Genomic DNA, 71535 nt, shown 5'->3' on the forward strand with positions numbered 1-71535 from the left:
ATAACCACAAATCTGTAGTATTAAAATGAAGAGATTCTAATATTCTTTAAAGCAGAAAGTACCACTGTCTTATTGACGATTTAAGGCTGTCTGTCACAGGTGTCATGGAAGTCATTGGTGCTGTGATTTCTGCAATGGCCAGTGTGACTGTCCAGCTGGGTCCAGCCACACCAGCTGCTGCTGGAGCGGCTCTGCAGCCAGCCGCATGTGTTCAATCTCAAAGACTAGAACTTTTCAAAAAAATTCCCACTGTGCCTGAACATTGGAAGCTCTAACTAGGTTGGCTGTTGCCTGCATTGCTATCTGGCAGAGTTGAATGGGGGTGGGGGGCAATTCCTGCAAAATGTCTTTAATGTAGATAAGGTCTTAAAGAGTAATAATTGAAAAGGTCATGCTTGTAAATGGCTGGAAGGACAAAAACCACAATCGTATGCAGTGTTGTAGCTATGTTGGTCTCAGGATATTAGATATACAAAGTGGGTGAGGTAATACCTATTATGGGCCTGACTTCTGTTGGTGAGACAGACCAGCTTTTGAGCTTACACAGAGCTCTTCTTCAGTTTTGGGAAACGAGCTTGTTTTTCTCACCAACTGAAGCTGTGCCAATAAAAGATATTACCTCATTCACCTTGTCTCACTAAAAGCCACGTCAGCAATGTTTACTTTGACATAAGCACCTGAATAAAATTATATCTGATTCTCTAGATTGTGATCTATAGGTTTGTAGGCTTCCCTGACTCAGTTTCCTCTATTACGGTGATGTGCTTAGGGTAAGAGGAAAAGACATGATATGAGTGGGACTGGAGGAAGAGGATCGTGTTTTAGGAGAAATCTAGTTTGGGAAACACTAACTAAAATTCATATGTGAAAAAGCAGTAACCACATTTGGTATAAGCCCTGCTTTTGCATATAGCTTTGTTTTAACCTTTCTGTGTGCACCCAAAACTATTGATACTTACCATACAAACAGGAGCGCCGGCAGCCTTTTTGGTGCCCTAGGCCACGGAAGGTCCTGCCCCTGAAATATTGCCAACGACTGCGGCGGCTGGATGTTCGGCTGCTGCGGTCGCCACCCCCCAAATGTCAGTGCCCTAGGCAACCGCCTAATTCGCCTAATGGGTTGCGCTGGCCCTGCATACAAAGGGAAATAAACATAAAACTCTCTGGTGAACAGAAATTGTAGATGGATACAATGTCTCCAGTGAGGACACAGGTCTAAATGGATTTGCTTCTTTTCCTAATTTAAATAGCAAATTTCCATAGCTTGTGCAAAGGGGGCTTTTGCCAGAGCATCATGTTCTTGATGTTCTCTGCTCTACAGCTGAAGCCCAGTTATAGGGGTAATTCATCTGCTCTTCAAGTTCTACCATTTTTTTTAGCTGATTCATACGACCTGATGGTTTTTATGTTGCTCTTCTTTCCTTACCTCAGAAGCTGGTTTCTTGCATGCTATACGAAGGATTGGCTATGTGACCAGTGCAATATACTCTAAGGTAAAACTGCACATCTCGTGTATTAACATCAATCTTCATATATGGGCAATGCATTGGTCACTTACAAAACACTTTTCATTCTGCTTTATGCTGAAAAGCCTGAGCTATGTTCAGCTATTTACAAGCAGACAAAAATGCAATATATTGAATTTGTAAAAAGACAACACTGGAGGTGCTACATAGGGCAATCCCCTGAATCCTAGTGTTAAGGAGTAAACATTAGGAAGAAGGTTACATCATATGAAAACAAAGATGTGTCAAAGGGAATATGAGTATTAGGAAACACTTTGAATAATCAATGTCTAACAAATTCATGGGACCTATTTCTACAATCTCTTAAAGCACAGATCTTGGTATGGTTCACAAGTGGAGTAGATACATGAATAAAAATAGCTTGTGTAATTATACTATATCTAGGATAAAATTGCAGAACTCTAAACATCTGCTTTAGGCTATTAATGGAATGTCAGCTAAGGTTAGGAAGAAAGACTTCCTTGTATTAATTACTAGATATGGTGTGTCTCTAACCACCTCACTGAAGCATCTGCTGTAAGCCCCACCTTATCCCTGGTCTACCTAGGCTGGTACACAAGTGTTCTATAGCAATGGCCATGGGTGTTCTATATAGAATGTGTCATGAGCCACTGACTGAACATACAATGCAGAATACTAAAGCATAGATTTACTGGCATGAGGGACCGGCTAGAAGCATTTACTATGGATAGCTGGAAGTCATAGAAGATTAGGGTTGGAAGAAACCTCATGAGGTTATCTAGTCAAACCCCCTGCTCAATGCAGGACCAATCCCAACTAAATCATGTCAGCCAGGGCTTTGTCAAGCCAGGCCTTAAAAACCTCTGAAGATGGAGTTTCCACCAGCTCCCTAGGTAACCCATTCCAGTACTTCACCACCTTCCTAGTGAAATAGTTTTTCCTAATATCCAACCTAGATCTCTCTCCCCCCCCTGCAATTTGAGACCATTGCTCCTTGTTCTGTGGTCTGCCATCACTGAGAACAGCCTAGCTCCATCCTCTTTGAAACCCCCCTTCAGCTAGTTGAAGGCTGCTATCAAATATCCCCTCACTCTTCTTTTCTGCAGCCTAAATAATCCCAGTTCCCTCAACCTCTCCTCATAATTCATGTGCCCCAGCCCACTAATCATTTTTGTTGCCCTCTACTGGACTGTCTCCAATTTGTCCACATCCTTTCTGTAGTGGGGGGCCCAAAACTGGACACAATACTCCAAATGTGGTCTCCCCAGTGCCAAATGGAGGGGAATAATCATTTCCCTTTGATCTGCTGGCAATGCTGGTACTAATGCAACCCAATATCCCTGCTAATATGTGGGGTGTTCCTTCTGTCAGTTAAATGATAGCTCTTCAGTTATCTCTGTATCTTCTGCATTATTAGATAGATAAGGTGACCTTAACAGAGGCATGACATTTACAGTAAAAGGCTTGGAGTATGAAAGCCTTTTGATATAGATGAGGATCTGTGGTCATGCAGTTGTTAGTTGTTTGCCTGAATGGTTAGTATCTGATACTCAGAACAGTGAATGATAAAAGGAATAATATAGTTCAATTACATATGACTGGAATTCTATCCACAAATACTCTCAAGCTTGAGTTGTAGAATGTTTGTTATTTAGCCCTGGGATTGAATTGATGTACATTATAATTATAAAATAAATTGGAATATAAATATTGTACTGACATTTCAGTGTATAGTGTAGATAGAGCAGTATAAAAAAATCATTCTGTATGAAATTTTAGTTTGTACTGACTTCTCTAGTGCTTTTTATGTAGCCTGTTAAACTGGGCAAATATCTAAATGAGTTGATGTACCCCCTGGCGACCTCTGGCTCTGTGTATCCCTAGGGATACCTGTACCCCTGATTGAGAACCACTGCATTATGTCCTCTGCAGGAATCTCCCAACCGCTAGGATTTCTCCCCCTCGCCTTTAAGATGTATTAACATCATCTATGAATTTCGTGTATGTGCCGTTCACTTTTTCAGCTCCTTAATCAAGATGCTAAATGTGAGTAGATGGAATAGTCTCCTCAGGGCAGAGCAGGAGCTTCTTGAAGGGCTGAAACCCCAGCCCAAGGTAAAAATACCACTTCTCAAGTGCTGGCGCAAATTACAAGAGGCAGAGGAGGTGAAAAAAATTACATTCCCTAAGGCTCATTGACAGCCTGGAAATAGGTGGCAGCGATTGAGGAAACCACACAAAGGGGTCAGAACTACGTACTGAAGCAAATAGCGAACCTGTTTGTTGAATAGAGAGAGGGAAAGAGAACCCCGCTTAAATAACGTAAGCACACAACTCTACTTAGCAAGCTCTAACGCAAACCATTACAAAAGCAAGGGAGAGCACATTACCTGATCGCACACACTGCGGAGTGAGTTAACATGCCACGCGAGTTTGGGGAACTAAAGGATGGGGGTCCTGCTCCTCTCCCCGCCCCCCCTTTTCCTACGTCAGAACAACCAAAAGCCAGCACAGAAGCTGCGTGCCGCTGACTGAGCTAGAAGGGGCTTCCGTGGGAGCGCTTTCTGCAGAAGACGTGCATCTAGCAGAGGGGCAGAGTGAGCGGGGAGCTGCACAGGTACAAGCTCAGAGCAGGTAGGAGGCTATTGGAGCGTGCTGCAGTGCGGAGGAACTGCAGTGACCAGCGCGCTCAGCAGATGCATGCCGGCTAGAGGGCTGGATTGCGGGATGGGGTAGGTGGTTGCTGCATCAACCCACAAGATCTGCTCTCCTTAGTCCCCTCTGCGCCGGGCAGGGCCGGCTCTGCACCCGCCGCGTAGCAGGGGAGGGTGCTGAGCCCGGCCGCGGGCCCACAATCCCCGACCGGGCCGAAGCGCTGGGAGCAGGGCGGAGAGCCCCCGGCGGCCAGAGCGCAGGGAGGAGGGTGGCGAGCCCGGCCGGGGCTCTCCGCTCTCCCCGGCGGCCAGAGTGCCAGGGGCAGGGCGGCGAGCCCGCTGCAGCACCGCTCTCCCCGGCTTGGGGAGCGCGGCGAGCCCAGTCGCGCCCCGCTCTGGGACCGGAGGGCCGCGCCGCACCCCTCCAGGCGCCGCCCCAAGCATATGCTTGGTGGGCTGGAGCCGGCCCTGGCCCTGGGGGGCACGGATTGCTCTCCCGCCAGTGCAGAGGAAGAGGCTGTTTTATTGCTGGAGCAGAGCCGCGGTGCCTCTGCTTCCGCAACCAGAGAGCTGAGGCGGAGTGCGGAAGGGCTGCTGGAGGCGGTAGGGAGGTGCAGCTCGCGTGCCGCAGAGGCGCTGCGGCGGGGAGGACCAGCCTCCCGCTGGGGTCTGGGGCTAGGGTGACCAGATTAGTAGTATACAATATCGGGACGGGGAGGGAGCAAAAAAAAAAAAAAAAAAAAAAAAAAAAGAGTTTTAAAGGGGGCTGGGGCTAGCCGGGGCTGCGCGGGGAACAAGGGCCCTAGAAGAAAGTTCTCTGTGGGGAGGGGCTGAAGAGAGAGACCCGCACTAGGGAAAAACTAACGCCGCTGCAGGGGAGCGGACATGGAGCCTGGATCCGTGCCCTATCCACATCCCTTCAAGCTAGCCACACTTGCCCTGAGCTTCACACTCATTCCACTGTCTCCCCTGTTCCCTAGCCAGCCCCTCTATCACCTCACTTCCTCCTCCCCCAGCCCCTGCCACCTCCTTCCTCCTCCCCCAGCCCCTTCCCTCACCTTCACTCTCCTTCCACTGTCCCCCAGCCTGTCACCCCCACTTCCTCCTCCCTGCCCCAGCCCCTTCCCTCACCTTCACCCTCATTCCACTGCCCCCCCTGTTCCCCAGCCAGCCCCCCGTCATCCCCTTCTCCTCCCCAAGCCCCTGTCACCACTTCTCCTCCCCCAGTCCCTTCCCTCATCTTCACCCTCATTCCACTGTTCCCCAGCCCCTGTCACCCCCACTTCCTCCTCCCCAGCCCCTTCCCTCACCTTCACCCTCATTCCACTGTCTCCAACCCATCACACCACTTTCTCCTCCCCATGCCAGCCCCTTCCCTCACCTTCATCCTCATTCCACTGTCGCCCCTGGTCCCCAGCTCCTGTCACCCCACTTCTTCCTCCCCCAGCTCCTGTCACTCCCCTTCCTCCTCTCCCAGCCCCTTCCCTCACCTTCACCCTCATTCCACTGTACCCCCTGTTCTCCAGCCCATCACACCACTTTCTCCTCCCCCAACCCCTCTGTCACCCCACTTCCTCCTCCCTCAGTCCACTGTCTCCCTTTGCCCCTTCCCTCACCTTCACCCTCATTTCACTGTCCTCCCTCCCCCTCCACCCCTTCCCAATCCATCACCCCATCTCCTCTTCACACTCATTTCAGTGGCTTTTCTGTCCCATTCTACAGTCTCTCTTCTGAGGCATGAAGGAATGATTCAGACACAGTTGTGTGCGAGTTGGGGTCCCCTTGAACTGACAGTCTCACCACCCTACTGCTCCAGAGGGAGAGATACTCCCCAGTGCTTAATTTGTAATGACATTTTTTACATTCATAACTGATGCAGCAAGCTCAGAGGTGCCAGGGCTATGGATAGAGCCCTGCACAGAAACCAAATTTATATCTGCGGATATAAAGTGGATATCTGAGGAGCTGCAGGAATGGCAGCGGTGAAAGCAGCCGCATTTCAGGCTGCCGCTCGCAGGAGCCGTCACTGGGCAGCATGGGCAGCTCCTCTGGCATGGCTGTACTGCCCCCAGCCCTGCCCACTGGGGTGAGTACCAGGCTTTATAACCGCAGATATGTGCATCCGTGGATATAAAGCAGGTATCTGCGCAGGGCTCTAGCTATGAACTGCCAAGCTTACAGGTGCTGGGGATCAGCTTTGGCAAGCCCTGGCAGAAATTAAGCACTGGTTATTCCCACTCTTCAGGTAGTACAGAGCTTCCAAACTGTGGGGCATGCTCCCCCCCACAGGGACATGGAGGAACTGCCAGCAGGCATGGTGGGGGCCAGGCCAGCCTCCACAGGGGGCGGGGAGGGAGCACCACCCAGCCCTGCTCTGCCACCAGCTCAGCCCCCTGCCACCTGCCTTGACTCCTGGCCCCGCCCCACCTCTGTCCCCAGCCTCTGCCCCTGCTGGGACTCTGCTTCTGGTGCTAGCTCCAGCTCCAGACCCACTCCCAGTTGTGGCCCCATTACCTCTGGAGACGCAGCTCTGCTTCTAGCCCCAGCTCGGGGGTGGGGCATGACCCTGAAAACTTAGGGGACCACTGAAGTAGTAGGAGGGGTTGGCTGGATTGTGGGTGGGTATTTATGGCTGAGCAGGGCTCTCTCCAGTTATTCTTGTGATAGAAGGGAGAACAATCTGAGTTCCCCTCACTGGGTCTCTTACTCCATATTTTCCTGCCTGACACCGATGAAACATTGGCTCAGTGCTGTGCTACGCTATATCTCAGTAGAATCTGGCCTATCTCTGAGCTGAGTAGTGAGAAGGATGTGTCAGCAGCACTATCACACTGTGATGGGGTCTGGTGTGGTAAGAAAGCAAATTAATTTATTTGGGACTTTTGGTTTCCCTGGTACTGTTCCCACTGTGCTAATGGTCTTGCCAATTTCCTGGAACAGCAGCGATTTTCTGAAAGGTGGTGGTGTGGGGAGGGTGTGTGTTTTAGGCTTAAAGGAAAATATTCCCAGACTATGACAGACAAGGCAGAAGCTGGTTACTTTCCCCCAGATACTTATGACAAATGGCTGATGGCACAAAGGGAGCAGAAATCAAGCACAAGTCCCCTGCTGTGGGAGGAAAAAGGCTATATGCATGATCCTCTGGGTGTCTCCAGGTAGCCTATGGTCCACAGGCAGCTGGTGCAAGTTAGCGCAGCCATGAGACCGCTCTCACCTGGGCTGCGGTAGAGACACATGGAATCCTAATTAGTTGCTGGTTCTCAGCTTATGCTCTTTATCTATATATGTGTGTGTTCCCTTCTCCCTTACCTGGACTGCCCTGGGTAATTGTCTGTGGAGGGGAGCAGTCCTTCACCATGCACTTAGGCTCAGGCTCAGGCTCAGTTCCTCTATTGCCATCCTTGGGGCTCCCACAGCCCAGAAGGCAAGCCCTTTACCTCCTTGCTGAGTCAAACATTTCAGTTTAAAAAAATCACATTGTGCACTGAGGGAAGAGCTCTTCATTTATCAAATATATCCTTTTCTTGATCGCTACTCTTGAGGGCCACAGTTTAGAGCTCTTGTGGCACCTTATAGCAGGGGTGGACAAACTACAGCGCGCGGGATTGCCCTGGCCCCGGTGTGCGCTGCTGCCACCCCAGAACCCGAACCCCTCCTGCCTCCTGCCCCCCAACTCCCTGCCCTAAGCCCCCTGCCTGCATTCACCCAGGGCCGGCTCCAGGCACCAGCTGAGCAAGCCGGTGCTTGGCGCGGCAGATTGTTCAAGGCGGCATTCTGCCCAACCCTAGGGTGGCACGGCCGCTTTTTTTTTTTTTTTTTTGCTCCGCTCCGGCCCCCCTGTAGGGGGTGGCGGCGCGGAGAACCAGAGCGCCCTGCAGGGCAGTCCTCTTCCTTCCCTCCCCGCCGACCGGAGTCTTCACGGCAGGAGGCGGCACAGTGGGAGGGGTTGCGTGGCAGCGCCCCTGCTGTAGCCCTGGCCGCCCCCTTCTCTCTCTCTCTCCCACCCACTCCCTCCTCCTCCCCCCCCAGCCGGTCCTCCTGCACCCGCGCTCCGGCTGCGCCGCAGGTTTTGTTTTTTTTTTGCTTGGGGTGGCCAAAAAAGCCAGAGCCGGCCCTGCGTGCACCCCTCCTGCACCCCAACTCCCTGCCCTGAGCCCCCTCGTACACCCCGCACTCCTGCACCCCAACCCCTGCCTTGAGCTCCCTCCCACGGTCCGCACCCCTGCCCTGAGCCCCCTCCTGCACTCACTCCCCTCCTGCACCCCAGTCCCCTTCCCTGAGCCCCCTCATACACCCCACACCCCTCTTCTGCTCCAATCCCTTGCCCTGAGCCCCTTCCTGCACCCCGCACTCCCTCCCACACCCCAACCCCCTGCCCTGGCCCTGCATACAATTTCCCCACCCAGATGTGGCCCTCACCCAAAAAGTTTGCCCACCCCTGCCTTAGAGACTAACAAATTTATCTGGGCATAAGCTTTCATGGGATAGAACCCACTTCGTCAGATGGGTTCTAGCCCACGAAACCTTATGCCCAAATAAATTTGTTAGTCTCTAAGGTGCCACAAGGACTCCTGGTTGTTTTTGCTGATATAGACTAACTCAGCTGCCACTCTGAAATTTAGAAAAACAACAAGGAGTCTGGTGGCACCTTAAAGACTAACAGACTATCTGTTAGTCTTTAAGGTGCCACCAGACTCCTTGTTGTTTTTGTAGATACAGACTAACACGGCTACCCCCTGATATCTGAAATTTAGAGCTCTATGAGTGACAGATTGGCAGCCACTGATATAAACAAAGGCAGGGTCATGCTGCTGTTGAGAAGAATGCTCAGGGCTATCGGTTTCTCTATGGTCAAACTGGGAAAGCTTGTAATCTAGGAATTCAATTTTGTGTTCTTTTGGGAGGTGTCTCTGCTTCTCTTCCCCTGCCCCCCAGCAATTTTGAATAATTCTTCTTACAAAAATTATTGTGCTGAAAGACCAGTCCTTTGATTTTTTTTCAGGATACTCATCTGAAAACCTTAGGGCTTGGCACTATACACAGACAAACAAATAGGGACCAATCAGTGATTGGCTGCTGTAGATAGAAAACCCAGTGTAGTTAGTAACCCTAAGAACGCCTTGATGCCAACTGGAAAAGGGTTTACTATTCTGTAACAGCAACTCTTATCAGGCTTGACAAACTCACTACATCTAACACTTTGCTTTCATAATATTTATCTATAAAGAATGCTGTCTGAGATCTTAAAGGAAAGTCAAGATCATGCTGGTCCTTCATATTATTGTGAAATGTATGTACTGATTATATTTAAGAAGACATGTATATGTACTCAAAATATATCCTTATAGTTTGTATCAGGGTGTTACTCCTCAGCAGAGGTGAAAAACTGCTTTTGGCGGACAGAGGAATGTATATTCACATGTCTGCTTAGGTTCATATATAAATTAAGCATATGCATTTCAAGTCAACATGAGGATATGAAGACAACTTGGAGCCAACACATTGGAGAACAAACAATGGGGGGGGTCCTCCTGACTCTGGGGTGAAAAGACTGAATTATGGGAAATGTAAGGAGAAGCAAAAAGCCATTTTGGTATCCATTTGCTGAGGAATTCCCTATTAGGGCATGTGGATATTCATGAAAATGTGGATCCTGGTTTTGACTGAAAACCAGCTGCTCTGTCAAAGACACTGAATCCTTGGGAGAAGATCGACTTTATTAAATAGAATGGTAATGATTCATAAGTGTAGACCTAGCGTTGTATTTTATGTTTTGTTTCATGTGTAACCAGTTCTGTTTCTGCTCATTATCCTTTCTCAATATCTCTTAAATCTTAATCTTTGTGAATAAACTTATGATTGTTTTTACTATACATGTATTTCAGTGCTGTAATGTTATAAAGGACCTTGTACCAGTCAAACTGTGTGTACACTGGCTCTTTGGGGATAGCTTACCTGACAGTTATTGTCCAGTGACTGCAGCTGGATACTACAGGGAGTGCACCAAGGACTCGGGTTGGTGTACTTGATACTAGCCTATACCGAAGTGGCAAGGTCTGTGGATTCTACTGCACATTTTTAGAGAAGCTCAACATTATTTTTTTATTTGTTTGTTGTTTTACTGAATTTATTGTAGTGTATAGTTCCTAGGACACCAGTGGTACTGACTGCCACCAGACCATTGGGGCCAAGAGTTTAGTAGGACTCCAAAAAGTCATTTATTTAATGTACATAAAAAGCATATCTACAATTGTACTAGATATGATAGCTTTATAAGGGCTACAAACCCTCCACATTTTAGGACTTAAGCCAGCCACCAGCTCCCTGGGTTTAGGAAAAAATTTCCCCTGGAATAGGCTATTACAGGGGTATGCAACCTTTCAGAGGTGGTGTGCCGAGTCTTCATTTATTCACTTTAATTTAAGGTTTCGCATGCCGGTAATACATTTTAACCTTTTTTTAGAACGTGTCTCTCTCTAAGTTTATATTATATAATTAAACTATTGTTGTATATAAAGTAAACAAAGTTTTCAAAATGTTTAAGAAGCTTCATTTAAAATTAAATTAAAATGCTGATCTTATGCCGCCAGCCTGCTCAGCCCGCTGGGTGTGTGTGTGGGGGGGGGGTCAGGGCAGAGGGGTGGGGGGTGGGGGGGGGGGGGACTCGAGGTCAGGGCACAAGACTGGGTGTGTGGCGGAGTGCAGGGCAGAGGCCTGGAGTGTGTGGGGGTGCAGGGCAGAAGGCTGGGTGTTGGGGGCGACTCAAGGTCAGGGCAGAGGGCTGGGATGTGTGTGGGGAATGCATGGCAGAAGGCTGGGTGTTGGGGGCGACTCGAGGTCAGGGCAGAGGGCTGGGTGTGTGTGTGGGGGGGTGCAGGGCAGAAGGCTCTGCTCCGCTCCCTGCCACCCCTGAAAGGGCCATCGCCGGCCCTTGCGAGGTCCTGGCCCCCCGCCCCACTCAGCCCCCACACCCACCGCTCTCCCCTGCGGGGTCAGGAGGCAGAAGCTTGGTCCTGTGGCAGCCAAGCTTCCCCCCTCCCCCGTTTCTTCCCACAATGTGGTGCATTTCGGCCCCTCCTCCTCCTCCTCCTCCCACTGGGCAGGCAGCGTGCCGTGTTTGGCACACGTGCCGTAGGTTGCCAACCCCTGGGCTGTTACATAATTGTCTTTATAAGACTGTTTTTTATACCTTCTCATAGACGTGTGGTATTGGCTGCTGTCTAGCATCCAGTTTCTGAACAAATAGATCTCTGGACTAATTTGATATAGGAGCTGCTATGTAACATAACTAGATATTACATACTATATCTAAATCATAGATCTTTTGTAGCCCAATCTATGGGCTGTGTATTGATTATATTGATTACTTAAGAAACTCTGAGGTTTGACAAGTTCTTGTCCAAAAATCAGGCCCCGTATTATTAAAATTACTGTTTAGTTGGGAACCCTGATGTGCACCGTTGCAACATTCACACTTTAGGAACCTTTCTTTCTCAATTTACAATAGTTTATTAATACATTTAGCAAAGTCACAAACACTATAACCCAGTACGGTAGATAGATGTAATATAGAATGTACATCTATATACTCACACCGTCCCTTGCAAAACAGCCTGAAACATAGGCCATTAGCTTCTCATCGCCATCACCTTCCACATCATCACCAGTGGTCATCATTCTGGCATCACCCGAGGGCTACATCTGTCTCCCCCATGTACACAGGCTGGGATACAACTTCTATAATATGTTACGCTGACACCACTGTGTCGAATGCATATTCAGTAGGGGTTTCTCCCCTCTTCTTTATTTGTATTTCCTCACCCTACTAATGTTGGGGTGCCCTTCTCCTATAGGTTAGTATATTAATGATTCCAACTTATTATCACATGTGTCAGTTCATTGCCATGGCACTCTTGTGGTCAGACATCTGCAGATGTGCCTATCCTAAAATATCCAAGAGCTGATGTTAGCTCATGTTCCTCGGGTTGTTATGGACAAACTTCCCCTTAAACACCCTATTCCCAGTTCCGCAAAAATGTCCCAGGGGTCACCCCTAAATTATCTGTGCCAAAGTTCATAGGCTTCAAGCCTTATGCTAACTGCTGAAGCCAGTGTCTTACAGGATACAGGCCTGTAGTTTCCTTACATTACTGTTGAATAAAATAAGTGCTAACTCTAGCTATGTGGACTACACTTTCAATCAAGAGAATTATATGTCCACTTAAATTATTAAATGCAAAAAATCTGCATTAATGCAACTTTTATGTTGCAGTTTCAAATCACAAAAAGTCACAAAATCCAAAATTAAGATTACAGTAGAGACATTACCTTGTCCACATTGTATTTCATTTTCTGTAGTCTTTATGGTATGTAACTTATGACTTAGATATGTGCCCTCCAAAACAGGAATACAAAAGAGTGTATGTGTAGTATGGCCTAGATACTGATACTGGAACCTTGCCTTTTTACTTTCTCACATTGTATATTTTTAACTGTGCAGTCTTAATATTGCACAAATGCATTTTTTTGTATTTATTTTTTAATGTGTGTAAATATTCTTAGTGGGTACAGTAGGAATCTAGTTACAAGATTTTAATTAAGCACTCATTCAAATGGAGGGAGTTTGACAATATTCTTGTAGGAGGGATGAAAGGACATGGAGGGTCATAAAATATATTATTTTAATTGCAAAATTATGTCTCTGGTTTGCCCTTTGCAGATGCCTGGATATACTGTGCCAAGTTCATCCCTGTTATAACTCCATTGGTTTTGGCAAAGTTGCCTCAGGTATAGATATGTGAGGCTGCCCCAAGATTCCCACCCCCTTTTTTGGTATTGTACGGAGCCTTAAGAACCTATTTATGAACCTAGAGATGATATATGCTCTAAAAGAAGGGCCTGGGCTGCTGCTCTGTGACTTTGGCTGTTCAAGTATAACAGCTTGAGATGAAGAGGTAGGGAGAGTTGTGCTACAAAAAGGAATTGCATTGTGCTCCAACAGAAGTCTAGTTTGGGTTGGGTGGGCTATCAAGCATAGAAAATAAACAAAAAATAGAAAATGCAGAGAACAGAAATCAGTAAATCAGGCATGTCTGTGAGCTGCCTCATGGTGACACAATGATCTAGTGTTCCTTTCCTAGATACCTGCCACATCCATATGTGGTATCCAATAATTCTTTGCAGATACGATATCTTAAGTACTTTGCAAACATCAAGGGACTTGTCCAAAGCCTTCTGATGTTAATAAGCTTTGTATCAAATACCAGTGAATTACCCTTCATTACGTCCCTTCTGTAAGGTAGGTGAGTATTATCCCCATTTTACAGATGAGGAAACCTGAGCACATAGAAGTTATGTGATTTGCCCAATGCCACAGAAATAGTCTGTTGGGGCCAAGATTAGAATTTGGGAGTTCCTGACTCCTGATGCATGTCTTCAGACTACTAGATCTTACTCTTTTTCAATCAAAACTTTCTCTGGTTTTAAATATTATAAACTAAGGAACATGTAACCATTTTTCATTTATTCTTGCTTCCAGATTCTGGAAGAAACATGAACAAAATGAATGGTATCCTGTTCACTGTCTTCATTGTTCTGATTGCTTATTGCAGTTCTGGTAGGTATCCTGGAGGTTCTGCATTAGCGCTTTTACTTACATACATGCCAATGTCACATTAAACAGGTACACAATGTAGTCAAAGATAGAATTTGTCATTATAGACACAAGTTCCGGGGGAAGTAGTGCAGCTTATATAAATGTACAGCATTTCAGTGTCACTTTCTGCGGTGAGGGCAGGTTCAGGGGTGGAGGTAGATTTCCTTAACAGAATGTTTTCAAGCTGAAGCAAGAATACAGGCATACAGTGTGCATCCCATAGCAGTATAGGAACAAAATATCTTGTTTCATTGCTATAGTATCAGCAGAAGGTTGCCAGGGGATAAAAACTGGAAATATTTGGTAGAAGCAGATTTAAAATTTTCATAGGATAAGTTTTCATATGTGTAGACAACTACAATGTTGCCTTCAGGAGGATGGTGTGGCAAAATTTGCTAAAGAAATCTCAAGGATCATCCTTTGGGGAGGTCAAGATTAAATTTTTATTTAAAAATCTTAATTGTGAATTTAAAAAATTTTAAACTTCTTTTTAAAAGAGGCTTTTCAAAGTTGTCTGTCTCAGTGTGTGAACTGGGTATAGGTTATTTTTAAAGAGGGTAGGACTTGCACTTTTCCTGCTCCACTCTTCTTAATCCGTCTCATCCTTTTCCTTCTTGCTTGATTTTCTCTCTTTTCCTTTGACAGCCTATGGAAAAGAAATTTAGGTTTTGGCTTTTGTTTTGTTTTGTTCCCCAAGAAGGATGCGGGGGAGGAGAGGAGGGAGCAGTGGGTCACATGGTACCTGTGAGAAGGATGGCTGCCTAATCTCAGACCTCCTCCCTCAAAACATATCAATTCATCTCTAATCATTACTTTCCTGGCAAATTGACAATAAGTTTCTGTCCTAAAGTTTAAATTAATCCCAGGGATAAATTTCAAACTGTTGAATATGGATGCCAATGGAGAAATGAGAGACAAGAAAAGACCCAGGCCTGAATCACTTAAGCAGCTGAAAGGAGAGACTACACGGCCACAGCAGGACCTAGCCTAGAATATTACAGCACTGAAAGAATTCCTCACAGTCAGACTGGATTCAATCTCAAAAGGTATTCGTGGCCTCTCTAAAGATACAGGTGTTGTAAAATCCCATATAATTTACAAGGAAAATGAGCTACAAAAGACTGCCATTGAAGCCAGGGAAATTGAAGAAGGAACTGCCCCTTAAAGCTTTGACTAGAGAAACTGGAAGAAAAATAAGATGACTCAGGCCTGGTCTACATTGGGGGGGGGATCGATCTAAAGTTACGCAACTTCAGCTACGTGAATAACTTAGATTTACTTACCGCACTATCTTCACTGTGGTAAGTCAATGGCTGAGGCTCTCCCATCGACTCTGCCTGCGCCTCTTGCTCTGGTGGAGTACCAGAGTCGATGGGAGAGCACTCGGCGACGTGATAAATTGACCCCCACTGGATCGATTGCTGCCCGTTGATCCAGTGGGTAATGTAGTCAAGCCCTAAGGGTCTCACAGACACAACCTTTGCCTCTTGGGCATTGCTGAGGATCTAGAGGAGAAGGATATTATCAGCTTTCTTCAGAAACTGCTCCCTGACATACTTAAACTGGATCCACAGCTGCCCCCATTAGAAACTGAAAAAGCTCATGAAATGCCTGGTGCTAGACAATGAGAGTCTGACAAGCCCAAACCCATCATCTTCAAGCTACTGAAGTTCAATGATAAAGTCACGTTAATGAATGCTGCCAGAAAAGGTGAAATCCTTGCGTACAAAGGCCATGGAATTTATTTTTCTTGTCTCGCATGACTTTCTCATAAGCAAACTAGGGAAATATAGCCTAGGTGGAGCTACTATAAGGAGAGTGCACAACTGGTTGGAAAAGCATTCCTAGAGAGTAGTTATCAGTGGTTCACAGTCAAACTGGAAGGGCATATTGGTCCTGGGTCTGGTTCTGTTCAATATCTTCATAAATTATTTCGATAATGGCATAGAGAGTACACTTATAAAGTTTGCAGTCAATACAAAGCTGGGTTTCAAGGGCTTTGGAAGATAAGATTAAAATTCAAAAGGATCTGAACAAACTGAAGAAGTGATCTGAGATAACTAGGATGAAATTAAATGAAGACAAAAGCAAAGTACTCCACTTAGGAGTACAAAATGGGAAATGACTGCCTAGGAAGGAGTACTGTGGAAAGGGACCTGGGTGTTATGTTGGATCACAAGCTAAATATGAGTCAACAATATAACACTAGTGCAAAAAAAGCAAACATCATTCTGGGATGTATCAGAAGGAGTGCTGCAAGCAAGACACGAGAAGTAATTCTTCCACTCTGCGCTGATAAGTCTCAGCTGGAGTATTGTGTCCAGTTCTAGACACCACATTTCAGGAAAAATATGGACAAATTGGAGAAAGTACAGAGGAAAGCAACAAAAATGATTAAAAGTCTAGCAAATATGAGGAAAGACTGAAAAAATGGGTTTGTTTAATTTGAAGAAAAGAAGACTGAGGGGGGCCATAACAGTTTTCAAGTATGTAAAAGGTTGCTACAAGGAGGGTGAAAAATTGTTCTCGTTAACCTCTGAGGATAGGACACGAAGCAACGGGCTTAAATTGCAGCAAGGGAGGTTTAGGTTGGACATTAGTAAAAACTTCCTGTCAGGGTAGTTAAGCACTGGAACAAATTGTCTAGGAAGGTTGTGGAATCTCCATCATTGGAGGTTTTTAAGAACAGGTTAGACAAACACCTGTCAGGAATGGTCTAGTTAATGCATAGTCCTGCCTTGAGTGCAGGGGACTGGACTAGATGACCTGTTGTGGTCTCTTCCAGTCCTACGCTTCTATGATTCTATATAAATAATCAATTTAAGCAATTCTATCAAACTTTATATAAATAAAACAATTACTTTGACTCTAATAAATTTGATCATTTTACTGAAGGTCTGCCTTTTAATACCCTAAGTTAAGTGTTTATGATGTGATGGGTTCAGTCACAGAGACCCCTTTGGGACTGTCACCTGACGTGCTGAATTTACCTCTGAGCCCCAAAGCAGCAGACTTAGGTGACCTGCTGAGCAGTTTTTGGTTTATCTCCAGCACCCAGACACACAGTGTTTATACAGAGTAAATAAATCCATTTACTCTGTATAAAGCTTATACAGGGTAAACTCATAAATTGTCCACCCTCTATATCACTGATAGAGATGCACAGTTATTTGCTCCCCCAGGTATTAATTACTTACTCTGAGTTAATTAATAAACAAAAGTGATTTTATTAAGTATAAAAAGTAGGATTTAAGTCATTTCAAGTAATAACAGACAGAACAAAGTAAGTCAACATGCAAAATAAAGCAAAAACATGCAAGTCTAAGCCTAATATATTAAGAAATTGATACAGGTAATATCTCACCCTCAGAAATGTTCCAATACATTTCTTTCACAGACTAGGCTCCTTCCTAGTCTGGGCCCAATTCTTTCCCCTGGTACAGTCCTTGTTAGTTCCAGCTCAGGTGGTAACTAGTGGTATTCTCATGACTGGCAGCCCCCTTTGTCCTGTTCCACCACCTTGTATAGCTTTGGCCCAAGGCAGGAATCTTTTGTCTCTCTGGGTCCCCACCCCACCTTCTAAATGGAAAAGTACCAGAATTAAGATGGATTCCAGCATCATGTGACATGGTCACATGTCCTGTGAGACCCCAGCCTCTATTTCTCCTGGGCTGGCTTACATGAACACAGGAAGGCTTGCAAATAAACAGAGCCATTTACAACCAATTGTCCTAGTCAATGGGAGCCATCAAGATTCTAAACCACCATCAATGGCCCACACTTTGCATAATTACAGTAGGATCTCAGAGTTATTCTTCATATTCCTAGTTTCAGATACAAGAATGATACATTCATACAAATAGGATGAACACACTCAGTAGATTATAAGCTTTGTAATGATACCTTACAAGAGACCTTTTGCATAAAGCATATTCCAGTTACATTGTATTCACACTCATAAGCATATTTCCATAAAACATTATGGAGTGCATCATCACATATGGACAAAGCTATCACAAGAAATCAAACAGGTTATAAAAATATGAATTCCGGCAAGGCCCCTGGGATGGATGACTTTCTGTCAGATTTCTACAAAACATTTTATAATTAGGTATCTTCTATTTTTTCAAAGGATTTCACTGAAACATTCCAAAAAGGAACCATGTCTCATGACATGAGAACTGCTTTAATATTAAAAAGAACAAAGATGATTGCAACTGTGGTAACTTCCGCCCCATATCTCTGTTGAATACAGATAGCAAAATAATTGTAAAAATTTTAGCGACACAACTGAACACCATCATCCCATCAATTATACACACAGATCAGGTTGGTTTCATTAAAGGAAGACTGGCTGCTGATAATACAAGAAAAATAGCTCACTTGATCCAGCAAGCTCAGATGTCAGATTTTCCCTACATATAGCCTTATCTCGAGATGCAGAGAAAGTCATTGATAGGGTTGAATGGCTTTATCTAATGTCTGTCCTAAAAGATTTGGATTTTGACCAATATTCCTGAATTGGATCAGTGTATTATACAACTCTCCCCTTGCTTCACTATCAACTAATGGAATTATTTCTCCCACATTTCAACTATAGAAAGGGATATGACAGGACTGTCTCCTCTTGCCCCTCCTTTTTAATCTCTCTCTTGAACCACTGGCAATGTACATACATCAGCACACAGTCCTTGAAGGTATGACTATAAACAGGAAAGAATACTAAATCAGTTGATATGCTGATGGCATTTTTGTACTATTGAAGAATCCATCCTTATCAATCCCATCATTATTGAATGTTGTTGATATTTTTTGAAAGATCTCGGTTTTTTGCATCAACTGGAATAAATCTCAAACAATGGATATATCCAAAAGATCAGATTCTTCTCAGTTTCAGCATTTTGCCTTTCAAATGTGCAAGGAAATAACTTATTTAGGTGTTAAATTTGTCCTAATCTTCCCAAAATTGTTTTTATAAACTATATATTAAAAGAAATTTCCAAGGACATGGAAAAGTGGTGTCTCCTTCCTCTATCCTTATCAGGGAGAATAGAACTAGCCAAAATGAATAGCTGCCCAAGAATGACTTTTATTAGTAGTCTGTTGCCTTTCAAGATCTCCCCCTTGCTCTTTGCTCAAATAAATAGGCTTATCATCCAACTTATATGGAATAAAAAAACAGTCTTGCTTGTCACACAAGATCCTTCTTGTACCGCTATGGATAACCCGTGCCTCAGGATTAAGGCCTACTCCATGCTTAAAACAATTTAGATAGCAAAAGGATTAACAAATATTAAAGATATAATGCAAGATGATAGACTGGCCTCCTTCAATTACACGTGTAAGAAATATTGGCTACCAGTGATTTCCCAACACCCCCACCCCCAGTTTTGTGAACTAGTTACATGCCAATTTAGTGACTGTTTTGAAATTTGAATTGAAATTGAAACATTAATACACACTTTAAAAGCATATACAGTGTATAATAAAATACATGTATCTGAAAAAGTATAATAGATTTGAAAAGTATGAACATAGACTAGCTTCCTTATACAGCTGTTGTTTTTTATGACAATGTCAGTGCATTCATTTCGGTGATGTTGGCCAACCTAATAATTTCAAATGATGATTTGTAAGCAAAGTCTAAATGAGCTCTCCCTGACAGCTAGTGATGAGCTGGGGCTGGAGGGAAAGGCTTCAGGATCAGATTATATTTACATTTACACCTAATCTACCTAGGTACCCAGCAAACAGAGCTGTGTTGCCCAACTGATAGATTTTGGTTGGGGTTGGGTTACAAATCACTTGAATGCGGGGGTGGGGATGGGGGAGGGATGAAATGTTCTGATTGAATGAGTAAAGGGCAGTAGAACTGTACTTAGCCGGTGCTGATTGAGGGCATCAAGACAGAGGGTGGGGACCTGTCCCTCTCCATTGTTTAAAGACAGAGCTGATTAGGCTCCATAGATAGTCTTTTGTTCTGTTAAGTGACCACTGCAGCTGAAATCACTGATAATCAGGTCTAAGTGCTTAGTCCTGCTGTGGGGACAGTGTTTCTGTAGAAGAGACAGCCCAGACTGCACTAGCAGCGAGGTTCCCCCACTGAGAGCTCAGCTGAAATCACTGAGAGCTCGGTGGAACCTCAAGAGACCAACTCGCAGAGGTCACAGTGACAGGTGGCAGCAGAAGGTGACTGTGCAGGGCCATTGGCAACAGAGTGATGGAGTGAACGGTGGCACAACAAACAGCAGTGGCCAGAGCGAACAGTGAACAGCTGGAGGAACAAGCAAGGTGCCTTCTTGCCCCCCACCTGGGAGGTGTACTCACATGAAAGCACTTCTGAACTCTGAGTCTCCACTGACCAAGGACAACACCGGTGAGTGGGGTGCGGTGGAGGGAAAAGTGAGGGGCACGTTAAATAAACATTTGTTTGTTGAACTATATTTTAGTGACTTTGCTCCAGAATGCTAGATTTGTGACTGGGAATGGAAACTTATATATATATTTATATGTATGCATCCGAAGAAGTGGGTTGTAGCCCAGGAAAGCTTATGCTCTAATAAATTTGTTAGTCTCTAAGGTGCCACAAGTACTCCTGTTCTTTTATATATATATGTTTCCTAGTAGGCCAAGATTTTTAAAATGCATTATTTGCCAAGGTTGTTATCTCACATTGTTGCTATCTTGAGAGGTCATTATGTTGGGGATTTCTGTACTAAACATTTTTATTATTATAATTAATTTTTACATAAGAATGGTCATACTGGGTCAGACCAATGGTCCATATAGCCCAGTATCCTGTCTTCCGACAGTGGTCGAGGCCAGGTGCTTCAGAGGGAATGAACAGAACAGGGAATCATCAAGTGATCCATCCCCTGTTGCCCATTCCCAGCTTCTGGCAAACAGGCTAGGGACACTCGGAGCATGGTGTTGCATCCCTCCCCATCCTGGCTAATAGTCACTGATGGACCTATTCTCCAGGAATTTTTCTAGTTCTTTTTTTAATCCTGTTATAGTTTTGGTCTTCACAGCATCCCCTGGCAAAGAGTTCCACGGGTTGACTTATGTTGTGTGAAGAAATACTTCCTTTTGTTTTTTTTAAAACCTGCTGCCTATTAATTTCAATGGGTGACTGCTAGTTCTTGTGTTATGTGAAGGATTAAATAACATTTCCTTATTCACTTTCTTCACACCAATCAAGATTTTATAGACCTCTATCATATCCCCCTTTAGTCGTCTCTTTTCTAAGCTGAAAATTCCCAGTCATTTTAGTCTCTCCTCCTGTTTCATACCCCTAATCATTTTAGTTGCCCATCTCTGTACCTTTTCCAATTCCAATATATCTTTTTTGGGATGGGGTGACCAGATCTGCACACAATATTCAAGGCGTGCATATACCATGGATTTACATAGAGGCAATATGATATTTTCTGTCTTATTATCTATCCCTTTCTTAATGATTCCCAACATTCTGTTTGTTTTTTTGACTGCCGCTGCACATTGAGTGGATGTTTTCAGAGAATTATCCACAATGACTCCAAGATCTCTTTCTTGAGTGTTAACAGCTAATTCAGACTCCATCATTTTGTATGTATAGTTGAGATTGTTTTCCAACGTGCATTACTTTGCATTTATCAACATTGAATTTCATCTGCCATTTTGTTGCCCAGTCACCCAGTTTTGTGAGATCCCTTTGTAACTCTTTGCAGTCTGCCTGGGACTTAACTATCTTGAATAGTTTTGTATAATCTGCAAATTTTGCCACCTCACTGTTTACCCATTTTTCCAGATCATTTATGAATATGTTGAACAGTAATGGTCCCAGTACTGACCTCTCAGGGATACCACTATTTATCTCTCTCCATTCTGAAAACTAATAATTTATTTCTACTCTTTGTTTCCCATCTTTTAACCAGTTACTGATCCATGAGAGGGCTTACTTTTCAAAAGTCAATTTAAATTAAGTACATTTAAAAAAAAAATTATATATTTTTAGAAATCTAGACTTGTTATGTGTTTTGGTGTAACTTGCATTATCCTTATGTTAAATTTGCATTATCCTAACAAAACATTATTCATATCTCTTTTATATGTTGCAGGTCAAAGTGAAAATGAAAAGATAAAAAACAATACAATAATTTTTCCACTCAAAGGCCTCAAAAAGTAACCAAGGAGAAGAACACATCAAGAACCAAGAATATATTAACATGTCATCTGAAGGTTCAAGTGGTATATCTACATCCGACCAGCCCGAAGCACAAATACAGCTACCTACTGAAGAAACAGTGTCTCCAAAACCTAAAGGCAGTTTCCGATGTTTGTCGGTCAAAGTGTTCCCATTTATTGAAGCTACAAAAGATGGCTACTGGTGCATCTCTTGCAAAAAAGTTTACGAAGAAGGAAAACTTCCCAATGCTATAATTGGTAAAAGTGGAGGAGCTTGGTTTGTCAAACCGATGAGCAAAGCCAATGCTGACAAACTACCTGAAAAGGCTGCAAAACACCAGGCCTCTGGAGTGCATCAACATGCAGAAAGCCTTATAAGCCCACTTTCAAAGCCAATTTTAGAAGTACTTAATGAGGCTGTTAAGAATGCTGGAGACATAACACAGTTCATGCGAACAAACATGGCTGTGGCATCCTACTTTCTATTTAAGCAAGAGATACCACACATTACAAACTGGAGGCCAATGTTAAGTGCATTGTCACTTGTTCATCCTGAAGTTGAACACTGGTTCCGAACAAGACCAGCAAATGCTCACTATCTTTCTGCAAGAAATTCAACTGACTGGCTAGAAGCATGCGGTGCAACAGTGAAAGACTCAACAGTTGAAAAAGTGAAGAACTCTCTCACCACATTCAAAAAATTTGCATACATGGCTGATGAATGCACCGATGCAAATGGGCATCAAGTATTAAGTCATTGTGTACGTTATCTTGATGTCAAAGGTAGGCCAGTAGATACATTTCTAGATGTTCAAGTTATAGAAGACACATCGGCTGCATCTGTGACAACCCACATCTTAGAAGAGTTAAATGCTTGTCAACTGGACCCCAAAGAGATGGCTGCTTGTGCATTTGATGGAGCTGCAAGCTTCTCTGGAAGATATGGTGGAGTACAAGCTTTGCTCAGAGAAAAGTGTAACACTAATCTCTCCTATACACACTGCAGAGGCCATCTACTCCAACTAGCACTAGTACGAGCTGCAGAATCTTCAAAAGACATTAAAAAAGCTATAAATTTAATGTCTTCATTATATTCTTTTTTCAGCAAGAGTCCAAACAGACTGAATATCTTGGAAAATATAGAAGATACACTGGGACTGAAGTTCAAATTCAACCTGGGAAAACCTGCTGGCTGTCTCATGAGCGATCCTTGGCTGTTGTCTAAAATTACTCCAGCCATTATTACTGGCTTTGGAAAGTATCTACCAAGATGGGATGGATGTAAGTAGTGAGGGTGGTGGATTACTTTTGCTACTATGTTCAGAGAAGACTATTGCCATTCTCTCTCTCATAAGTCTACTGTTGAAACCACCTGGGTCATTAAACAATGCCATTAAACAGGCATCTGTTACAACAGTAGTAGATCTTTGTCCAGCAATAGAAGCTACATTTAGATCAATAAGAGATCTATCCATTGAAACAGTACTGGAAGAAGCAAAGACTTCAGTCCAGAAGTTGACTAATGAAGGCATTTATATTGAATCCTTAAGTGAAGAAGACAAGAAGTGTTTGTTAAGACAACTGAAAAAGTACACAGACTTGATTCTTTAAAATCTACAACAACGACTTCTAGATTCTACTCAGCCTCTACGTAGGTTTTACAGATGCCTGTCCTATAAAACACTGACAGTTGAGTGGAGTGAGGCACTACCAGCAATGGGGCTGCCATGTGCTCAGGTCAGAATAGAAAATTTGAACACAGAGTTCAATATCATACGAAGAATGAATGAGGATTTGACTTCAACTTCTTTTTTATCATCACTAGTGGCTCGACCGACCCAATCTTTGTGTTCTGATTCCTGGGATGAAAGAAGTAGGAATTCATCTCTCACCACTCCCAGTCACAAAAGCTACAGTTGAGCGTTCTTTTTCATCATTGAATAGAATTTTGTGTTCTGAAAGAAGTCACCTTCTGCCTGATCATGTGAATGAACTAATGAGCATATCTACTGAAAGAATGGAAGTACCGGACACACGAGAAGTCACCAAAGATGAACGCATTGCATTCAAGAAGTTCATTAACAGAGTTGTGCAAAATTATAACAAGAAACCAAGAAGGATGTAGATGTCATGCTTCATAGAAGGCTTGAGTAGCCAACTTTAATTTGTGTGATGATTTTAAAACATGAGTTAAATCTAATAAAATGGTCATGAAACATTTTTCAGTTTTTACTGTGGTGCCATACAGCCCACCTTCACCCTCACAGTCTCACCCCCCATCTGCCCTGACACTCCCCACCCCTGTAAATTCGAACACCTCCCCCCCCAATTTCAATTCCTGGGGAAGCCACTGTTGGCTACTGCTGTCTCACAGTTCCTTCTCTCCGCAGCTATGCTTAAGGATTCATGCAAGGATTGGGGAAAATTGGTCTGTTTCAAAGAAGGTTTCACCTGAAGCACACTTGTTCTACAAAAACAAATGCACTTGAGCCAAGATTTTCAAAAAAGGAATTGTCATGATCATCTCTTCTTTTCTAGTTTTAAAACGGTAACTAGAAACATTCCTTTTTGTCATAGTATGAGGGGTTATAGCTGTTTTAGGGTACAGCCTAAAGATGGGATCACACACATTTGAGCAAGTCTGATGTTGCATTTAGCAGGAGGCAGCGATGGACAGACACGTATTTGCTTCTTTGAAAAAAATCAGCAGCATATATTTCAGTGGGAACATAGGATGAGATGGGAGCAAGAAGGGTAAAAGAAAAAGAGCATAAGAGACAAGGAAGTTAATGATATGGAAAGATGAGGGAAGTGTATGCTAGCGGTCTGGATTAGGACAGATATTCTAGAATGCTGAAGATTTATGAGAACAGAGATGAGTAGGGAAAAAAGAAATAAGAAATTAGAGCATGAGATACAAGGAGGTTAATGATAGGAAGGGAGTGTGCTAGCAGTCAGGATTAGGAAAAGATGTCACCAGCATAGTGTTGAAGATTTATGAGAACCCGCATAGTTCAGGACAGGGGGAAAAAGTAGGAAGAGAGTCAGTTCATGGAACAGAAGAGATGAGATGAGAGAAAGAAAGGTGTTGAGGGGTGGGGCAAGAAGCAATGAGAAGGAAAAGACAAAGAGCCTGATTAAAAGAATAAGCAGTTCTGAATCAATGTCACCAGTAAAACAAAGATGTAGGAAACTCAGGTTATTGTCCCTGGGCTGGTAAAGCTTAAGGCTCAGTTTATGCATTGCAGCAGTTGGATGCAGTCCCAATTTGCTTTATTTAAATGCAGCTGCTGCTTCCTTGAACTTGGGTTGATAAATTGAGAGACTCATAAATAATTTGCGGCCTAAGGGACTCTTGCAGTACTTAAAGAAGAATAGTCTTTTTTTCATTTGAAGATTTAAAATGGTTTGGTCTAACAGATATTGAAAAGTCCTTCATTATGAGCATTTTGAGTTTGTATTAGAAAAGCAGCTGGTTCCTATGTAATGATAAAATATTATTTTCTTTTTTAGGATATGCCCTGAAGTGTTACATCTGTGCAGATAGTCCTTCATTGTGTTTAACCAATGCTACTTGCCCCCATGGAGATGATAGTTGCTTACAGATCAGGTTTGGTATGTATACTATCCCACAGAATAAAATAAATACAGAAAAATTAACTCATTCAAAGTCTATGCATTTCAAGTCTGGAAATGTCCGACTCCGGTTTGTTAATTTAGTTCACAATAAAAGACCGTTTGAATTACATGCTGATAATAATCATCAGTACAATTTGTTTTTTGAGCACCTGATAAAGATAAATGGTGGTGTGTGTATCTGATGTACAACATTTATCATATATCCAGGTAAATAAAAAAGTCAAATTGAAGTAGTCCAAGTGAATGAATTAACAGCAAGGCAGCATAAGACTGTAGTGGATAAAGTGCACTTCATGTAATTTGTTCTCCGCATAAATATAGTTCACTTAAAATAAACTTATGGTTGAAAAATTCAGAACAATCAAAGCATATTTCAAAAAATGAACCATTCTGACACCAGAATGTCATATCCACTTATCTCTTTCAAAGATTGTCATGAGCACCCAGAACATTGGGTGCACGCTTTTTTATTGCAGAATAGTATATATATATATATAATCTAGCATAGGAGTTATTGACCTGAAAACATGAATCTGCCTGGAGGAACAAGGTTTTTCCACGTGTTGAATGCCAAGTGTGGATGACATCAACATTGCACTTATTCTTCACCTTTTCTGAGAAACAGCTAAGCAATAGCAAGGAATGAGGAACTGTAGGAAACCTCATAGGAGGAAAGTCTGTTTTCTGGTCATAATCATATATTTTCCATTATAGGGCTTATACTTCCTAGTAGTAAGGGAAATGCTAAGAGGCACTGAGAAGCAGTAAGTGGTTCAGCTGGCATGGATTTGAGCTCTTATAAATGATATTCCTTCAGAAGAGAGAGGATTGTTGTGGGAGAGAATGTTCTTCCTGAGAAAGAAGCTCAGAACTGAACAGGGCTGCCCAGAGGATTCAGGGGCCCTGGGGTCTTCAGCGGCAGGGGGCCCCCGCTGCCGAATTGCCGCCAAAGACCCAGCACTTCGGCAGCAGGTCCCGGGGCGGAAGGACCCCCCGCCGCGGGTCTTCAGGGCACTTTGGTGGTGGGTCCTGGAGCGGAAGGACCCCCCGCCGCCGAACTGCCGCCGAAGAACCGGAGCAGAAGAAGCTCCGGGGGCTCGGGCCCCGTGAGAGTTTTCCAGGGCCCCCGGAGCGAGTGAAGGACCCTGCTCCGGGGTCCCCGAAAAACTCTCGTGGGGACCTGGGGCAAATTGCCCCACTTGCCTCCCCGGGCAGCCCTGGAACTGAAGCAGTTGGCCAGACTGTATAGAACTATATACTCAGTAAGTGAGCTATCACTGTGGGCTTGATTGAAGCAAGCTAACCTAGAGTTTTGTTATTTCTTTAAGAATAAACTAAAGGAAGCCAGTGACTAGAAGTTTCTTTTGGACCTGGATTTACTCCACGTCTAACTTTTTAAAGAGACAGAATTGCTGGGGTAAACAACCTGCTTAGTCAGAGATCCCACACTGCCGAAACCAAACCGTGACTTTGCCTCTTGCATTTTGTAGGTTGGGATTCCTACAAGAATGGCTGGGAGATCATATGGTGAGCTGTAAATGGAGCCTTTAACTGAGGGCTTGTCTACATGAGAGAGTTGCATTATTTTAACTGAAAGTGAGATTTTAAATTGATTCAGTTAAACTGATGCAAAAGACTGTATGGAAACTCTTGTATTCATTTAAGAAAACTAAAATTGAAATAAGCCATTCTTAAACCAATACTATACAAGAGTTTTCATGTATTCTTTTGCATCAGTTGAACATCTCACCTTTTTAAATTAGTGCAACTTTCTCATGTAGACAGCGCCTAACTCCTTTTGTAAAATAAATGACTGCCAGACTGAAATATATTTCTACTATCTTTAGATTCCACCACACACACTCCCTCTTCTCCACCCCCATTTCATTCTTCCTCTCCAAAATAGGGACTGGCTATGGTGTCTTGTGATAATGGGGGTCTTTAAATGTCCCCAGTTCTGTCACTGCCAAAATGTATTGAAGCTGCAAGCTTGTGAATCCTTGAGCATGAAGGAAACTTCACAGGCACAACTAGAAAAGGACACTATTCTATGTAGTGTTTTCATTAAACTGTAGACTCTGTGATGAGAACTGAGCACAAACTGGGCATTATCCAGCAATGAATAGTTCATTCCAAGTTTTCCTGTGAAAGAACACTTAGCTGCTAACCCAATCACTGTGTGTAGCTTATGAGTTGTGCTAACTCAAGCTGTTGGCTGTAATTGCATCCCCACTGCATTATTAGCTTGAAAGACAGCAGCACTTGAGATTCAACCCAGATCCCCTGATGGGCCAACTAGCTCGAATTTAAAGCACTATTTCAGTTGACCTAGAGATTTGTGTGTAGACATTAAGTTAGAGGGGATACTTGAGTCATATCTCAAGTTAATACTGATCTAACGACAAGCCTGTTATTGCCTCACATATTGTGTTCCCACCAGCTTGTTTATAGTGTGTGTTCACAGAAGAGTGACTGAACATGTTGAAAGGAGTTTGAACGACAAGAACTGGGCATGTTCAGACCAGGGCAGTGATTCTGCTTCTTTCTATAGAGAAGCAAACAGTATGGTATCCTGCTTCTAACTCTTTTTTTTTTTTTTTTAAGCTGATGTGAAAACCTATGCCTGCTGGAAACACTCCCGATGCAACATGAATGAGATTGCTGATGATTTTGGTGCTGACAACTTTGATTTCCACTGCTGTCAAAAGGACTTTTGCAACAAGAGTCCAGCCACAGTGGTTAGTAAAACAACCTTCAGCATTGCGACTGTGATGACCATGATCTGGATGCTCTGCTTTTAATCTGGAGACAAAAAGATAAACATATTTTTTTTCTAAAAAACAACAGAGGGTCCTGTGGCACAGGACCCTCTGTTGCTTTTTACAGATTCAGACTAACACGACTACCCCTCTGATATTTTTTTCTGTTTGTATTGCTAAATATTTTCCTGATTCTCTAACTATGGGGTGGTGGAGTTTTGCCCTCTGATTTATAAATCATGCTTCACAAAGTGCTCTCTCTCAGATACATTACTGTCAACAGCTGTCTGGACAAAGGGGCACATTGTGTGTAATCAGTCAGAGAGAGGTAGAACATTCTGTGATGCCACATTTGGAGGAAAATACCATCTTTTAGAAAAAGCTGTATATGGAAAAAACATGGGAAAATACATATTACGTGCTAGAAAATTGTAATTTCTTAATGTTCTATGAATTTGCAATTATGTTTTTCTCTCTTCTCCAATATGTTTTATTATCCTTCAGCCAGTGAATTCTCGTGCTGTTGTTTAGAAGTAAAATTTCTTATGATCTTATTAATATAGTTGAAATCCTACTTCTTGCTGAAATATGTTTAGCAATGTTTTTCAAATGAATTATGAAGCCATTGAAATTGCATTATTTTGGGGGAAAGCTTCTGAGTGTTTTACAATTGAAAATTAAATTGAGGTGCATTTTAATTAAGTAAGGAATGCCCTGCCTCTCTGTAGAGTTCTATGAGCATGCAGGTACATGTAGTTGCTGCTTCAGCATCTTGTGTAAATTTTATCTATTATTTATGATGGCTTTCACAACAAAGATTTGAGCTGAGCAGGTCCTTTGCACAGCAAACAACTTTGTATATTCAGAGTTGTATGCAATCTTCTGGCATTAGTCTGATATTTTTGTCTGAAAAACAGTGAAGAGTTTAAAAGGGCATACCTAGCAAAATTTCCAGTATGGATATGCTTAAATTTCTGCTTGAAAACAGATTCAGCAAATGCAACTGACTCTAAGGGCTTCTAAATGTGGATGTTTCAGAAATAGACTTGTAGAACTTCTTAGTGCAACACTTATAACTGCCAATATTTTATTATTATTGACGCTAATAAAAATGTATTGCATGAAAAATCACTAGATGATTATATGAATCATTGCCTTTCTGAACCAGATACTCCCTCTGTTCTTTGTTAGTTCCAAATTTAATTTTTTTCTCTTTGATGCTGGTTTCAAATCATACTGATTCAGGTAACATCACTTTTTGTTAATTGTTGCTCTTGTGTTTATTAGCAGCCATTTCATTAGCAACACAAGGAGCATACTGGACTTCAAGCAAATTTACATGGAATCTATAAAATATGCCATAAAGCCTCTAATTATCTTGCTTCTCTTGGAACAACTCTGCCTTTCATCCTTCTTAGAGCTGTTTTCTGCTTCTGCATAATTTTTTGGATTTCCATTTGGAAAAGTCATGGCATCATCAGCCTCTGTTCCAAGGCCCTCCCCTCACTTGGTTTTTAGTATCTTCCTGCTTCCAGAGTCATGTCATGGAATTGCATTCACTTTTTAAAATGTAAACCGTTTTCCTCACCCTTAATAAGCACAGTGCCTGGAGCAAAAACAGTCTGCTTTAAGTGCATTGTATGCTCCCAGCAAAGAAAAGCCAAATAGAAGGGATTCTAGTTCAAATCTTGTGACGCCAAACCAATGGAAACAAGAATGCTCTTATCAACTCCGACAGTAGGAATTCCACCTTCTGCCATGTGAGGTGCACCTCCTCCACTCCGAGAGGAAGGAGTTACTTTCTTAGTGAAGGAGGAAAAATACTTGGTTTCTTATTCTTGCTCTGTACCCCCAAAATCAGGCCTGAAGGCAGGAACTGACAGCTGGGCCTCATTAGCAAAGCAGGTCTTTAAAATGCAATAGTTTGGGCTACAAAAGGAGCCCTTGGTTCCAGGGAGGAGCAAAATCTGCCTGGGCTGAGAGATCCTCCTTCTATTGGGCTCTGGCCTGAACTACTCAGAGGCTTAGAGACACTGTATGCAATCTACTTTGGGCTGACATAACAGTTGGTATAGTATCTACTGGGGATCCAGGTTGTCTATGTAAATTAACCCTCAGGTAAGCCCTACAATATAATCCTGCTTCATGTTTATATCTTCATGTCTCTCTGAATTTGGCTGAATGTGGTGACCCTGATGTGGCTGCCAGGATCTCCATGAGAGGAAGCTTTTGCTGTGTGATAGCCATTTTGCACTGCCTCACAACACAGGCAGGGATTCATTTAAAAGTATACCACACAGAAAACTGAATTGTGATCAGGACCATCCTTAGCCATACACAAACTAATTGCCCCAAATTTCCTGGTGCCCTACGCAGCTGCATGCTGCTCCAGTGGCCAGCCCGATCCCCCGGCTGGTTGAGCCGGCCAGGAAAGCTGCCCCTGCTCCGCCCCCCCCCCCCCCTTTCCCCCCCTGCCCCCCCCTCCACCCCTCCCCCATAGCCCTGCCCCTGCTCCACCCCCACCCCACCTTTTCCCATCCCTGCTCTGCCCCAGGCCTACCCCCCACTCCAGCCCTTCCCCTGAGCTACGTCCTGGGGGACTGCAACAGGCCCGACCCCGCACTCGCCGGGTGGTGGGAAGTGGAACTACCCGGCCCCAGTCCACTCTGCTCCACCGGGGTAGCTGAGCAGAGCGGGTTAGAGCTGGGTCACTTCACTTCCCGCTACCCCATGAGTGCGGGTCGGGCCTGCCTGCCCTGCAATCAGCGGGTGGCAGGAAGTGGAATGACCTGGCCCCAACCCGCTCTGCTCCACCGGCTCATGCTGGGGGGCGGTTTCCCCCTACCCCCCCAAGCCTGCTCATGCACCCCACAGACCTTGGGCTCAGCCCCCCCTCCCGCGGAGGCCTGGGGCTGTGTAGGGCACCAAAATGTCTAGGGACAGCCCTGATTGTGATCTAGCTACCCCCACACTTCCCCATTTGACCCATCTGGCCTTAGACCCATTTAAGAACATAAGAATGCCATACTGGGTCAGACCAATAGTCCAGCTAGCCCAGTATCCTGTCTTCCGACAGTGGCCAATGCCGGGTGCTTCAGAGGGAATGAACAGAACAGGCAATCATCAAGCGATCCATTCTTGTCGCCCATTCTCAGATTCTAGCAAACAGAGGCTAGGGACACTTCAGAGCATGGTTTTGCATCCCTGCCCATCCTAGCTAATAGCCATTGATGGACCTATCCTCCAGGAACTTATCTAGTTCTTTTTTGAACCCTTCACAACATCCTCTGGCAAAGAGTTCCATAGGTTGACTGTGCGTTTGTGTGAAAAAATACTTCCTTTTGTGTGTTTTAAACCTGCTGCCTATTAATTTCATTTGGTGACTCCTGGTTCTTGTGTTATGAGAAGGAGTAAATAACACTTCCTTATTTACTTTCTCCACACCAGTCATGATTTTATAGACCTTTATCATATCCCGCCTTAGTCAAACTGTGGGACACATCCCCCTAGAGAGGTGTGGAAGAATGTTTGGGAGGTGAACAGCGATGCCAGGCGGCTCATGCCAGCCCCAGATGGTTGGGCACAGGCCAGGCATCACAGGGCGCCAGGGAGGGAGTGCCACCTCCACCCCATCACTCATCTCAGCAGGCCACCCAGCCCCGTGGGTCAGTGATAACATCTGCCATGACCGCGCCGATTTCTGCTCCCTGCAGACACTGTGTCCAACGCTGGCTCCATCCCCAGGGACCATCACACATGCCTTTCCCCACCCTCAAAACCTGATGAGGGAAGGGCAGGTATTGGCCCTGCCCTAGCATTGCAGCCTGGCTTCAAGGTAAAAATAGTCCCTTTGCTAAGGAAGCCTTGACTGTGCCATACCCATTGGTAAGTATCTGCATATTTGAAACTTACAGGTGTAGGTAATTTAATTAAAGCAGTTAGGTGAGTGAGGGTGAGGGAGAGCGAGCAATGGAGGGAGGGGGGATGGAGTGAGCAGGGCAGGGCCTCAGAGAATGGACGGGGCAGGGGCATGGCCTCAGAAAAGGGGTGGGGCAATGGGCAGAGTAAGGGTGTTTGGGTTTGTATGATTACTGTTATTTCTACATTTTCTTTGAGGTAGATACTGGGTTGCACTTAAATTCAAAAAGTGATCTTGTGCTTAAGAAGGTTGGAAACCACTGTTAAGGTCTGTTATAAACAGGACGGTCATCAGTTGTTCTCTATGTCCACTGAAGGTAGGACAAGATGTAATCAGCCTATTCTGCAGCAAGGGAGATTTAGGTTAGCTATTAAGTAAAGCTTAACTATAATGATTTTTAAGCACTGGAACAGGCTTCCATGGGAGGTTGTGAAATCCCTGCCACTGGCGGTTTTTGAGAGCAGGTTAGACAAACAACTTTCAGGGATAGTCTAGGTATACTAAGTTCTGCCTCAGCACAGAGGGTAGGATTAGAGGACCTCTTGAGGTCCCTTCCAGCCCTACATTTCTGATTATTCTTATTGTGTACTGTGGGTAACCCAAAACATTCAAGGGCTTCAATAGCCTATTTAGTGTGCAGCCACTAGAGGGCTATAAGATCACACATGCTTGCTCCAGGGTGTCTTTATCCAGAAAGGGCAGTGTTGACACAAACACGTTGTGGAAGGACAGACACATTTTTTCCTCCAGCCCAGGTCCACCCAGTAATGCCCCCTATGCTGGAGCAGCTTCTTTTTCATCACACATTGTAAGGACAAGCAGCACTGTGTGGATGTCACAGATAAACCAAAGGGGAAACATCGGGTATTAGAGATGAATTAATGATTTTTTTCTGCCCATATATGCTCCGCTGCTTTTTCTGAGCCTGCAGTGAAGTCATATGAACCTTATTCATGTGTTTGTAAGATTAATAATTTGCTATGGAAATGACACATATAGTACTGTATATTAATATAATTTGAGCCCTGCCCTGTGCTTTTACTTCACAATCATAACATATTTATAAGGGCTCCTCTGCCTGCTGTCATGTTTCTGTCAACACTGTCCACAGTACACAATAAGAATAATCAGAAATGTAGGGCTGGAAGAGACCTCAAGAGGTCATCTAATCCTACCCTCTGTGTCTTATAAAGTGATGCTTTCCTCTGCCCTTTCTGAAAGCTGCTTTCCTGAAGATTGAGGTTCTTGTTATGAGAAATGGGCCAGAGCCATAAAATTCAGGCATGTTTAGATCAGGGGGTTTTGTCCAGCCTTCTCTAAAGATTGGGACAGCTGTGAAGTTCTGATCCCAAGCCTAACTCTTACAAAGTTCAATCGTGTTTGGATCTGAGGTTTGGTTTAGGATTCATCTGTATCTGGCCAAATAATTTGAGAACCCTCTGATATGAGAAAGAACTGATCTGTAACACCTGGTAGAAAGGAAGGATGGTCCAGTAGTTAGGGATTAAGGAGAAGCAAGTTCAATTCCATGCTCCATCACAGATTGTCTGATCTTTGGCAAGTCACTTACGGCCAGATCCCCAAAGAAAGTTAGGTGTCTAAATCTTGGCTTTATGCACCAGTGTGATCCACAAGACTCCCACTTGGCTGCAGACTAATCCTACACATGCCTAGACTCACGTGGTGTCTAAATTTTCACTTTGGTTCTCCTGGCACCTCAATTTCTGCGTCTAGGCATGCACACTGCTGCCTCGCTTTAGACTGCTGGACACCTATCTCCTACTTACACCTCAGAGCAATTCACAACATGGGGAATGTGCAGCAGCAGCAGTAGTCAAAAAAGCTAACAGAATGTTAGGAACCATTAGGAAAAGGGATAGATAAGACAGTAAATGTCATAATGTCACTACATAAATCCATGGTACACCCACACCTTGAATACTATGTGCAGTTCTTGTCATCCCATCTCAAAAATGATGTATTAAAATTGGAAAAGGTATAGAGAAAGGCAACAGAAATGATTTAAGGGTTTGGAACAGTTTCCATATGAGGAGAGATTAAAAAGACTGGGACTTTACAGCTTGCAAAAGAGATAACTAAGGGGAATATGAGAGAGGTCTATAAAATCATGACTGGTGTGGAGAAAGTGAATAAGGAAGTGCAGGGGGTTGAGGTGCAGGAGGGCAGAGTGCAGCCGGGCCTCAGGGCAGTGGGTTGGGGGCTCAGAGTAGGGGGTTGGGGTGCAGGAGGGGGCTCAGGGCTGGTGGTTGGGGTGCAGGAGGGCGTGCGGAGTTCAGGAGGGGGCTCAGGGGTTGGGGTACAGGAGGGGTGCAGGGTGCAGCAGGGGCTCAGGGCAGGGGGTTGGGGTGCCGGAGGGGTTGTGGAGTGCAGGAGGGGGCTCAGGGCAGGGGGTTGGGGTGCAGGAGGGGTTCAGCAGGGGGCTCAAGGCCAGCATGTCCGTCAGTGGCTCCTGGGGTAGGGTGGGGTGGGGCAGGTGTGCTGCCCTCGCCTGTGGTTACCACCCCCAAAGCTCCCATTGGCTGCGGTTCCCCATTCCTGGCCAATGGGAGCTGTGGGGGGGTGGTGCCTGCAGGCCAGGGCAGCGCACGGAGTCCTCTGCCCCTGCAGCCTCCCAGGGACTGCAGGGACATGGTGCTGGCCGCTTCTGGGAGTGGTGCAGGGCCAGGGAGCCTGCCTTAGCCCCGCTGTGCCACAGGACTGGCAATCCCGTGGGCTGTAGTTTGCCTTCCCCTGTACTAGAATGTCATGGCAATGGGGGCAATATAAGTACCTAAGAGAGATATGGTAGTGGTAACCCTACAAATCTCTAATCTGCCTGTGAATACCATGGCCAAACAATTTTCTTTTTCTCCATAGGGAAGTAAATAGATTAATATAACTTTTGTCTTTTTTTTTTCTTTTTTAATTTAAAGATAACTGGCTGGAAACACCACTGAAGCAACAGAAAAAAAAAAAAGAAAAAAGATGAGACTTTGTAATGGTTACAACTTTAGATCCCACTGCTGTCAAACTGACCTTTGCAACAAGAATCTAATCATAGTGACTACAAAAACAGCCAACTATTATGGCCATGACTTTTGGATGCTTTGCTTTTAATGTGTAGAAGAAAAGATAAACATTTAGATGTAGAGTCTTAGCTGGTGTAAATTGGATAAACTACATCCACTTAGATAGAGGTATGGCAATTCACATCATCTGAAGATCAGGACCATATTTTTTTTCTGCTTATACTTCCCAATAGGTCTCTATGAAAGATAAGTCCTATTTAATTAAGTGCTCTCTTCTGTTAGAAATATGGGCACATTGTGTGTAATTAGGTTCTGAAAGATTTTGTGAGAAAGGTAATGATGTCACATTTCAGAAGGAAAAACTATTTTGGAAAAGCAATATGAGACTAAAACATGGGCAAAGTACATTCTAAGTGCTACAAAACTATAATTTGTAATGCTTTATGTCCCATTTAGCTAATGTGTTCAGAAGAGTCCTGGCTTTTGTACTCTGTGAACTGGCTAGAACAGTGGTTTTCAATCTTTTTTCACTTACGGGCCACTAACTAATTTCAAATAGAGGTGAAAACCCCTTTGTAAATCTTAGACATAGTCTGCAGACCCCCAGAGGTCCACAGACCACAGATTGAAAACCACTGTTCTGTAGTAACAACTACCTTTCACAGCCCCCTTAGATCAGTCATAATCAACTATGGCTCTTTAATGTGTCTCCTGTGGCTCTTTGCATTGCATGATATTAAACCACTGTTTATGCAGTAGATCATGCATGATTTAATTAACTAGTCTAAGTTATTAACCAACAGGACACTTTTACTACCCAATTAAGTTAACTTGCACTGTTATTAACTTGTTTGCTGTGAAAATTTATATATATATATATATATATATATAAATTAAATATTTACTCTGTCATATTGTTTACATATGAATAGTACTATAGTAAATGAAGCAATGAATTCACATTACTGTGGGTCTTTTGGATAATGTTGATAGCTAATTTGGCTCCTGAACCACTGAGGTCTGAGTATCACTGCTTTACACGTAATCTGCAGACCCCCAGGTTGAAATCCACTTGCCTAGAGGAAGGAAGCTCTGGGAGAGGTAGGGTGACCAGATGTCCTGATTTTATAGGGACAGTCCTGATATTTGGGTTGCTTTCTTACTCAGGTTTTAGCCCACCAAAGCTTATGCCCAAATAAATTGGTTAGTCTCTAAAGTGCCACAAGGACTCCTCCTTGTTTTTGTAGTCAGGAAAGGTTCACAATCTCTGCTCTAGCCTCACTGTTGTTTTGTTTTATTATAGCTTTGTCTACTCTCTTAGCTTCTACTTCCACAACAAGGGTGGGTCTACTTGAATTATCTCTCTCGCTGCTTTCAGAGAGAATGCAAATCCGTTGGATAAATGCTTAAATTTTAAACGATGTTCCTTCTCCTTCACAAGCAGGGTCCCTGGAGCTGATACATCATAAGAACATAAGAAAGGCCATACCGGGTCAGACCAAAGGTCCATCTAGCCCAGTATCCTGTCTACCGACAGTGGCCAATGCCAGGTGCCCCAGAGGGAGTGAACCTAACAGGCAACGATCAAGTGATCTCTCTCCTGCCATCCATCTCCATCCTCTGACAGACAGAGGCTAGGGACACCATTCCTTACCTGTCCTGACTAATAGCCATTAATGGACTTAACCACCATGAATTTATCCAGTTCTCTTTTAAACTCTGTTATAGTCCTAGACTTCACAACCTTCTCAGGTAAGGAGTTCCACAAGTTGACTGTGCGCTGCGTGAAGAACTTCCTTTTATTTGTTTTAAACCTGCTGCCTATTAATTTCATTTGATGACCCCTAGTTCTTGTATTATGGGAATAAGTAAATAATTTTTCCTTATTCACTTTCTCCACATCACTCATGATTTTATATACCTCTATCATATCCCCCCCCTAGTTTCCTCTTTTCCAAGCTGAAGAGTCCTAGCCTCTTTAATCTCTCCTCATATGGGACCCGTTCCAAACCCTTAATCATTTTAGTTGCCCTTTTCTGAACCTTTTCTAGTGCCAGTATATCTTTTTTGAGATGAGGAGACCACATCTGTAGGCAGTATTCGAGATGAGGGCGTACCATCGATTTATATAAGGGTAATAATATATTCTCAGTCTTATTCTCTATCCCCTTTTTAATGATTCTTAACATCCTGTTTGCTTTTTTGACCGCCTCTGCACACTGTGTGGACATTTTCAGAGAACTATCCACGATGACTCCAAGATCTTTTTCCTGACTTGTTGTATCTAAATTAGCCCCCATCATATTGTATGTATAGTTGGGGTTATTTTTTCCAATGTGCATTACTTTACATTTATCCATTTTTACATTTATCTATTCTTAGTAAAGCAAAAACCAAGGCCAAAATCTTGAGATCCCTGACAAATGGGAAAGGAATGGTTGTTAGCAACTTTCACAGCAGGAATTACACAACCGTTATGCCTCATTGCAGGGTGTGTCTGTCTATAGAGAGAAAGAGCTTGAGTTCCTTTTCGCTAGAGGAGGAAAAATAGCTGCTCTGTCCCAAAAGGTGTGTTGGAAGCATGACCGGACAGCTGGGCCTTACTAGCAAATCAGACCCATGAAAGAGAGTCTGTGCAAGAAGCTTTGGGGACCGGGATATCAGTAGCATGCGAAGAAGCTGGCATTAGCCTAGCCGCCAGCTGCCCACCGGCAGAAATTCATGCTTAGCCCCCCTCTTATCGCCCAGCTAATCACTGCTGCCGTTCAGCTCTGGGGATTGACTGGCTAGTCTACACTGGCAACGCTAAAAAACCACCTCCAGCAGGGGCGGCCGCGGAGCTGCCAGTGCGGGTGCACTGTTTACAGGGGCGCTTTCCAGCGCTGACGCTTGCTGCGCTCAGGGGGGTGTTTTTTCACACCCCTAAGCCAGAAAGTTGCCGCGCTGTAAATTGCCGGGGCAGACAAGCCCTAGCCGCCTGCAGCGGCTGGCCCCCACCCAGACCGCGGGGCGGGAGGAGGGAGACGAGAAGAGGGTAAGGCGCCTGCCGAGCCGGGAGCCGCCCCTGGCGTCACCTGCTTCCCCGCAGCTCGGCCGGGAGCGGAGACCGTTGGGCTGCTGCGTAGCCCCCCGGAAGATCTTTCGGCGGCGGCCCGGGCTGACGCGCCTCGCAGGCCGGCAGCGGGTGAGCCGGTGCAGGAGGGCGGGGAGCCGCGTGCCCGCGGGGTGTTTGCAGCGGGGGGGCACAGGACGTGGCTCGCTGTCAGGCGGGGTCTCCTGAATTGTAACCGCTTGGGGCAGAGCCCGTGTTTCGCCCCAGGGCCGTGCGATGCCCAGTGACCCTGCTGGGTCTGGGCACTGCTGGGTCAGGCACGCAGTGGAGGATGACGGGGGGAGTGTGTGCAGTACCCTGGGCACAGCCTCCTCTCCCGCCCGCAGGGTACGCGCCGTCTCGGGGTGGCTTCCAGAGCAGGCCCGTGTTAACGTGTCGGGTCTGACGGGCGAGAAAGGAAACGGCGGGGCCCAGGCTACAGCCTGTGTTTCCCCGCGAGGGGCTGCCTCACGCGCTGGCCCCTTTAACGGCAGGATTCACGCCGTGCCCGAGGCGGTCCGGCTTTCCAGCTCTTTCTTTGTGTCTGGCAATGACAGGCAACCCCCCGGAATGGCTAGAGAGGGGCGCGAGTCTGGGAATTGTGCGGTGAGCCGTGACTTGGCACCCAGGGCTGTTGCCTCTCTTGTTGTTTGCAGTATGTTTGCTGTAGTTGGCTGCTCTAGGGTTTATCGCACCGTCCCCCTCCGTCTCTCCCTTCTGCCTCAACAGCAATGTTGCATTAGCAGCCTCGGGCATTGTGCCTGTGCTTCTTAGATACGTGGCGGGCACAAAGTCAGCTCTAAAAGGATGCGTTTTAGAAGGGCGGTTTGAGAGCGGAAAGCTAGCACAACACTTGAATGCAGTGCCGTAAGTACAGGAAGATACCAAACAGTCAGACTTGTACAGGGCAAGAGTCTTCCACACTTACAACGCTCTGGAGTTTCTTGCTGTCAGGATAGTCCCATTAAAATTAAGCGCAGTCGCTTGAGCAGATCATTAGAATCATGCCCACAGAGACTACCCACTGCCCACCGTGTATAGAGTTTGAAGAGATGTAGGGCAAGTCAAGTGACTTTATATTGGTTTAGGATAATGGCAAAATAAAAATAAGCCTAACGTCCAGGGAACTTCAGAAGGTATGTGTTTGCAAAGAGGGATTTGTGTGAAGAGAGAGACAGTCAGTTCATACTGATAGTTGTGTCGAATTGGCCAAAGAACATTAAACCATGGCAGCTGTGAATGCCATTCAAATCTGAGACTTCCAAAAGCCAGGAACCTTTTGCTGTTAACTGTCAATTGCTTAAATATGTCTGACTTTCCCATTGCATATGCCTGGATGTATTGAGTCCTTGTGTGACTCTGTTGATTCAGGGGAGTTCACCGGGGATGAATTTAGACGGTTGGCTTGTTTTTACTGAACCAGCCCTTCAGAGACTTATGAAATGACACTGGCAGAATTGTTCAGTTCATATTTCTGTTTTGTATTTGGGCTAATGCTGAATGATGTATCTAGCTGCAACAAAGAAGGATATTAAACAGCATCTTAACGAAAGCTAGTTGATTCTAAAATTAGCAGCTCCCAACAACTTGCATTCAAAAGTTTTAATGGAGTTGGTTCCAGACTACAGGTATTAATTTTGAATAGATCTTGGTAAAATTTCAGAGGACTGGAAGAAGGCCAGTGTTGTGGCAATACTTTGTTTTCCATTTAAAAATAACTCAAGATAATTACAGGCTGGTAAGTCTTATATTGAGCCCAAGTAAAATAATAGAAAGGCTTATATCGAACTGTGTCAATAAGGAATTAGAGGCCAAAAATATAAGTTATGCCAATTAGTATGGTTTCATGGAAAATGCCTTGTGAAAGAATCACATTTGTTTGACAAAATTGAGTGTGGTTGATAAAGGTAACTGATGTGGTTTACTTGGATTTCTGTAAGGCATTTGACTTATGAGCGACACCAATTTTTTAAAAATAGCATTATACAAAATTAACAGCCATTTTTAAAAATCCATTTAAATTGAGCTAACTGATAGCAGATAAACAATGTTAGTGGGTGGAAAATAACAATGGTTGGTCTCTGAGAGCCTGCCATCTGGATCACTCAGTAAACTGGGCACAATTGAACATGTTTGAAGTACTGCCAAGTGAGAAGTCATATGTTTAGGGATAAAGAATGTAGGCCATACTTAAAAGATGGGGGACTATCCCACAAAGCAGTGATTCTGTGAAAAGAATTCAGGAATCATTGTAGATGACTAAGTGACTGTGAGGTCCTGTCCCAATGTGATGCAGTGGCAAAAGGGCTAACCGAGTTCTCTCTTTACACATCCAAGGATTATCAAGTAAGAATAGGGAGACAGCATCTCTATATAGGACATGGGTGAGATCATTACTGGGTTACTGCATCTAGTTCTGCTCCCCACACTTCAAAAAGAACATTGAAAAATTAGGGAGATCAGAGAAGAATCTTATTGTAAGATGTGTTTTCCAGAACTCAGTCTGTTTATCTTATAAAAGAGAAGGTTAAGTTTTGACTTTATCATAGTCTGCAAGTTTCTACACAAGGAGATGATATGAAGGGGGTTCCTTAATTTAACAGACAAAAAGCCTCACAAAATCCAGTGACAGGAAATCTCAAGTGGAAAAAATTCAAAATGACACAACTTCTTAAATGAGTCAACCACTGGAATGAATAACTAAGGGAAGTGGTCATTTGGACTCCTTAAATGCAGATGTTATAGTTTAACTACAAGTTATTGGACTTGACAACAGAGCCAGCAGTTCCCCTTTTGCTGCACCATATTCTGGGGCAGTGTATCACAGAACAAGGAGTGCTAATGGCTAGCTGGTGTTGGAGGAGATGGTTCTGCTTCAGCTTTGAGTCCTCCACCCCCTCTCCCTTTCCTCCAAGGAGTAGAGAAAGGCAGGTCAGGAAGAATAATTATCTCCACTACACTAATTACTGGGTAAAATTCTGTAGTTTGTGTTATGCATTAGATGATCACAATGGCCCCATCTGACCTTAAAGTTTGTGAAAAGATGACGGATCCTCTCATGTGACATTACGAAGGCTGAAGTGGTAGAAGTCCAAAGGCTACTGCTGTATAAATGCTGCTGTTCTTAGTGTATAAGAACTTGGAGGTCTGCTGACAGGCAGGAATGTGCTGCAAGTCTTTTATTTTTGATTTTGGTGCCTCACAAAGAACCGAGAAATCAGTAAAATTTGGGCAGTCCCATAGCAACAGAATGATCTGGTGTTCCTTTCCTAGTTACCTGCTGTATCCATGCCAGTCATCAAATAAAATAATACATAGGAAGTAAAGCTCCTTAGTAACTGTTTATTAACCCAATCCTCCTGGAAAGGTATAACAAGTGGGGTTCTGCAGGGGTCTGTTTTGGGACCGGCTCTGTTCAATATCTTCATTAACAACTTAAATATTGGCATAGAAAGTACGCTTATTAAGTTTGCGGATGATACCAAACTGGGAGGGATTGCAACTGCTTTGGAGGACAGGGTCATAATTCAAAATGATCTGGACAAATTGGAGAAATGGTCTGAGGTAAACAGGATGAAGTTTAACAAAGACATATGCAAAGTGCTCCACTTAAGAAGGAAAAATCAGTTTCACACATACAGAATGGGAAGAGACTGTCTAGGAAGGAGTACGGCAGAAAGGGATCTAGGGGTTATAGTGGACCACAAGCTAAATATGAGTCAACAGTGTGATACTGATACAAAAAAAGCAAACATGATTCTGGGATGTATTAACAGGTATGTTGTGAGCAAGACACGAGAAGTCATTCTGCGCTGGTTAGGCCTCAACTGGAGTATTGTGTCCAGTTCTGGGCACTGCATTTCGAGAAAGATGTGGAGAAATTGGAGAGGGTCCAGAGAAGAGCAACAAGAATGATTAAAGGTCTTGAGAACATGACCTATGAAGGAAGGCTGAAAGAATTGGGTTTGTTTAGTTTGGAAAAGAAGACTGAGAGGGGACATGATAGCAGTTTTCAGGTATCTAAAAGGGTGACATAAGGAGGAGGGAGAAAACTTGTTCACCTTAGCCTCTAAGGATAGAACAAGAAGCAATGGGCTTAAACTGGAGCAAGGGAGGTCTAGGTTGGACATTAGGAAAAAGTTCCTAACTGTCAGGGTGGTTAAACACTGGAATAAATTGCCTAGGGAGGTTGTGGAATCTCCATCTCTGGAGATATTTAAGAGTAGGTTAGATAAATGTCTATCAGGGATGGTCTAGACAGTATTTGGTCCTGCCATGCAGGCAGGGGACTGGACTCGATGACCTCTCGAGGTCCCTTCCAGTCCTAGAATCTATGAACCCCCAAAACAACCCCTGTGTGGTAGAAATTGTCCCCATTTTACAGTAGGGGAAGCTGAGACACTGAGTTCAAGACAAAAGCATAGGGAATCAGTGTTGAGGGATGGATTGGATTTAGGAGTTCCTGGCTCACATTTTCACGATTGGACCATTAGTCCTTCAACCTCTTGGATCCAAAGCTATTTAGATAGATTAGGGGTGTCACCTTCATTTTTGGCAGAGGGTTAATGCCGTTTTTAAAAAGCCTGTGGAGGGGTTATAAACAGTACCAGAGACTAACCTCCGTTCACAGTGGATCTCCCATTGTGCAAGCCTCCCACTGATCTCAAAGATCAAAGGTAGGTGTAACAGGGTGGCTTGCCCCTTAAGGGCTGCAGGGCCTGGGACTAGCCAACCCTGATTACTGAATAGGCCACACCTGAGATCAAGAACGTCCCCTATAAAGAGCAGCAGGAGGCTGCAATGAAGGTGAGAAGCTCAGGAAAACTGCAGGGAGTAAAAAAGGCTCCTGCAGGAAATACCCTGACTTAAGAGGAGGGTGGAGGGCAGAACCTGGTGAGCAGGAGGTTCCCGTGGGAAAGTCTGACTGGGTTTGCCTGGAGTCAGACAACTTTGATTACTAAGGGGGTGCTTCTGAGCAGGAATCACCTGCTTCCCCAGTAAGAGCAGAAGGAAGAAGCCAGGCTCCTGACCCTGCAGAGTTCTCACCGAGTAGGCTCCTATAGAGAAACTTGAAACTTTGGGAGTGAGGCAACAGGCAGGAAAGGCCTAGGAGAATGGATGGACTTAAACTTTATTTTGAATGTTGGTTAACTTAATAAAGCAGAACCCAAGAGGGGATGGAAATGGATAAGTGTGTTTGGGTATATTAAGGGGAAAAGGGAAAAACAAAGCAGACCACTGCAGACTGACTCCAAGGGCACCAGAGGATGCTCAGGAGGCAGCCAGGCTTACTACAGTAGGATATGGCTCTTGCATAGTAGTTAACTTTCCAGTTACTATATTTACTGTTTAAGTGCCTTATTGCTGTCTCTCCACTGAGTGCTGCCCTTTAGGACCACAGCTGTTTCTACTCTTTCATTATCTTTATTCCTTCTCCATCTTCCTTTCTGTGTCTCTTCTCCTTTCTTCAGCCTCCTTTCCCTTCTGCTGCAACTTCCAGTCTCCCCCTCTGAGCTTTGTGCCTACCCACTTTCACTTCTATTAAAATGATCAGCAGTGAAATTCTTTAAATATCAATGTTAACTATCATCATTAGGCTTTAGAATTTAGTGAAATGAATGGAGATGGAAAACTTGCCATGACAGGCTGGCTGCAGTCTCTGGTAGACTTCATTGCTTTGGTTTGCACTTGGTTCACATTTTGAATGTTTTCTTCACAGCCTGATGGGTAGAAATTAGTGTGACCAGATAGGAAGTGTGAAAAATCAGGACGGGGAATGGGAGAGGAATAGGGTCCTATGTAAGATGCCCCTAATATCAAGACAGTCCCTATAAAATCAGGACATTTGGTCACCCTAAGAGAAACTAACTTTTTATTAATGAGAGCTGGGGTTCTGTAGAATCTGTAATTGTCATGGGTGGGCCACATAATTAGAACAAACTTTCAGAACCCTTGACAATACTATTGTAGGTGTTTTGATTGGTATTCATAGGTATATAGCCCACACACTACTGAATTTATTCCCCCCAACATTTCAGTGAGGTATGGGAGTATCATTATCTCCACTTTGGCACCTTGGTCCCCATCTTGAATCTCCAAATCCTATTTCCCTTATAAAGGATGGTTTTGTAGATTTCCCCCCCCCCCCCAACATTAAATATTTCGAGCTAAGGAGTGTAATCCTAACTCATGACTGTGCTCTTGCTTCCAGATATAGGACGAAACATGAACGGGAACAAAACAAATTGTGTCCTGCTCACTGGCTTCATTATTCTGGCTGTGTTTTGCAGTTCTGGTAGGTATCCTGAAGTGTCTACATTAAAGGGCAAATTATGATCCCAGCATCAGATCCAAATAGCTGTGCTGGTGCTGAGCAAATATGCGGGGGGAGGATCCTCTCACCACTTTCCTTCAGGTGTCAGAACTGCTTCCCAGAAGCTATTCTGAACCACTAGCTACAGTAGGCTCAGTAATCCCTTGTGCTGCACAGCTCCTGGGAAGTATACACCTGCCCTTGCTGAACTTAGCCACACCTGGTTTTGCTAGAGTTCTGTGGCGGAGGTCTGCCAATCTGTATCTTTTATGCAGCATGCATTGCATTGCAAACAGCAAACCAATTGCAGCCCAGTGCAATAGCAGAATTCTATTTCAGCAATAGAATATCAGATTAAGGTTGAATTATGTAAATATTTATACAATAATATTAATATGGCACAAATCAAGGGCAAGCAGATTAAGAGCTTGGGATATGGACTTGAAATAGATGGAATTCCAAGTTGCATAGGATGTGTTTTGACTCTATCCAGATCAGCATCAAAGGCGCAGGCTATTACACAGCTGTCTTAAGTAGGGTGCATGTGGAAATAAATTTATAGAGGATTCCCTGAGACCATCCTACATGGAATGTTAAGTTCTAATTCTTACTACTTATTTAAAAATCCTAATGCTGAAGTAGGTACTTTGTCAGTTATAAACTAAAAAATCTTTTCAAATTTCTCTACCATGAGGGAGAGGTGGGTGGGTGAGAGCGAATGCACACATGCACATACCAGCATGTATAAAGGGGACAGGGAGAGAATCCCATGTCTCTTCCTTTTGCAAGAAGGCAGGGGGAATTCCTCTCTTCCTCTTGATCTCCTTCTTTTCACTTTCCCCCTTTCTAATAATTTCCTCCCCCTGCCCCAGAGAAAAGGGACTTGACAACACATTAAAGAAAGGGTTATGTCTTGGCCTTTCTTCACACTAAAGCAGGTTTGAATAGGGAGCATGTCTATACAAATGAAAAACTTCTGACAGATCTCTTCATGTTGCTAATAACCAATGCTATCAGTAACCCCTGACATTCATAGTTGTACAGTAACCGTATTTATTTAGAAAAGAACAAGAGCACCTTACACTTTTGGTGCCTCAGTTAATTAAAAAAACTGGAAAAAATCAGCCTAAAGAGAAGAAACAGCAACACTACAAATTATTGCACTACAATCACCTATTATCCAGACAGCACAATCAGATCTAAAAAAGAATTCCCCATTATTTTGCATACATCACCACACAGGCTGTGGTCATTTCTTTGTCTGTCTTTCAAAATGATCCTTGCAGCGTGTCTTGAATGGAGCAAAAGGTAAGAGGGCCCTCACAGGAAATATCCTTCCACCAACACCTGGTATACCAAGAGGACTCATCTCTTGCAGATCTCAACTGTATGAAGAGAGACACGGTCTCTCGGCTAGGATGTTCTTAAAATACTTATTGCTTTACAGAGCAATACCAAGAACTTTCACTTCATCTGGACTCCATAATCAGCCCATCTGGATCATAAAGTATTGGTTGAATATGCACGTGAGAAGACATCTCACTAACCAAGCAAGCTGCCACATTGTGCACTTGCCTTTGTTTCTGAATGCCTTTAAGGTGTAGTCGCAGGTAATCCAGTCTTGCTTTGACAAAGGCATCCTCTAAACTGGTGAGGTCCATATTGGAAAGGTAAGGCTGTAGCCTCCTAGCCAGTAAAAAGCCATCTTTACTGCTGCTGAAAGCTGATCATTCAGTGATAACCAGAAATCTAATGAGAATCCAGGTTGGGAATGTTAAATCCAAAAAAAATAAAGTATAAAACAAGTTGTTTGGCCAGCTTAGCCAAAGTTAAGCTAACTGTAGTTGCTAGGCCATTCCTGTCTCTCTGTAAAACATGAAGACATGCTTGCTTAAGCTACAAAAAATAAAATAAAAAGCGAAAAACCGTATTCTTGTACCAAATGTACTAAGAACGGTTTGTTTAGACATATAAAGACTTGCAGTCCCCACTCCCTGTTTCTGTTCTTAACTCCCTCCTTTCTCCTAGTTTCTAGTGCATAACAAAAAGCTAATAAAAAGCTGCTAAACCATCATGAACTGTTTGTACTGTCAAAAAACATAAATATGCATAAATATTAAAAGCTTTTAACTAGTAAAGAAAAGAATTAAGTTGCTTTAACTATAACGTAACAAAACTGTCTATATAATCTCACTAGTTATTGTAATCGTGGCTAGTTCTCTCTGAAAACGGGCCGCTCTCTATTGTTGTGTGCACTCTTCAATAAAAAGCTTATATTAGACCTTGCTGGTGTTGCCTGTCTCTCACTCTGCGGTCAAACAACAAACCTTGCCGTCTGGGTTAAAAAGTCCCCGACAGGAACATGTACATCCATTGCATATATCACACCTCTCCAGTTGGTGTTACTTTTACCGTATCTGCTTTCCCCACATCGCCCCAATCTAGATACATTGAGCCTCAGCCAGTTTGCTTTCCTCCATGCCCTATATTTAACTCCACTGTCTGGGTCAAATAAGAGAGAAACACAAAGCTGGGTGACATCGGTATGTCAAACACTACAATCCATGCTTCTTCACTAACCCTCCTTGTACCTTTTTTTATATAAAGTTGACCAAGAGAATGCCTCACGAGCGTCAGGTCACAGTAGTAATTATCCAACAGTTCCAGCTGAGAGAACTCTGAGAGGCTTTGTGTTTGTTGCTCAAACAGCAACATCAGATCCATAAGTATGTCACTGATGCCTTGTGATCAGCAGTACTGTAAGCACTTGTTCAGTCTGGTATCAGAAAGCTATTTGATCATCATCTATGGCTGAGAGATCCTCCATCAACACAAGAGCAGTCTCTGCACCATACCCAAGATGGGACTTGGATTGAACTGTCAAGGAAATCTGAGGCATCGAGATGTGGTGGTGGGACAACTCTCACAACTTTTTGATCTTTATTGCAAAGGGAAGACTCAATGCAAGGTGGCAATGGTCCAGACTGTCATCTTAAAATGATGTAATTTTGAAAAGACTGTACCAAGGCCTCTAAGTGTGTATCTGGCAGTTTTTCTCTTATTGTAGGAAGCAAGGTCGGTTTCCTGCAGCACTGAGCCCAGCACTTCCCCACTGGCCTTTGCCAACCTGGAAGGACGTAGTTCTCTTAACCCTCCAGTACCTCAGAGCGGGGCGCCACTGGCCAAAAAAGTGATTACTTGATACTTGAGTCCATGGCCTCACAGTATGTTCCAAATAGCTTCTTTAGAGTGCAGTGATTAGAGGGTTCACAGGAACACTGACACTCCATCTTGCATAGGGCAGTTTTGAGAAACATATTGTGTGAACACAGGCACATGGACTTAAGATATGTCTGTACTCTAAGTACAGACACTGCACACCCAGGTAGCATGGTTATAAGTAGCAGTGTAGATGGTGATGCACAGCTTAGCAGAGTAGAGTACTCGACATACCTGAACCCCTACACAGGCTCTCTCCACACCTAAGCAATGCCTCCCATGTCTATACTGTTATTTTTAGCAGTGTCGTGTCCAGCTGCTTCCCCATTTCTGCTTCATTTGCTGTTCTTGATCCTTCAATGAAGGACTATGGTTGTGACTTCACTGCAGGAAAAGAGGGGCTCTGAGGGAGGGAGGAAATAATGTGGTTGGCAGACATGCTAAAATGTGATGTGAAAGGTCTGAATGGATTTATATTGAGTATGATGTATCTGAGACCTGTCCCTAATACAAAAGTCTCTACTTTTATAGGGCGAAGTCCTGATCTCATTGCAGGGAACAGTTGCCTTTAGCTTCAAGAAGAGCAGACTTCAGCCCATAGTGCTCAAAGTTTGGTAGGAATGTTACAGAACAAACAAGACATAGTCCATGCCCCAGAGGCTTGCAGTCTTACTTAGGACAACTTGGGGGTAGGGAGGAAAAGGAAGGAAGAGTGTTATAATAACTTATATGCATGTCTTGGTGGTACTGCTATTTCTTTTATTTCTACACTGGAGCATGCATTCCAACAGCGACATGGGCTTGGAATAAAGTCAGAGGACTGAGCATGTGGAAGGGGAGGGTAGGAATAATGTGGGAAAGTGAGGAGTGAAAGCAGTAGGGCTAGGATTAAGACTGATGTCATTGGCAGCAAAGAAGAGATGCAGGGGAACTGCTAGAACAGGAAGTGAAGGAAGAGACTGGTTAAGTGATGGGATGGTAAGAGGTGGAATTAATGAGAGCAGAGAAGGGAAAGGTAATGGAGGAGGAGGGGTAGGAGGAGTGGAGCTAGGAGGAGGTAAGGGTCAAGGAAGATAAAGGTCAAAGATTTTGGTGAAGTGAACGGGTGGGGCAGTACAGATGTCACTGGTAAAACAAAGGAGAAAAGGATGATAATGGAATGGAGGTTGCAGGTTCAGGCAGTGTGGAGCAGCAGTTACATGATCTGTTTAAATCCAGCTCCAGTTACTCTGGACCTTGTTGGAGTCAGGTCCCCTGCCAACTGCTAAAACTCAGGCTGTTTGGAGCAGGAAGCAGTAGAGTTATGTAAATCTATCTCCCTGGACTCCTGTGGATGTATTAGGAGCTGAATTTGACTTCAGTGTTGGAATCAGAATCCGAATACTAAAGGATTAGGTGGTTTGACCTAAAAGTTGCAGTACTTAAACCAGATTATCATGAGGTTATGGTTCAAGGATTTATAACTGTTTTGACCTAACAATAATCTTGAAAAGTCACACTTATTTTAGAACATCAAATGTACAAAGAGAAAGTTTATTACTTAGTAACTGGCTTCTTTCCTCTCTCTTTCAGGATATATGCTGAAGTGTTACAACTGTCCACTTATTGCTCTGCCATGTAAGACCAATATTACCTGCCCAAGTGACACTGATTCTTGCCTATGGATTAAAAGTGGTATGTTTACACTCCCAAATGTGGTAGACTTAAAATAAATACAGTAATTATATTCATTCAATTTTAATGATTCCAGTGTAATCAAATAGGTTTTATTTCTACAGTCTGTATGAATGTCCATCTGAAGTACACTCTTACTGAAGTCCTTGTTGGTTCCTTCAGCTTTACGTAGGATTGTGTGCATTAATACAGTTTGAACTGTTATAACTATGGATGTTCCAACACAACTGTGGGGACATAGTTTTATGGTTTAAAAAGATATTCTGTTGTGCAGTTAAGCATCCAGCAGACTGCTCTGTTGAATGACTGGTGGACGTATGGGGAAACTTGTAAAAGGAGGAAATCTCACTCCCAGCTGGGAGGCCAGCACTCTCCAGTTCACTGACTTAGGATTGGGATATATGTTGCTTCTTTATGCCAAGTGGTATATGCCTGAGAAGTACACAGAACTTTCATTTTCACTGCAGTCCAATTTGGAAACTGAATTGTAGGCTTCTACTCTATGCCTGCCAGCATTGTCCCCTCTTCGCATTCCAGCTAGAGATGAGTGCAAACCAGCATTCCAGAAACTAGGACCTGAATTTCATAGCTGATTCCATTTGGCCAGGGTGGGCACTGGAAGGCCATCTCCACCCTTTGCTGGTCTTATATTATAATATGTAAGAGCCGCTTGCCTGCAGATTGCAGTGCGTGGGATGAGAGATGAGCCAGAGCCACAAAACTCAGGGATATCTCTTTGTGTGTGTGGTGTCTGTTATGACCATCTATTGAAATAAGTCCACCTGTGAAATTCAGATTCTTAGATAAGAAGTTCTGATTTGGATTCATCTCTACCTGCTATGTCCCAAACAGCTCACAAGAGCATTCTGTTATAACAAAAACCAAGGCGGGGAAATCCCTGTGAATATCTAATGTATCCTTGAATACCCTTGTGAAACAGTTTTCTCTACAGGGAAGCTAGTAATTTTTGCATAACTTCTTCCTCTTTTTTTTTTTTTTTTTTTTTTTTTTTTTTTTTAGGTGAAAGGACGCTCTTTGATTGCTATAAATATTCCAACTGCGATATGAATGGAATTAAAGAGAAATACAAGTTGGACAACTTTAATTTCAAATGTTGCCAAAAAGATCTGTGTAACAGGAGTCAAACCACAATGATTAGTACAGCAGTCTTCAGCATTGCTACCGTGATGACCATGATCTGGATACTCTGCTTTTAAGATGGAGGGGAAAAAAGATAATTTTGTTTTCTTAAATCCCTACTGATTTATAAATCATACATATAAACATGCTGTCTATTGTATACAATTTTTGTGCCTAGAGTAGTTGTGATTGAGAAAGCAGACTTAGAAAAAAACAGTTTTTGGAAAAGCTATATGTTAAAATGTAGGGAAAGTACATCTGTAGTGGTAGATAATTATAACTTCTATCAAGAATCTGCAGTTATGTGTTATCTGGAGTAAATTCTTTCCCTTGCTTGCAGTGAGTTTCACATCTCTGATCTGATTTGAGTTTGTCCTTTGCACTCCAGTTGTGGCAATGTTACATAGCCTTTCAAAGGTGTAAGCCATTTTTTAAAGTCAGACTATTGTTTGTGAAACTGTTAGGAGTTGGTCTTGCCCAGCAGCTTTTCCTTTATTTTCTTATGTAATTGTTCTGCTTGAAAATATGTTTAACAAATGCACCTAACTCCCCATATCAGGTCATAATTGCTTTTTTGTAGAACACTTATAACTGCCAAAATTGTATTATTATTGGTACTGCTTTGTGGCTAATGCACTGCATGTTTATACATGAAATGACTCTCGACAGTCTGTTTTGTTATAAAGTGTAGTGACTCAGACTGGGGTGATATTTGCAGTCCCTCTCATATTCCTGGAGAACTTCTGTAGGAGAACTTCTTCTCCTTTCTGAGAAGTAATGTAAATACACTGAGGGGCATGCTCCTACTTCACTTAGAGAAGGGGTGAAGTGAATTACCACTGTCCTTTTTTTTTTTTTTTTGGATGCTTGAGATCTTTAATCTGTGGCATCTAGAGTTTCCTATGCTGAGCACTACACTTCATCTTGGCGACTGTGTCTTTGAACAGATTGTAAAGGCACCATGATGCAACTGATGGCAAGTTTTTTTTTTTTTTCCCTTCAAAATGATTTATCTACTTAAACCATTCTGTAACTTCAGTGATCATTCAGACTCAGCAGTAATGTGGGATGATAATAAAATATGAGCTGTGGCTGGTTTATTTACCCAAATGTGCGAATTGTAGTGCAACGTAGAAATCTCAAGACGTGCAGAGGGGTCCTCTATCGAGGAAGGGATCTTTCACAACCTAGGGTAGTACACGGGGCATCTGCACAGTTGGCTCCTCATCACTACTACAGTCTGTTGCACCTTGCATACCTATTCACAAGGCTAGGTTTTTAGCCTTTAGATAATATGATTCACGGACCTAATGACTACACCTATACTGTATTTCTCCTCCCTAGCCCACTGTCCTAGGTAGCGATCACCTGAGTAGCTTCTTTTATCCACCAGAAGGAAGGTGTTTCCCTGGTGTGCTGGGCCTCCTGGGTCATTTCATTCATAAAGAGCTCTTGCTACAATGAAATGCATCATAGTGCAGTAATGTTGCAAAAAAAGCAAATGCAAATTTGTGGTGTATTAACAGAGGCATAATGTGATAGTACCCCTCTACTCCTATTCACGTCAGCAGGGCCTTATGTATTCACCCCAGGCTGCTGGAGGAATTATCCGAAGAAATCTGGGCACCACTGGCAATATTTGCAAATTCATGCATGGCAGGAGAGGTCCTGGAAAAGGGCTAACGTGCCCATCTTTAAGAAGAGAAAAAAGGAGGAGCTGGTGAACTATAGCCCCTTAGTTAGATCTCAATAGCTGGGAAGCTACTGGAGCAATGTATAAAACATTCAGTTTGCAGATACTTGGAGGATGAAGGGGTGACCACCAGTAGCCAGCCATTTACTAAGAACAAATCATGCCAAACTAGTTTGATTTCCTTCTTTGACAGAGTAACTGGTTTAGTGGATAGGGGGAATATGACAGACATAATATACCTTGAATTTAGCAAGGCTTTTGACATAATCCTATGTGACATTCTGATAAATAAGCTGAAGAAATGTGGCATTAGTGGAACTACTATTAAATGGATACATAATTGGTTAAACAACCACAAACAATGAGTAACTGTTAATGGAATAATGTCGGATTGGAAGGAGGTTTCAAGTGGGGTTCCACAGGGATTTGTTTTGGGTCTGGTGTTATTTCACATCTTTATTAATTATCTGGATGTAGGAATAGAGAGCACACTGACCCTTGCAGATGACACAAAGCTCGGGGTGGTGGTGGTTTGCAAACACTTTGGAGGATCAAGCTAAAATAAAGCTAAAATTCAAAGGGATCTTGATAAATTGGGGACGTGGGCTATCCACAACAAAATGAAATTCAGTGAAGACAAATGTAAGGTGCTACATCAAATGCTCTTTAATGTTTTTAATGACATAAATACTTCTGGGGATTGTGAGATTTTTAACTTCCCAGATATAGATTGGAGGACAAATGCTACTAATAAAAGGGCTGTTTTAGATTTGATATTGGTGAGTAGTGAGGACCTCAGAGAAGAACTGGCGGTAGAGAACAACCTTGGTTTGGGTGATCATGAGTTAATTCAGTTTAAATGGAAGGATAAAAAAAATAGATCTGCAACAAGGATCCTTGATTTCAAAAGAGCTAACTTTTTAATAAATGAAGGGAATTAGGGAAGTGGACTGGACCAAAGAACTCAAGATCTGAATGTGGAGGAGGCTTGGAATTACTTTGTCAAAGTTGCAGAAGCTATCTGAAGCCTTCATCCCAAGCAAGGGAAAAAATTCATAGGGAAGGGTTGCAAACAGGTGATTAAGTAAAAGCAGAAACCCTACAAGGGATGGAAGGGATCAGCAGGGAAAGCTACCTCTTGGCGGTCAGAAAGTGTAGGGATAAAGTGAGAACTGCCAAAAGCCAAGCAGAGTTGGACCTTGCAAAGGGAATTACAACCAATTGTAAAGGTTCTCTAGCTTTATAAATAAGAAAAGAAGAAGTGGGACCACTAAGCGCTGAGGATGAGATGGAGATTAAAGATTATGTAGCTATGGTCCAACACCTAAACAAGTGATTTGCCTCAGTTTTTAATGAGGCTAATCAATAGCTTATGGGTAGTGGCAGGGTGGCTAATGGCAGCAAGGATGTGGAGGTAGACATTACCACATCTGAGGTAGAAGTCAAACTCAAACAGTTTAATGGGACCACATGGGGGGGCCTGGATAATCTCCATCGAAGAATATTAAAGGAACTGGCACATCCTTTCTGTAATGGGGGGCCCAAAACTGGACACAATATTCCAGATATGGCCTCACCAGTGCCGAATAGAGGGAAATAATCACTTCCCTTGATCTGCTGGAAATGTTCCTACTAATGCAGCCCAATATGCTGTTAGCCTTCTTGGCAACAAGGGCACACTGTTGACTCCTATCCAGCTTCTTGTCCACTGTAATCCCCAGGTCCTTTTCTGCAGAACTGCCGCTTAGCCAGTCGGTCCCCAGCCTGTAACAGTGCATGGGATTCTTCCTTTGTAAGTGCAGGACTCTGCACTTGTACTTGTTGAAGCTCATCAAATGTCTTTTGGCCCAATCCTCCAATTTGTCTAGGTCACTCTGGACCCTATCCCTACCCTTCAGCATATCTACCTCTCCCCCCAGTTTAGTGTAATCCGCAAGCATGTTGAGGGTGCAATCCATCACATCATCCAGATCATTAATGAAGATGTTGAACAAAACCAGCCCCAGGACAGACCCTGGGGCACTGTGCTTGATACCGGCTGCCAACTATACATCGAGCTGTTGTTCACTACCTGTTGAGCCGATGATCTAGCCAGCTTTCTATCCACCTTATAGTCCATTCATCCAATCCCATACTTTAACTTGCTAGCAAGAATACTGTGGGAGACCATATCAAAAGCTTTGCTAAAGTCAAGGTATATCACGTCCACCGCTTTCCCCGTATCCACAGAGCCAATTATCTCATCATAGAAGGCAATCAGGTTGGTCAGGCATGACTTGCCCTTGGTGAATCCATGTTAACTGTTCCTGATCACCTTCCTTTCCTCCAAGTGCTTCAAAATGGATTCCTTGAGGACCTGTTCCATGATTTTTCCAGGGACTGAGGTGAGGCTGACCAGTCTGTAGTTCCCCGGATTCTCTTTCTTCCCTTTTTAAAAGATGGGCACTATATTTGCCTTTTTCCAATCGTCTGGGACCTCCCCTGATCACCACAAGTTTTCAAAGATAATGGCTAATGGCTTTGCAATCACATCAGACAACTCCCTCAGCACCCTTGGATGCATTGCATCCAGCCCCATGGACTTGTGCATGTCCAGCTTTTCTAAATAGTGCTTAATATTTTCTTTCACCACTGAGGGCTGCTCACCTCCTCTCCATACTGTGCTGCCCAATGCAGCAGTCTGAGAGCTGACCTTGTCTGTGAAGAGTGAGGCAAAAAAAGCATTGAGTACTTCAGCTTTTTCCACATCATCTGTCACTAGGTTGCCTCCCCCATTCAGTAAGGGTCCCACACTTTCCCTGACCTTCTTCTTGTTGCTAACATACCTGTAGAAATCCTTCTTGTTACACTTCACATCCCTTGCTATCTGCAACTCCAATTGTGCTTTGGCCTTCCTGATTATATCCCTGCATGCTCAAACAATATACTCCTCCCTAGTCATCTGTACAAGTTTCCACTTCTTGTAAGCTTACTTTTTGTGTTTAAGATCACCGAATATTTCTCCAAGCCAGGGGTTGGCAACCTTTCAGAAGTGGTGTGCCGAGTCTTCATTTATTCACTCTAATTTAAGGTTTTGCATGCCAATAATACATTTTAGCATTTTTAGAAGGTCTCTTTCTATAAGTCTATAATATATAACTAAACTGTTGTTGTATGTAAAGTAAATAAGGTTTTTAAAATGCTTAAGAAGCTTCATTTAAAATTAAATTAAAATGCAGAGCCCCCCCCAGACCGGTGGCCAGGACCCGGGCTCTGTGAGTGCCACTGAAAATCAGCTCGCGTGCTGCCTTTGGCACTTGTCCCATAGGTTGCCTACCCCTGCTCTGAGCCAAGCTGATTGCCTGCTATATTTGCTATTCTTTCTGCACATCAGGATGGTTTGTTCCTGTGCCCTCAATAAGGCTTTTTTAAAATACAGCCAGATCTCCTGGACTCCTTTCCCCCTATGTGCCTTCTCTTCCTCTGGCGGTTAGCCCGTGTAGAGTGTAACAATCTTCTACTGCTGCCTGTAGTACCAGAAGTCTGTGTGGTGGATCTAAAGATTCTCAACCTGCTGATGAACCATGTAGGAATCAATATGGTTCCACATGATGGAATTTCTGCAGTGTTTTTTTTTTTTAGTTTCTTTTTAATAATTTAGAGAATTGCAAACAAAAAAAAATACATTAAAAGAATGCTAAGAAAGTCAAGTATTTAAAAGCTAGGAAATGACAGAATTAAGGTTATCCATGTAACAATTAAAGTTTGGCAAAGTTATGCTCAACTAAAAACAGGCTCTTTTAATGGACAATGTCAGGGGACTGTAACTATAGGCAATACTACCTGCTCGACCTATAACAATCTATGCAGTTGGTGGGTGTAAAATACACTTGGTTTGTTGTAGAAAACATAATGTAGGCAAATATGATAAACATTTTCCTTCTACTGTACTGCAAATACAGTTGGTGGAATGAACAGCACCTTTCACTCAAGGGGTAAGCAAATCTAGGTTTCTTGGATAACAAAGTTCTGGCTAGTTCTGAGCCATTGGCTTTGCTGAGTATAGTAAATAATAAGAGTGTGTTGCCATGGTAAGTCTATTCAGAAATGCAGAGAACTATAAAGTATAATTTGGGTTTGCAACCCACACGTATTCCAAGACTAGGCTGAACTTTAAATCCGAAATCAGCTGTGTGTTTGTGGATGTTTTTTGGCTAAAACTCTAGAGACTAGCAGATTGCTATCTGAACCAGGTAGCCTTTTCCCTGCCTACTGGAAGCAGAGGGATGGGACAGGAAGGGGAAGTATAAAACCCAGACCCTGCAGCTCAGTTGGGAGGGAGCTGCTAATGGAGACAGGTGAATCTTGTTGGTTGCTTGAGCCTGAAACTGATCTCAGCCATTCTGAGGACACCCCCAAGTGGTTGGTGCTGCTGTTTGACCGTGATGCTGAGGAGCTGCTGGTGGCCATCTACCCTGGGGAGATACTGGACCCCACCACACTGAGGTACCCGCCGAGGGGAAATAGGAAGTAGCCCATGAGAGGCAGATGATCGTCTGGCTATAGTGCTACCCCAAACACAGTCAGCGGGTTGTGGCTGGAATCCCTGCTGACCCAGTGGCAGACCACTCTGCCACTGTTAGAGCCTTGGGCTGGGACACAGCAGAGTTGTGTGGGCCTGTGTCCCCCTACCCCTGCCACCCCATCACCTCCTTAGTGTGCTCACCCCTGCCTGAGCCCCTAGACTGCTTTGGGGATTATAGACTACTACTGCTCTGCTTGACTACAGGCCAGAGCCCTAACTGTTTGCCATCCCTCCCACTGCTTGAGGGTCTGAGCTTATAGGCTCCCCCAGCTCTGCCTTGTTGACAGGCCAGAGCCCTGTTTGCTGCCCTGCCCTGCTTGAGGGTTGGGGCCCATAAACTGCCAATAATTCCACCCCCTGCTTTGAGATTACCCCGCAGATCAGACTGCAAGGAGGTGTGGCCTCCTCAGATGCAGAGGGATGGCCATGCCATCTTACAGGAATAACTAGGTTGGTGGAGGCTCAGGTGAGATCTTTATGTTTGTGGGCTGGCTACTGGTGTCAAGGCTCTGAGTAACAACATAGCATTAAGGTATCCAAAGTTACAAGGCAGGCAGTGACAGAACCCCTTATCGGCCTGGGTGATCCCTGAAACATCAGTGGTGTAGTTACAGGAGTTGTACCCTGTGACGGGTTGGATCACAGAAACCCCCTTGGGTACTGCCAACTGATGTGCCAAGACTATTTCTGCCCCTGCTTTCCTGCCCTGGCAGCTTAGAACTTCAATGCCCTGCCTGGTTTGAGCCAGACCCGCTAGCCTGCTGCAAACCCAGACCCAGGGTCTGAACTATGTCCCCTAACAGCTGTAGGCTTAATTGAAAGCAACATACAGAAGTGTTCCTGTCTTTAACACTCAGATGCCCAACTCCAAATGGGGTCCAAATCCCAAATAAATCAGTTTTACCCTGTATAAGCTTTAAGCTATATGATATAAGCTTTATAGAAGATAAACTCATAAATTGTTTGCCCTCTATAACACTGGTAGAGAGATATGCGGGATAGCTCAGTGGGTTGAGTATTGGCCTGCTAAACCTGGGGTTGTGAGTTCAATCTTTAAGGGGGCCATTTAGGGATCTGGGGCAAAAATCTGTCTGGGGATTGGTGTTGCTTTGAGCAGGGGGTTGGACTAGATGGCCTCCTGAGGTCCCTTCTAACCTTGATATTCTATGATTTTCAGGTGTCAAATATGCATAGCTGTTTGCCCCTCCCCCCGGTATTAATACATACTCTGGGTTAAGTAAAAAGTGATTTTATTAAATACAGAAAGTAGGATTTAAGTGGTTCCAAGTAGTAACAGACAGAACAAAGAGAATTACCAAGCAAAATAAAATAGAACATGCAAGTCTATGTCTAAGAAACTGAATACAGATTAAAAACCTCACCCAGTAAGCTTCTTTTTACAGACTAGTCTCCTTCTAGTCTGGGTCCAGCAATCACTCACACTCCCTGTAGTTACTGTTCTTTGTTCCAGTTCCTTTCAGGTATCCTTGGGGGTGGAGAGGCTCTCTCTTTAGCCAGCTGAAGACAAAATGGAGGGGTCTCCCAGGGGTTTAAATAGACTTTCTCTTGTGGGTGGAGACCCCCCTTCTCACTCCTATGCAAATTCCAGCTCCAAGATGGAGTTTTGGAGTCACAGGGACAAGCCACATGTCCATGCATTACTCAGTTTTTACCAGCCAAGCCACATTCCCGGGAAGGCTCAGATGTGGATTGGCATCTTCAAGATCATTGTTGGCTTAAGTGGTTTTTGATTGGGCATTTAATTTGCACTTGTGTCAAGAAGCTGACCAAATGCTTTACTAGGCTAGTTAAAAATCAAGCCAGTACACAGCCAATATTCATAACTTTGAATACAAAAATGATACATGCATACAAATAGGATGATTACATTCAGTAGATCAGAACCTTTATATAGATATGTTACATGGCATATGTAGCCTAAAACATATTCCAGTTATGTCACATATACATTCATAAGCATATTCCATAAAGCCTTATGGGCGGCACCATCATACACCCCAGCATCAGTGAACTGAGGGTCACACTCCAATCACTTATAAAACAGACCTTAATGGGTTCAAAAACGTGGAAGCAAACTACAAAATTACAGTTTATTGTTTTCTGTTTGTTTAGTTTGGGTAAAGGAAATAGAGCAACAGAGACTGAGATGAAGACCGCAGCAGAAAAGGCAGTTGAGCAAAGAAACGTAAGCTCACCAAGAAGCAGTTAGAAGAGTTGTGTGCACACTGAGCTCTCTAAACTGCTGAGCAGAAGAAATTGGAGCCAGTGGCCATGCTGCACTCATATGCCATGAGGCAAAACGGGGCACCTGTCCTAAACCAGGAGCCAGAAAGAGGCCAAACGGACAGTTCCCCAGACCACCCCACAGAGGTAGTGGCAATGGTGGGAGGTCCAGAGCTATAGAGGCTTCAGTGGAAAAGGGTGCTAGGGATGGAGAGAAGGATCGAGCTGGAGACCAGGTGGCAGAGTGAGGCAGCAGAGCAGGAGCAACAGAAGTGTGCTGACCAGGATAAACAGGCAGCTTGAACAGGAGAAGAGGGTCAAGTAAATCATGCCTATGGGACCCAGGAGGAAAGACATAAGGGAGTGCTCGAGCAGGGGGCTAGTAAGCAAACCAATGTGGGTGTGAGGAACCCCATCACTCTGCCAGTAGCCTGAGTCACTGTGCACATTAATGGGATTCTGACTGCATGGAGTTATTTTTCTTGGTGTGTTATTTTCTATAACAATGATGTGATGTAATGATGTAACAGGGTAAAAGCCTGATGACTCAGGTGCAAGCGCACTATGGCCAGACTCAGTGGTTGAAGGGTGAGCTTGCTGTCTATCCTCACCAGGGAAACTGAGTCAGTTCTGTGTGTACCAGTGGTACAGCTAAGAGGTGCTGTGGCCCAGAATCTGCTGGGAGAAGGGAAGACTGATGGTACAGCTAGGAAATGCTGGGGGCTAGAAAGCCACTAAAAGCAAGGAAAATGAGGCACAAATAAAAGATCTCTAGCCCAGAATCTGCTAGGAGTTGTGAGTCTCTGGTACAGCTAGGAAATAGCTGTGGGCTAGGACTCCACTGAGAACAGGGGAAAACTGCTGGGTACAGTGACAGGTATCAGAGTAGCAGCCGTGTTAGTCTGTATCCGCAAAAAGAACAGGAGTACTTGTGGCACCTTAGAGACTAACAAATTTATGCTCTAATAAATTTGTTAGTCTCTAAGGTGCCACAAGTACTCCTGTTCTTTTTGTGGGTACAGTGAGACACTGGCACTTCTAGTACCTATGAGCTAGAAGGGAGAGCAGATACCCCAAATTATCTCCCCCTTCCTCTCTGCCCATGGCATCAATAACACATGAAGAACAAAGGAAGCAGGATTGGACTGGGGGAGGGTTCCTGACTGAAAGAGGTTCAGCTAGTAAGATTGCTGAAACATGTGGTGAGAGAGACCTTTGCTTTGAATTCACTTACCATGTGAAGTTAGGCATTAGTTGCATTTTACTTTTATTTCTTGTAACCAGTTCTGACTTTTATGCTTCGTTACTTGTAATCACTTAAAATCTATCTTTCTGTAACTAATACATTTGTTTGTTTTATCTAATCCAGTGAGTTGGATTGAAGTATTTAGGAAAGGGAGGGGAGGGATAGCTCAGTGGTTTGAGCATTGGTCTGCTAAACCCAGGGTTGTGAGTTCAATCCTTGAGGGGGCCATTTAGGGATCTGGGGCAAAATCAGTACTTGGTCCTGCTAGTGAAGGCAGGGGGCTGGACTCGATGACCTTTCAAGGTCCCTTCCAGTTCTAGGAGATGGGATATCTCCATTTATTATTATTATTATAACTCCATTTGCAATAACAGGATTTGTGCATGTTGTTTTCTATTAATAAAATGATAGACTTTACATGAGCTTGTATTGTCCAGGAGAGAGCTGGGCAGTACAAGATGTACATTTCTGGGAAAATCTCAGAATTAACTGGTGTTGCTCTGCAGTGTAATTAAAGAGTGGCTGGCTGCATCACTCATATGCTATAACTGGGAGTAATTTACATGTTGGAGGCTGTGTGAGAGCAGACCAGGAGTGGTTTCTCTCACAGCAAAGTAGTGTAAAAGGCACCTCAGGTTAGAGAACTGAGGGAACATGGCTGTTCAACAGTCCCGATTGTACCATGGGTAATGTCACAGCCTCTACTACTGACTTTTACAAAATTAGGCCTATTTCTGAAGTGGATGATAAGTCTTGTTGAATTTCAGAGGACTTACTTTGCTGCATTTTGTTTGCTGAAAAGTTGACAATGTCAACGATGATTTGCTTGATATTTTTAAAACCATATTTTAGCTACTTGTATTCAGAAAAGGGGGGTCTCCCAGACAGGGGCCCAGGCCAAGATCCTCTTGCAGGCTACTATTTTGGACTCGTCTAGGCTGATCTCCCAGGCTAGCTTCCTCTTCCTGGCTGAGTCTATGTAACAGTAAAGAGTTGAGGAGGGAGGGCAGGCAGGCAGTGCAGGTCCATAGCCCAAGCCCAGGGGAGATTGCTTGGAAAAGGAAAGGATCCACGCACAGCATCCCTCTGCACATGGAGAGACTATATTATCTTTTCAGGAATAATATAAACTACTTTTTGGAGTAGGAGCAGTCTTAAATATAAATATGTCCCTGGCCAGGCAGCTTGGGGATCTGGCCTGGCTGGGAGCAGCTCCCTCTCACCTACCTTCTTTGGCTCCTGGTTGCTGAGGGGGGATATGGAGGGGGATTGGGGGGAGGGACTGGGAGCATGCAGAAAAGTGAGAGAAAGTGTATGTGACTGTCTTTGAATTGCAGCCACGTGGCCTTCAGGGATATTCCCCCAAGCAAGCAGGGACACAGGATAGTCATTGGTATGAATGGCACTTCCATTGGTGTGTGTCCTGTAGGCTGTGCATTTCAGCAGCAATTGCTCTGCTCTTTGAGGTAAGGAACTACCTGCTTGTATTTACTAATCACTCCCATACCACAATAAGGGAAGAAACCATCTCTGCTGTTGTTCTTCTCTGGTCAGGTGGGGTAGTGGATGGGATAGTAGGATATATTTTGAGGGGGCACCCGCTACCCCCTGACACCGTTTGGTGTCATCCCTGGTAGCTAGACTAGCTCTCCCTACCCTTGCATCTCCTTAGATATCACTGGTGATATTACTGTGCCATGGAGAAGGGCCAAATTGTTGATGTTATTTATATTGACCTTTCCAAGGCATTTGATAGCTTATTCATCTCCTTAAAAAAACTGAATCATGATGATCTTGGCAAAGTTTCATCAGTCTATTTTAACTTCCTATTTCTTGGCACTGTGTCGACTATAAATTGTCATGGCTGCAAGTGAGTTTAAATTCTGGGGGATTGAGAGGAACGAGTCAGTCCTTTAATGGTTAGATGCTAAACCCACTGTCATTTAGCGAAATGGTGCAGTGGATGATATAACTCACAAGCCCCAACTTTTCTCCCTCCAAAACATCCAGAGTTGCTTTATTGGTAATAATTTAATTCTTTAGAGTAAAAATAAAATTCTGGTCACCCTGCTGTTATGTTCTATGTTGAGAGTGAGGAATTGTGAACTGCAGTATACTACCTTGAATTATAATCTTGATGGATTTCTTAAATTAGCCAGGGTCAGACTGGGGTCTTTGCTTTCCAAGAAAACATCAAGGTGCTACAGGGAACAATGCTAAATATGCAAAATATCAGTAAATAAAGTATGAAATTAAGGTTGGCACTTAGTTCTAGAAAGGGAAGGTAAAAAAATAAATATAATAAACCAGTGTCTGATTTTATTTTACATTGGTCTAAATCAAGGGTTTCAAACTTAATTTACCTTAGGGCAGGTGCCAGTCCTCAAATCCTCCCAGCGGGCCAGTAATGTCACTGAAGCTGGTGTTCGGAAAAGAAAATGTTTATATTGTATTTTTTATTTTGAATTTCTTAAAAATAATAAAACTGTCATACAACTATATACAATTCTTCGCCTGCTAGAGAGCTTTTAGTGTTTACCAGACACCTTGCAACACTTCAATTCTGTCAGTTTGTTGATGTTTGGCCTCAGTGACTGAGCAGTTGAAACCTTCAGGATTGCAGGAAGGTGTGCATCAGATAGTTGTGTTTGGTATTTAGACTTATTTATAGTCATTGTGGGGGGGAAAAAGTGATGCTGCCTCCGTGGCTGACTCTGCCTGGCAACTAATGATGCTGACTCTGCCAGACGACTAGTGATGATATCTCTGGCCCTCTCCCTCAGCCAATGGGAGCTGCCGGGGGCAGTGCCTGCTGCAGACATTGCCGGCAACGTGGCTGCATGCGTCCCTCCTCCGTGGGCCGCAGTCGGGAGGTTCTCAGGCTGCAGATGACCCGCGGGCCAGGACTTTGAGACCTATACAATTTCATGGATCTCCAAACAGCTGATAATTTGACAAGAGTTCCCATTTAAATCCTAGCAGTTAGCTAAGTTTTATGTAACCATCATAGGGACTGGAAGGGACCTTGAGAGATCATCTAGTCCAGTCCCCTGCACTCATAGCAGAATTAAGTATTATCTAGACCATCCCTGACAGGTGTTTGTCTAACCTGCTCTTAAAAATCTCCAATGATGGAAATTCCATGACCTCCCTAGGCAATTTAGTCCAGTACTTAACCACCCTGACAGTTAAGAAGTTTTTCCTAATGTCCAACCTAAACCTCCCTTGCTGCAATTTAAGCCCATTGCTGCTTGTCCTATCCTCAGAAGTTAAAAATAACAATTCTTCTCCCTCCTCCTTGTAACAACTTTTTACATACCTGAGAACTGCTATCATGTCCCCTCTGTCTTCTCTTTACCAGACTAAACAAACCCAATATTTTCAATCTTCCCTCATAGTCAGTAAAAGCGCCGCAACGGGTGGTGTTTTTTTTTTTTTTTTTTTAATGCTCCTCCTGTTCCCTCCACCTGGCTACGCCAAACCACTGCTCATAGGTCATGTTTTCTAGGCCTTTAATCACTTTTGTTGCTCTTCTCTGGACTTTCTCCAATTTGTCCACATCTTTCCTGAAATGTGGCGCCCAGAACTGGACATAATACTCCAGTTAAGGCCTAATCAGCACATAGTAGAGTGGAAGAGTTACTTCTCTTGTCTTGCCTACAACACTCCTGCTAATACATCCCAGAATGATGTTCACTTTTTTCTTTTCCCCAACAATGTTGACTCATATTTAGCTTGTGGTCCACTCTGACCCTCAGAACCCTTTCTGCAGTACTCCTTCCTAGGCAGTCATTTCACATTTTGTATGTGTGCACCTGATTCTTCCTTTCTAAATGGAGTACTTTGCATTTGCCCTTATTGAGTTTCATCCTATTTACTTCAGATCATTTCTCCAGTTTATCCAGATCATTTTGAATTTTAATTCCTGTCCTCCAAAGCACTTGCAACCCCTCCCAGCTTGGTATCGTCTGCAAACTTTATAAGTGTACTCTCTATGCCATTATCTAAATAATTGATGAAGCTATTGAACAGAACCGGATCCAGAACTGATGCCTGTGGGACCCCACTTGTTATGCCCCTCCAGCATGACTGTGAACCACTGATAACTACTCTTTGGGAATGGTTTTCTAACCAGTTTTGCACCCACTTTATAGAAGCTCCATCTAGGTTGCATTTCCCTACTTTATGAGAAGGTCATGCGAGACAGGATCAAAAGCTTTACTAAAGTCAAGATATACCATGTCTACCGCTTCCCCCATATCAACAAGGCTTATTACCCTGTTGGTTTGACACAATTCGTTCTTGACAAATCCATGCTGACTGGTACTTATCACCTCATTAACTTCTAGATGTTTGCCAATTGATTGCTTAATTATTTGCTCCATTATCTTTCCAGGTACAGAACTTAAGCTGACTGGTTTGTAATTCCCTGGGTTGTACTAATTTCCCATTTTATAGACTGGCACTATATTTGCCCTTTTCTAATCTTCTGGAATCTTTCCCCTTTTCCATGACTTTTCAAAGATAATTGCTAATGACTCAGTCAGCTGCTTGAATATTCTAGGATGCATTTCATCAGACCCTGGTGGCTTAGAGACCTCTAATTTGTCTAAGTAATTTTTAACTTGTTCTTTCCCTATTTTAGCCTCTGATCCTACCACATTTTCACTGGCATTCACTATGTTAGATGTCCATTCGCTACTAACAGTTTTGGTCAAAACTGAAACAAAAACGTTATCTAGCACTTCTGCCATTTCCACATTTTCTGTTATTGTCTCCCCCTCCCCCTCATTGAGTAACAGATCTACCCTGTCCTTGGTCTTCCTCTTGCTTCTAATGTATTTGTAGAAGGTTTTCTTGTTACCCTTTATGTCTCTAGCTAGTTTGATCTTGTTTTGTGCCTTAGCCTTTCTAATTTTGTCCCTATGTACTTGTTGTTTGTTCATATTAATCCTTTGTAATTTGACCTAGTTTCCACTTTTTGTAGGATAATTTTTATTTTTTTTTTAAGATCATTGAAGATCTCCTGGTTAAGCCAGGGTGGCCTCTTGCCATACTTCCTATCTCTCCTGCACACTGGGATAGTTTGCTCTTGTGCCCTTAATAATGTCTCTTTGAAAAACTGCCAACTGTCTTCAGTTGGTTTTCTCCATAGATTTGCTTCCCTTGGAATTTTACCTACCAGCTCCCTGAGTTTGCTAAAGTCTGCCTTCTTGAAATCCATTGTCTTTATTGCACTGTTCTCCCTCCTACCATTCCTTAGAATAATGAACTGTACCATTTCATGATCACTTTCACCCAAGCTGCCTTCCACTTTCAACTTCTCAACCAGTTCCTCCCTATTTGTCAAAATCAAATCTAGGACAGGCTTTCTCCTTGTGAGTTCCACCCCAATCAAATTATAACAGGATACTTGGTAATGGTGTTTAATATAGTTTCGTTTGTCTGCCATTTTGGTTTGTTAAGGACAAGTAATCCGCCATGTTAGACAGCCTTCTTGTTCCCTTAGAAGAGAAAAGGTGAGAAATCTAGTGGCTTCTTGCTAGTCAACGGGACGGATTATATGGCCTAGGAAAAAGTAGGAAAGGGTTCTTCCTCTGCTCTTACCTTGGAGAGAAAGGAAGAGGTTCTCTCCAGAGCTGTTGCTTGGGAAGAGATCCAAAACCAGTTATCTGCATAGATAGCTCAACTCTAATTGTGTGGGAAAGGATCTAGTTTATTGTTGGGGTTTATTGTTTTTAAGGGAAGCATACCTCCTACCTTGAGTGGCTAGGACTTTTACTCACTGACAGGACGTTGCAAAAGGGGTTAGGGTGGGAAGTTCGTTAGGCCTCTTACCTGCTTCCTCATCGTCATTCTCCAGTATGGTAGTCCTGTCCTGTTCCAGCCGTGATCGTGATCTGGTGAGTCATTCATCGAATCCTGGTCTCAGCAGCAGCACCTGGACATGATATAGAACAGCCATCATTTACCCTTTTGTAATCTGTGTGAAAGAGTGCAGGGTTATAAAATTTGTTCAGTATTATTAATCCTCCCTCCCCATTCCCTTCTTGTCTATCCTATTCCTAATTTCCTAATTAATAAAGAATCGATTGTTTAAACTGTGGTCTCTGTGATTAGTTCAGATAAACTCTGATAGATTGGGAGACTTCTGTTAGCTCCCCGCAGTCTTCTGGAAGTAGGATCCTGAAATAATAAAGACTAACAAACTAACACCCTAGTAGCTTTTTCCACTTTCTAAAATAAAAAATTGTCTCCAATACATTCCAAGAACTTGTTGGATAATCTGTGCCCCGCTGTGTTCTTTTCCCAACAGATGTCTGAGTAGTTGAAGTCCCCCAACACCACCAAGTCCTGTGCTTTGGATGATTTTGTTAGTTGTTTAAAAAAAGCCTCATCCACTTCTTCCTGGTTAGGTGGACTGTAGTAGACCCCTACCATGACATCACCCTTGTTTTTATTCCTTTTATTCTTAGCAAGAGATTTTCAACATGTCTGTTTCCATCTCAACCTCAGTCCAAGTGTATACACTTTTAATATATAGGGAAACATCTACTCCCTTTTTCCTCTGCCTGTCCTTCCTGAGGAAGCTGTAACCTGGTATACCAATTATGCATATAATCCCACCAAGTCTCTGTGATGACAACTATGTCATAATTATGTTTATTTACTAACATTTTGAATTCTTCCTGCTTATTCCTCATACTTCTCGCATTAGTATACAGACATCTAAGATACTGATTTGATTCCCCCACTCTTCCCTTGTCTCTCCTTTATCCCTGCTATAACAGCCCATGCTCCTACTCCTCCCACCCCCCTATTCCAACCCTTCTCCCAGGTCTCCATGTTTTTGATTTACCTGTGGGCTTTGTCCTTCTTCCTGGAACAGCATCCCATGGTCAAGGAAACCAAAGTCCTCTGGGCGACACCATCTTCGCAGCCAGGCATTCACCTCCAGGATGTAACTGTCTCTGCCTGGGCCCCTATCCTTGACCAGAAGGATTGAAGAGAACACCACCTACTCTCCCAACTCCTTCACCCTTACTCCCAGAGCCCTGTAGTCACTTCTGATCAGCTGAGGGTCATACCTTGCAGTATCATTAATGCCCACATGAATGAGAAACATGGGGTAGTAGTCAGAGGGCTGAATGATCCTTGACAATCCCTCCATAACATCTCAGATACGGGCCCCTGGCAGACAGAATACCTCCTGGGATGTCATATCAGGGCAAACGATGGGTGCCTCTGTTCCCATCAGAAAAGTCACCAACCACCACTACCCTATGTTTCCTCCTGGGAGTGGTGGCTGCAATCCTCCCAGCCTTATGAGTATGTGGCTTCTCCTCCTCCACCTTTGGGGGTTATTCCTCAACATTCATTGCCAGGGCAACATATTGGGTTTTCAGTCACCATGGTGGGTGGGTTGGGAGTATGGGTGGAAAACTGCCTGCTGCCAGAAGTAACCATCAGCCAGTGTCCTCCCTGTGACAGAGCCATATATTCTTCCCACGGTGGTGTGACAGCAATCCTCTGTAGCTAGATAGTTTCCTCGGCCTTGGATGTCTCCATGTGAATACTCTCAAGGAATTCCTTGTGGGCGTGAATGCTCCTCAGCCTAGCCACCTCCTCCTGTAGCTCTCCCACCCGCTTCCTGAGAGATTCCACCAGCAGGCACCTTTCACATTGGATGGTTTCCCCGAGCCTGGCTTTCTGAGAGTGGGAAATTCAGGCCACACTCTCTGCAAATCCACACCAGGATCTGGGTAGAGGCAGCCATGGTTAGGTTGTCTGTCTGGATACAGGCACAGGTGGAGGAGACAGGAGCAGTGTAGGCACTGGCAATATGCCCCTTCCTAACAATAGTGATTATGTTATGTCTTCCTCCCACAAACTCCCTCTCAAACTCCCCTGTTTGCGGTCCCTTGATCACTTAGCCTCTGGCTTTTAAAGTCTTCTCTCCTAGGTCATCCCTACCCCCTTGTTAATCACACTGGGAGGGTGATCACAAGGCTGATTGAGGCTGATCAAAGATGATCAAGGATGATCCAGGGAACAAAGGCTCAGACAGTCCCCAGACACACAATCCCAACTGTAACTGAAATAACTAAAATAACCTGAAAGAGAGAGAGAAACACAAAGAGCCAAACAAACTCACTCACCCCGAGGTTAGTATTCGCACCTTGTTCATTCAGCAGGGGGATCTCCTTCTCCCCCTCTCAAACTTCCCTATTTGCGGTCCCCGGTTCGCTAGCTCATATACTGAGTGTAATCCTTAGACTTCAATAAAACACATTTCCATAATGCAAAGTCTCTAATAGTGCAGGTATAAAGCTGCTGCAATTCACTAAGAAAAGTCCTGGCTAGTTTGTTGAATTATTTTTACTATAAGCATCTTCATACTTTTCCAGGTAAAAGCAAAGCAACACAATTCATCATAGCAAAACAAGAATATCAATTTCTCCAATCCTCCCAAGTAATGGCAGTATTAAACTTGTAACATGAAAGAAATTGATGTGGTAAAGTTGCAGGAAATGCACAGGAAACTTGTTTTGAAATGTCCCAGCAAGGGTCTCTGTTTACATAAATTCAAGCAATTCTTTGGAAACCCTGGCCAAAATGAGGCATCTGAATATGCAGACAGTGTATTTCAGTACTTTGACAGAAATGGGATGAATTTCTCTTACAATGAACATTCTGTTTGGAATTATGTATGGAGTTTAAATACCATAGCAACGGGTGCCTTAGAAATACCTAGCGAGACAAGGTGGATGATGTAATATCTTTTATTGGAACAGTATCTGTTGGTGAAAGAGACAAGCTTTCAAGATGAAGAAGAGCTTTGTGTAAGACTGAAAGCTTGTCTCTGAGGCCTGGTCTACACTGGGGGTAGGGGGGATTGATCTAAGATATGCAACTTCAGCTACGAGAATAGCGTAGCTGAAGTCGACGTATCTTAGATCGAATTAAAATCACTTACTTCACATCCTCACAGCACGAGATTGATGGCCGCCGCTCCCCCGTCGACTTTGCTTCCGCCTCTTTCCAAGCTGGAGTTCAGCAGTCGACAGGAGAGTGATCGGGGATCGATTTATCGTGTCTGCACTACACGCGATAAATCGATCCCCGATAGATAGATAGATCGCTACCCTCTGGGCGGGTAGTGTAGATGTACCCTTAGTCTTTCACCAACAGAAGTTGGTTCAGTAAAAGATTTTACATCACCCACCTTGTCTCTCTGATACCCTGGGATTGACATGGCTACAGCAACACTGCATATATAAAATTCATAGATTAGAATACATGGATATGAAAGAGCCTTGCTGCATTACCTGGAAGCTGTTCTACTAAATATTTTAAAAGGTTTCACAACAGGAATAGCAGAAATATGTTTTTCTTTGTTTCTTTTCAGGATAATATAATCAACATTTTGGAATAGGTTGCAGTCTTAACTATACCATTAAGGGACTAGTTTGAGCATAAATGGAAGTGGTCATTCAAAGTATATGACACAGTGGAATGGCTATCTTCATAAGGAAGAAATAAGGAAAATTATAGAAGTAAGAATCAGTCGGAAACAGAAGAATCACTGTAAGCATTTTTGATGGAAAGTGAATAAGTAATTTCCATTTAAAAAAATCCTATCCTAAAGACCAGGTTGTAGTTTATTGCTGTATAATGCTCTCAAGTCTTCTCTCCAAAACTTTTAGCCTCCATTTTTATATATTAAGGAATCATATTTAGAGCAATGTCTTGTACTCCTTTACAGTTAGGACTGGTTGAATTTTTTTTTAACTGAAAATGGGGTTTCATCAAAAAACATTTTTTAATAATAAATTAATGGTTTTTGAAAAAAAAATCTTATTGAAAATTAGGAAGACTTGTTTTGAAATAGTGGGAAAAGTCCTACTTTTCTCAATTTTAACTTGTCTCCCCTTTTTCCAAAGGACACTGAGATTAAAATAAAGTTAGAGAAAATGAGAGGGAAAAACCCATACTCATCTTTCTACCTTTTCCTACTTGAAAAAGTTGGGGGTGAGAAGGAAAAAAGAAGTGAGAGAAAATGGAGGAAAAGCCCTGTCCTTAAAAAAACCAAAAAACCACCCAACCAAAAACTCCCCCTTTTCCACTGGCAGTGGGAAAAGTTTAAATAAACCTTAAAAATATGAAAGAATTGGAACACTTTCTCGCTTTCTCAATCTTTTTTTTTTCTTTTCACTTTTCTAATGCAAAAGTTTAAAAAGAGAGAGAAATGGAGAGAAATGGAAAAAAGAGCAGTTTTGAAAAAATGAAATGTTAGGTTTTTAATTTTTTTTTTGCAATGATAAACAAACTGACCAGCTCTACTTAAGCTCCATTCTGTTGCATTGATGCAAATGAAAGCAGAATTTGGCCCATGCTTCTTAAATTGGAAGAACAGATAATCAGTTCTGAATTTGTGCCATGTTTCTCATGAGCTGTCTGGAATTCTTCAAAGCTAATTGACATACAAGCAAAGGCATGATCCTGAAAGGACCTGCATCTCCAGTTGTCCCTTTATAGTTGTAGGCCTAATCCTACAGTTGTTGTGTATTCAAAACTCCACTGAAGTTAATAGAGCATTTCCTATTTCAGTGCTCTTCAACATTTCAACTGCTTGCTACGTTACCACTATTTGGGATAGACATGTATAGCCCCCATCACTGTGATATATGAGCGCTTCAGAATCTTTGAATGCATTTATCCTCACAATAGTTTTGTGAAGTATGTACAGAAGTGCTTTTATCCCCCATTTTTAGATAGAACTGAGACACAGTATTAAATTAATGGAGATATCCTATCTCCTAGAACTGGAAGGTACCTTGAAAGTTCATCAAGTCCAGCCCCCTGCCTTCACTAGGCAGGACCAAGTACTGATTTTGCCCCAAATCCCGAAGTGGCTCCCTTAAGGATTGAACTCACAATGCTGGGTTTAGCAGGCCAATGCTCAAACCACTGAGCTATCCCTCCCCCCCATCATAGGCTGCTGTACAGAAGTTATTTCTTTTGCTAATTTATGGAGGTTAA

General features: G+C 43.5%; 2 protein-coding genes across 6 annotated transcripts; both read left to right on the top strand.

Annotated features, from left to right (window-relative positions):
- The first annotated feature begins 3957 nt into the window (after positions 1–3957).
- LOC117877084 (CD59 glycoprotein-like) lies at positions 3958–29491 on the top strand. Of its 4 annotated transcripts, none has more exons than XM_034769849.1 (5): positions 3958–4121; positions 12861–12928; positions 13680–13757; positions 25476–25577; positions 28206–29491. In XM_034769849.1, exons 3-5 carry the CDS (start codon positions 13694–13696, stop codon positions 28400–28402), a joined length of 363 nt encoding a protein of 120 aa, XP_034625740.1. In that variant the 5' UTR covers positions 3958–4121; positions 12861–12928; positions 13680–13693; the 3' UTR covers positions 28403–29491. The 4 variants fall into 4 exon arrangements, with proteins under 4 accessions (XP_034625740.1, XP_034625741.1, XP_034625738.1 ...); XM_034769851.1 differs by lacking the exon at positions 3958–4121 and adding an exon at positions 4647–4744; XM_034769850.1 differs by lacking the exon at positions 12861–12928 and having other exon boundaries at positions 3958–4104.
- An 8666-nt stretch (positions 29492–38157) lies between these two features.
- On the top strand, positions 38158–51850 carry LOC117877026 (CD59 glycoprotein-like). Of its 2 annotated transcripts, none has more exons than XM_034769713.1 (4): positions 38158–38342; positions 44611–44694; positions 49504–49605; positions 50626–51850. In XM_034769713.1, the coding sequence occupies exons 2-4, from the start codon at positions 44625–44627 to the stop codon at positions 50820–50822; spliced, it is 369 nt and encodes a 122-aa protein (XP_034625604.1). In that variant the 5' UTR covers positions 38158–38342; positions 44611–44624; the 3' UTR covers positions 50823–51850. The 2 variants fall into 2 exon arrangements, with proteins under 2 accessions (XP_034625604.1, XP_034625605.1); XM_034769714.1 differs by lacking the exon at positions 38158–38342 and adding an exon at positions 38349–38492.
- The last annotated feature ends 19685 nt before the right edge of the window (positions 51851–71535 follow it).

Source organism: Trachemys scripta, chromosome 4, assembly GCF_013100865.1.
Source record: "Trachemys scripta elegans isolate TJP31775 chromosome 4, CAS_Tse_1.0, whole genome shotgun sequence".
Lineage (NCBI taxonomy): Eukaryota > Metazoa > Chordata > Testudines > Emydidae > Trachemys > Trachemys scripta.

Excerpts from the sequence above, each read along its gene's own strand:
- LOC117877084 (XM_034769849.1), top strand. The coding sequence starts at position 13,694 with ATGAACAAAATGAATGGTATCCTGTTCACTGTCTTCATTGTTCTGATT. Across the intron at positions 13,758-25,475 it reads GATTGCTTATTGCAGTTCTG|GATATGCCCTGAAGTGTTAC; the intron begins GTAGGTATCCTG and ends TTTCTTTTTTAG. Across the intron at positions 25,578-28,205 it reads TTGCTTACAGATCAGGTTTG|CTGATGTGAAAACCTATGCC; the intron begins GTATGTATACTA and ends TTTTTTTTTAAG.
- LOC117877026 (XM_034769713.1), top strand. The coding sequence starts at position 44,625 with ATGAACGGGAACAAAACAAATTGTGTCCTGCTCACTGGCTTCATTATT. Across the intron at positions 44,695-49,503 it reads GGCTGTGTTTTGCAGTTCTG|GATATATGCTGAAGTGTTAC; the intron begins GTAGGTATCCTG and ends TCTCTCTTTCAG. Across the intron at positions 49,606-50,625 it reads TTGCCTATGGATTAAAAGTG|GTGAAAGGACGCTCTTTGAT; the intron begins GTATGTTTACAC and ends TTTTTTTTTTAG.